Below are 72,089 nucleotides of genomic sequence, written 5' to 3' on the forward strand. Positions count from 1 at the left end.
AGATGTATGTATGTAAAGATCTACATGGTAGTGATGGGAAAATTATAACATGTCAATCAGATGAACAAAGTCTGTACTATAATGGTGGCTATCCCTATAAGAAGTTAACTACCTCAAACCTAAACATTCAACTGAGGGTAATCCTGGGGTCCGCCTTCCTTTCTAGAAATATAGAGATCAGTGAAAAACAACTTCCTAGCATCCAATTTTGAGGAAAAGTGGACTGGTATGATGCCATTATAACAACCCAAACGGACTTAGAAAAATCCCACTATCCAACTGTGGGTTTTCTGCCAAGGTCCCATCCAGAGAGGCATCCCAGAAAATTAAAAACTGCTTTTGTATCTTAAAATTTATTTTGTCAGAGGGTGATGAGGAACCTCCTCTGTTATTCTTTGGCCCTGTTGTTTAGTTTTTCTGTAATCATTTTGCTTATCCCCAAGATCCATTATTCTCTTCCAGAATAATCAGATGGGCATTTTTGGTCTTAGTTTTAATAGAGATTCAGAGATCCCTGGAGGGCAAAACATCATGCCACTGACTCTGTGGCTCTGTTCAAACTTTGGGAGAGCAGGATTACAGGTGGACCTTCTACAGGTTAGCTCTCTCCTTTCCTATTCCCCCATTACACCCTCTCTTCTTACATAAATAGATGTGTGGCTGAAGGAAAACTTGGAGTCTGGAGCGAGAGGTGCAGTTCCCCTGCCTTTATTCTGACCCTGCCAGGGACCTCCCACTTGTCAAGTGCTCTCTGCAACAGCCCAGGACACTGTTGCTCCTATCTCCATACAGGACTCAACTGTACTCTGGATGGGATGCCATCCCAGGTCTGTGTGAACTGCCCTCTGTCTTTGTGCTCTTACTACCTCATACTCTCTCACCCTGTCATCAAAGTTCAACCTAGAATTTTAAGTTGAACCAGATTTCTGTTCTCTCCCTCTCAGCCAAATGATCACATGCCACATGGAGCTCAGTGACTTGTGGGTCTATATTTTTTAAAGAGTTTTCAAATTCTCAGTAAAAATACATTATTTGAATATTGGATTTGTTATTTAAAAGAGAAGTTGGCAAGGAAATAAGAGAAGGGCAGGAATGCTTGATTCTGTAGACTCAATTGTTGAAACTTTACCTCCTACTAAGCCATTGGTAGGAGAGAGACAATAAGGGCATTTCTAAGGATTCCCTACATACATACAGGAAAGGTATATGTTGCCCAAGACAAAAGAGGGGACAGGAGAAGGTGGCATATGGGGGATAAAAGTCAAGGAAATTAACTACCAATCACTCACCTTAATTCCATGTTTGTGAACCTGAGTTTGCCTGTTTGAAAAAGAGACCATTTGGGGCACCTAGGTGGCTCAGTCAGTAAGCATCCAACTCCAGCTTGAGTCATGGTCTCATGGTTGGTGAGTTTGAGCCCTGCATCAGGCTCTATGCTGACAGCTCAGAGCCTGGAGCCTGCTTCAGATTCTGTGTCTCCTTCTCTCTCTGCCCCTCCCTTGCTTGTGCTTTGTCTCTCCTTTATCATTTTAAATAAAATGTAAAACAAAAAATTAAAAAAAAAAAAAAGAGAGATACCATTTGTTCAGCCATTTTCAGACCACCCTACATATTATACCCTCTCCTTCATGGCCAGAGACATACTTAGCACTCGTGGCAAGTGTAATAAATGACAGATTCAACACTTCAGAAAATAAGTTGGGAAAATATTCCAAAGCCATAAAAACATTCATTTCCTTCGACCCAATAATCCAACTCTAGGGAACAAAATCAAATGAAAGAAGCATTATATACAAAGATGTTTATTTTTTAATATTTGTAATAGCAAAAGAAAAGGGGGAAATAAACAATAGAAGAAACCAAAATATGTTATGGTTTATGAAATCAATAAAATCCTATATTGTTGGAAACATTCATTTGAAGACCATAACAATACAGAAAATGTTTAATGAAATCTATTAAAACAGCAAAATTGTATCCAAACTTTGATTGTAACTACTTAAGGGTCATATCTACATATTATCAGATATCATAAACGACAATAGAAAATGAAAGTGGAAAACTTTTCATGATATTTTGTTTTTATTATGTTAGAATAAAAAAAATTAGTGTTGGGAGGATATAAAATAAATGTTCATTTGTAGATCTAGTTACCTGAGAAGTACACTGAATGGGGATAACCTCTGCCTTGGTCAGTCAGTTGTACCTTCTCTGACAAAAAAAAAGGTTGGGACTATATTGGAAGTAGAAAAATGACAGACTGATCTTCCCAAAAGAAGGAAACTACTTATCCTAAATGCAGCTATATAATGAAAGACATCAAAAATGGGCCAGTGGAGAGAACTTTTCCTTGGGGGGAAAAGGGCATTATTTGGGGAAGTATGAAGTGAGGACCTTATACTTCTGAGTCTACTCTGGAGTTCCAGAGAAGATTAAATACTTTTTTTTTAATTTTTTTTTAATGTTTATTTAATCTTTGAGAGAGAGAGAGAGAGAGAGAGAGAGACAGAGCGTGAGTGGGGGAGGGGCAGAGAGAGAGGGAGACACAGAATCCAAAACAGGCTCCAGGCTCTGAGCTGTCAGCACACAGCCTGATGTGGGGCTCGAACCCACGAACCGTGAGATCATGACCTAAGCTGAAGTCAGACACTTAACCGACTGAGCCACCCAGGCACCCCTAAATACTTTTGAGAAGGGACCTGCCAGAGTGGTCCTCAGGAGGGCTGATGCTGCCTGGTTCACTGAGAGGGGAGCCCCCTCTCTCATGATTTGTTGAGTTCACCTCAATGTCAACTAAGTGTTTGAGCACCAAGAACATACCAAGCAAACAGACAAGAGCCCCCAGCTTTAAGGGATCATCCTGAGATATACTTGGTCCCAAACATGAAGAGACCTTAAAAAAGCATCTGGATCATGAGGAGATCAGAGAAGCTGTCCAATAGGGTAGGGGAAGGCATGGAAAGCCAAAAATGAATAGATGGGGGAGTTTTTCCCTCCAAAGAAAACAGTAACGAGAATCTACAATTGCAAACTTCAAAGAGCATAGAAGAGAGCCACAAGAAGTTCTGCTGTCATTGACTTTCAGTAGGGGATCAAACTGAGGAAGCACAGATCTCACGAAGGACTCCCTCCCTAATGTTGCCTGGATCTGCAATCCATGCCTGTACATATGCCACAAGAGTGACTCTTTTAACAGACACAAGAACTGTGGCTTAGTTAAGTGGCAACCAGGGGAGCAAAGATGCCTAACTAGGTATGAATCAGTATCATTTCCTTGTGTTTAAAGAAGAAGAAACTGAGGCATAGAAAAGTAAATTGCTCTATGAAAAAGGAAACCACTCTGCACAAAAGCTGACTGGCCAGGTCAGAGGAGCGTGGCCCAACAGTGGTCTGCCTCTGGCAGGGACTGAGAGCAATCTGATGGATGCCAGCAGCCATTGAGACTGCTAATCAGGTTTCCTAATTTCTTTTTTATTTTTGCTAATTTAGAAAGGAAACAGAAAACAAGTAAATGTCCTTCTCCAGAGTTCCAGATATAATGAGATCATGGAGCTCTCTCCATTCCCTTGCAAGGAAATTGCTCATTGTAGCTCCACAGTAGCAAGGAGCCTCCTAGATGCATGACGCTGGGACAAAATGGGAGAAAAGATCAGGATGCAGTGGGTTGGAGCTAAGACCAAGGTGGCAGAGGACAAAAGAGAGCTGAAGAGGGCTAGACAGTAACAATGGAGACCACATAAGCCACTGCCACCCACCCAATGACCGTGAAGTGGCGGTAAGAATCAGGCAAGATCCAAATTCTGTGTAGACTCCAATTCCAGTACAAACCTAAATCCTTCCCTCAGGGAAATGGAAAAGGTAGAGTAGGAGGAGTAGGGACCTATCCAGAGGATCTCTTGGGGTAATCAGGAGACAGCATCAGAATAGTAGGTGGCTAATGCCTCTTGTTCAGCTGTGACCCTTGATGTGTCACAGCAGAAGTAAAATCACCAGAGGTGAGATTAGCATAGGAAATTCCAATTCATAAAGCCCACTATATGAAAGCGCTCAAAAAAAAGTGTGTGTGTGTGTGTGTGTGTGCGTGTGTGTGCGTGTGTGTGTGTGTGTGTAATTCAGTTCTCAGGGGTCCTGAGTGCAAAAAAACATAAGGACCCCCCAGCCAAGATGTTCAAAGGTCACTAGAATTCAGAGTCAAGATAGAAAGGGGAATCCCTACACTTCAAAAACCTTCCTTTACTTGGGAGAAGCCTTGTGGTTCACTTCTAACCTGTCCCCCAAGAATGGGGCCTGGAAATGTGCTACATGCATCTACAAAGGAAGAAAAGGGACAATTTGAACACGTTTATAAGAAACTGTGGGATTTGCTTACAATGAAGACTATGGTAATTACCATCTGATTTCCCATTACCCACCACAGACTTTTGACCAATAATGAATACTGAAAGCTACTGAATAAGAGACAACCAGAGGAGCCCGCTTAATGACCTAATAATGTGCCAAAAGAGATCCAAGACAAGGATCTCCAACTCTAACTCCTAGTTAGAGTGGCCCTCTTAGCAGGACCTTCAGGCTTCTGTTCTCCAATCAGAAGCACAGTCCAGCCCTTCTGGAGCACATAACACAAGGTGAGACGAGGCTTAACTACGTAGGATAAAAGTTTGGGCACCATCAAGGCAAAGAGTATGGTGAAGATAAGTAGAACAGCTCCACCCAAGAGGCCAGTTCCTGGGAAAGCCTTCAGGAAATGTCACTGTGATGTGCTTGAGCCCATATAGAGCACCCTAAACAGGAAGAGTTCTGAAATGGAGAGTGGCTTTCACAGCCCAGCCACTCCAGTCCCCAGAACACCCCCACCAATATCCAACAGCCACACCAGTCATGCCAGGATTGAAATATCTCCATTCAGGCCACCCACTGTCCTCACAGAAGGTGAAAAGACCAGATCGTCCTAGAGAGAAGCAAACCCTCAATGAGGTTATTTTTTATAAGAACCATAGTCACCATCTCCATCTCCATTGCTGAAGGGCCCACCTCATTGCCTATTCTGTGGGCAAGAAACAAAAAAGCACCAGGAACAGTAAGAAACCCTCCTTAGAGGCCCACAGGCCCCAAAATGGAGCAAGCAAGGGAGGTCCATCAGCAGAAGTTTCCAGTGAGGTCCCTGCAGCGTCTGGGTCACCCACCAGCGAGAACCAGTCTAACTGCCCTAAGAGCCAGCAGATTCACATCCTGGGTCTGGAATCCTATATAAACTTATGACTTCCTTTATAATCCAAAGGGATATACACAAGTCCAAGAGGAAACGTTCCACAAATGGACTGGAACTGCCTTTGGAGATTTTGTTTCTATCTTCGTACCATGAGAAGATTGGGATGAATTTTGTAACAGAAAAGAGGTATGTACACAGGGCTATTCAGGCAAGATGCCTGCTCAGAGTCATTTTCTTCTCTTGTGCACCCTTTTGTGCCATCTCTGGTATATTTCATAGTCATTGGCATGGAGCATATTGTTGAATAAATGAAACCCACACCAAATTTAACTCTGATTTTTACATCCCTTGAAAGATCATAGAAACCAGGAAACCTAGGGAAAAGTAGGGGGTGAGAGGACACAATCTGGAGCATTTTAGAGCAGGACAGAGTATAGGCCAAAGAATAACTAAAATCTAGACATAGAGAGTGCAGGGCCTAAGCAAACCATCCAATCAATAGGAACCATGCAGCCAAAAGGCTTTGAAGACCCAAAACAAACCCCTCCAATTACTCCTCCTGTAATACCCAACTCCACATAACTGGTATACATTGAAGTTTGGTTAATATTAATTTCTCAGACAGTACCATAGGGAAGGAACCCAAAAGTTCTATGAAGATAGGTCCAAATAGAAATGTCACTTAGGTCTCAGTCTCAGGAATGACTGTGCTGCTCCTGAATCACAGGTCTGTGATAATGATCACAACATCCTTCTTTAAGTTATCCCTCTTGTAAGTGGAATAACTTAATGCATAGAGCTAAATATGTGTCTCCTCTCTATAATGAGATAGCAGTATTCACCTACTTAGTGCTATCTCTTGGTGCCAGGGTTACTATGACCTTTGTTTTCCCTTTGGCACAAGTTCTTTACCTGTTTTTAATGTCATGTATCTCATTGTATTCTAGTATCTTATCTATGTGTGACACTTTTGATCCTTTTTAGAACAAAGCAATGGCATTTTCTAAAGAAGTCCTAAAGTCCAACATGCAGTCTGAAGGCACTTGGAAAAAGGTGATGGCAATTCACCTTCTTCATTCCGGTAATGCAGGGCCCATGTGTTCACTCTGCATGAGAGCAGTGGCCTTTTCTAGCAGTGGCTGGGATAACCTGACCTGTTTTCCTTACTGGATGCATCAAAAATTTTCTGTCTTCCCAACCTTCAGCAGAAGGAACCCCAAACCAGGTTGCCCAAGAAGATGGACAGATATGTGATGGACCTAGAAGAGTTCTGAGTAGCTGAGGGACAGTGACTGCAAAAGGACACGTGGAAGTTAGCCTAGGATGGAAAAAGATAATGAGCATCCCAATGAAAGGGAACAGAAGGCACAAAAACTTGGAGACACTGTATGGTAAGTGTGAATCCAAAGTCCATGGGAAAAGCAAAGATGGGACAAGACATAAGAAGGGCTGTGCAGGAGTCACATCAGTAACATCTTTGCTAAGGAATCTGGATTCTTACCCTGTAAGCAATGGGGAGCCAGTGACAGGTTTTAGGCAGAGGAATATCTGGATCATCATTGAACTTGAGAAAAAGGACTTTAACCAGGGATTAAACATTGATATTTTGTAGTAAGGGCTGGAATCAGAGTCACCCAAGCAAGATTTAGTGAAGGCCTAAATTAAGGCAATAACATTGGGGTGCTGAGCAAACTCCAGGGATGTTTGTGATGACATAGAATTGGCAAAACTGGACAGCCACAGTGAAACAGAGAGTACCAATCTGATTTTGGGAGTAAACTCAGGTTCGTCAGACTTAAAGAACTTATCAGGTGGTGATGTCACTCATAATGGGAGGTGGAGAATGTTGAGCAGAGGATGAGTGGAGCAAGATACTGAATGCAAATAGTTAAGATGAAATGCTCAAGATGCCTTCTATGGAGAATGATAGTGGGCAGATAAACTGTTATCACATCTCTGCAAGAACAGTTATATTTATTTGCACTAAAAACCTGGAGAAATAACATTAAAAAGAGAGCACAAGGGTCTAGAAAGGTACATACAAAGATGTTAACAGTAACTGACTCCATGTCAGTATTCTTTTTGCTCATCTGCATTCTCTGGTCTTTCCAGTAATGACAGTGTTTTACTCCTATAATACAAACATGGCCTTAGATTTTAAAAATTAAAGGAAATGTCCTACCCCCATCTAAAAAAACAGACCTGTGGATGCTGAGCACAAAGCACGTAGAAGTCACCATGGTTGCACCCATGGCAGCCCAGAAAGCATATGCAGGGTGAGATAAGAGCTATGAATAGATCTCGTAGGCCCTTGGAGGGGCCAAGCAGGTATAAGGACCCAGGAGAAAATCTGGAAGAAAGCAGTGTCCTAGAAGCCAATGTTCCTGAAGATGTTATTATTGTAGCTTCTAAGTTCTTGATTGTGGGACAATTTCTTTTTCATAATTGGACTCTACCTCACTGGAACTCTCCATCTGCTAGCCAGAATCTACAGAGCAGTGGCTGAATAAATGCTTATAAATAAACGTGATCCTAATTCCCTCTTAGCCTCTCCATCCTCTGGACTCTTGTGGAATATGCTCTCTGGGACATTTTCTCTTAGAATATAATTAGAAAGGGTTTGCAGAGCCCATAAAAGGAGAAAGAAAACGCCTCACCCCTTAGGAGACTCATTCTCCCTAAGAGAGACCACTTAAAGCTTAAGTCAGATGCCATTATCACTGATTTGGTGGTCAGACATTGGAGCACTAATAGTAAGATCCAGAGACAGAGTTTAAGAGGCAGGTATCACTTCTAGTCTTATTAAAAATACCCCTCGTACAAGTGACCATAGACAGAGAAGGGCCATGTGTCTGATCATCAATATTGACAACCCCTCAGTCACCCCTGAAGTTGATCCCAGCAGCAGCAGATTATACAGGACTGTAAAAATTGTATTCAGAAAAAAAAATTGCATTCAGGGATCAGAACTACATAAATATCTCATCCACTTACGAACAAGGGAGAAAAAGAACATGAAAAAAATGAAAAAATATTCCCGGGCTTATTGGATTTATATCTTCTCACTAATAAAATATTTTTAGTATTATAATGTTGATACAATAAGATTAAAAAAAAAACATAAAAGTTGAAGGAATCATGGCAGAAAAGGGGAGTAACTGCACCCTGGGGAGTCTAAGCTGCTGGAAGGTAAGAGTGCGTGGGAAGGGCATCTGAACTGAGACACACACAGAACATGGCTCAAAGGATTAAAGGGAAGGTGGAGAGGGGAAATCAAAGTTCTTTCTTTCCTAATACCAGGAAGCTATTTATGCACACATCCACTAATGGCTCAGAACATGGAAGTGTTCTCCATGGAAGATTTCCCATTGATAAAAGGGAACTCCCCCTGCCCCAGGACATAATTTTATCCCCATGGAGACTGCTACTTTTGTGTGGTGGGTGAAAATCATCTCAGTTGGAGGTACATCATTACCAACTAATTGTCTGAAAGTCAAGAACACACCAGCTACGGAGATAAGCGGACCCTCATATGAGGAGACTTCCCGGAAGCCATTCATGTCACTGCCCACAAAGCTTCACCAAGAGGAAGAGCCTCAGAAAAATGATGCTGTGAAATGAGCTGAGCCACAAGCCAAACGGAGGTAGTCAAGACACCTTTGGGCCAGAGGGCTAGATCAAGCTTTCCAAGAAGAGTGAAATGGAGAGATCTCAGCATTCATGTTGGAATGAATGGGGCCATGTAGTGACTATTTTTGTCCCTGAGAAAGCCTCCAACCTTGCCTGAGGATTTACAGAGCTTACAAAGCCTCCAGTACCTGCTTCTTGAAGGCTTTTCCAACACTGAGCACCTCAGGGGCTTATGCCTGACCTTCACGACCAGCACAGTGCTACTGGCTGAGCAGAAACTAAGGAGCTCCTGCTGCTCCTGCTTCATTAAAGTCAGTCACTACCAGGGACCACCCAGGCAGCAAACTGGGACATAAATACTCCAAGTTCAGTCCTTAATTTTTCAAAGGATAAAATCAAGACCCATTATAGGAAGCCCTGAAGATTTAAACAAAGGAATGGAAGACCCAAATAGTGGTTTCTCTTTGACAGTGAGAACTCAGTGGGGCATTCTAGTCTGTGGTGATAGGTGCCACTGTGAATCTTGCTGGCAGGCTCTGGCAGCTCCATGTTTCCTGATCAAAACATAGATTTTTATATGGGATAATTACAGAGGACAGATGGATATGAGGCACTGGCCTTAGGAGTTCATGGCCAGTTCAATATCCTCTCGGGAGAAAGGACTTCACTGATGACTCTAGTTTGTGAGTAGATGCCTGGCAGGATCCCAGGGTAAATGTAGGTAAGTGGGGATGAACAAGAGAAGGAATGAGACTGATAGATAATGAGGAACCCAAGGACACAGGGGCAGTAGCTATAATAAATTATTAGAAGAACCAGAGTATTCCCACAGGACAGTGAAAATGTCTGAGTTATAACAAATGATCTTATAATTGATGGTTGGAGAAAGGACAGGTAGTGGGTTGTGGGGGGGAGTGATCTTGGACCAGAATGAGGAATATTGAAGGGTTCCTATTGAATTCTGCTTTATCATTGGTTGAAATTGAGCAATGGTGATACCAGGCTTGCCAAGGAGAGCACTGCAAACTCCCAGGGCAGACTACCAGTGTGGAAGGCCAAAGACAGGGAACGGAAGAGAATGTCCCATCTCCCCAACAATCTCTAAAATTCTAAGGCATGAGGGAGATGATCACAAGAAGTGAAATAACCAAACATAGTACCTAGTACATAAGAGACACTCAAAACATATGAACAGTTTATGCATGTATATAGAAATCAAAGACCTTCTATTTCCTTCCTCAGAAACTTGGAGAAAGGGAGAAGGTCCCTAGGCTATTTAGAGAGTTCAGCATATACCCAGAATCCAAATCCAGAAGAGAAGAGGAATTCATCTTTCTGAATATTATTGTCTCTCAAATTATGGTCCCTGAAAATCCTTTCTGGTTATATTCCAAGAGGAAAAGACCCAGCAATACATTACAGGTCAGTTGAGGGCAGATGATGAAAGGTGGTGTGGCCTAGATTATATCAAGTCACTTTATGAGGAGACCACCACAGATTTCCCTCCCTGAGAAGATGAAGGTTCAACCTCTAACATCCTTAAAGCCAGTGAGCCCCACAAGGAAGAGGAAGACATCGAGGTAAGAGCATCTGTGAAAACACTGCCCTGATGCTGACTTGACAGGTCTTCCTGAACGGTAACCCTCTCCTGCATGCTTAGCTGCCACTAATGGGTCTTCCATGCTGAAGGCACTTCTGGTGCCCTCTTAGTTTCTAGTCAGGTGAGGACTTTGCCTGCTCTGTAATTCACTTCATTAAGTGATAGATCAGATGGACCAGAAAGAAAGATGTATCAAGATCAAGACCTTTACCAGGAGGTCAGAGGGCCAGTGCTGTAGAATGACCACTGTGAGTGTTGGTCCTCTTTGTATGAGCCTCCCCAGGGTAGCTCATAAAGTAGAGGTGACTTTTCAACGATGGAGACATGACTTTCTAGTCTCCCACACGCTTGTCACAGAACAACAACATCCTTCATATCAAACATCCTTCAACCATACTAAGATTAAAATGCCTCCAGATCCAGTCCACAATATATCTATAATAAAAGAAGGTGAAAGTTACAGAGTTCAGATTATATGGAGAAGCACATCTTTTCTTCAAGACCACAGGTACCATCTCCACCTCAGAGTGCCAAGAAATGAGAAGGCTGCCATTGTTGAGAGCAAGAAGAGAGAATTGTAGGAACAGTGCAAAACCCTTGACATGGCCCCTGGGCCATTGGTTTCATAGGCTTTAAAAACCTAGCAGTCAGAACCTCCAGCGGAGTTTCCTTCCAAATCATGTCAGATATCAGTAGAGATGGTCTATCTACCCTAATGCCCAGCTGAGTGTCTTCCCATGTCAAGGATCCCACATACCTAGGTTTCACTTATGACTAGGCATTAGGCTGATATCATTCTAATGAAGAAACATTACAAATTGATCAGAAATGTCTCTTTCTTCAGGGACTTTTACTGTTTCTTCACTCCTATCAATGCGATAGAAATGGGATGAGGTTATCAACAGAAAGATGAGCATTGGCTAGGTGGGACAGAGCCCCCCCAGGGGTTTTGACACCATTCTTTGGTAAATTATTCTCTGACTCTTAAAAATGCTCATCAAATGTATCAAATGAAAGCATTAAGGCAACTCCTTCTCCCCTACTTACTGATACTCTCATGTTCCTAATTTGGGGGTTCCCACATTTGGAGCATATAAAATGCAATTATGACAAACCCAAAACTAGTGGAGATCACGGTGAGGAATACAGTGGTCAGATGAGTCTTATGAGCTTACTTAGGTGGAGATATTCCCCTGGTTGAAGGCCAGAGGCCAGGAAAGGAATGATAGTCTGAATGCCTCATACTCCATGAGAGGAGGCAGGCCAGTGTTCACATTTCCATGTCATAACTCTTTAACAACATGACTTGTAAACAGGAAACACTAAATTTCAGTTGCTACATTAAAAAGTTCATATTTGTCCTTCTTTTACTTAGGAACACAGAGACTAGAAGATGGTCCTAATCTTGACTCTCCAGGAATGCAGAATGTAGACAGAACTCAAGGCCAGAAGGGAAGGGGAATTTAATCTTCTGTTACTGCTTCTCAAGTTATGGCCTCTGCAAATCCTTTCTAGTTATATTCCAAGAGGAAAAGACCCAGTAATACATTACAGGTCAGTTGAGGGCAGATGATGAAAGGTGGTGTGGCCTAGATTATATCAAGTCACTTTATGAGGAGACCACCACAGATTTCCCTCCCTGAGAAGATGAAGGTTCAACCTCTAACATCCTTAAAGCCAGTGAGCCCCACAAGGAAGAGGAAGACATCGAGGTAAGAGCATCTGTGAAAACACTGCCCTGATGCTGACTTGACAGGTCTTCCTGAACGGTAACCCTCTCCTGCATGCTTAGCTGCCACTAATGGGTCTTCCATGCTGAAGGCACTTCTGGTGCCCTCTTAGTTCCTAGTCAAGTGAGGACTTTGCCTTCTCTGTAATTCATTCCATTAAGTGATAGATCAAATGGACCAGAAAGAAGGATGTATCAAGATCAAGACCTTTACCAGGAGGTCAGAGGGCCAGTGCCGTGGAATGACCACTGTGAGTATTGGTCCTCTTTGTATGAGACTCCCCAGGGTAGCTCATAAAGTAGAGGTGACTCTCTCAAAGAATGAAGACTTGACTTTCTAGTCTCTTACCCACCCCCTGCCACAAAACAATAACCTCCCCTACATCAAATAGTCAGACCAAACATACCAAAATTAAAATGATTCCATATCCAAGACACAATTATTTCTAACTCAAAAGAAATGAAAAATTTTGTGGAGTCCAGATCCTGTAGTATGCCCTCCTTTACCTAGACCATAGGCACCACCTCCATCTCCAGTGCAGAGAGAAGAGACAGCTGCTATTGTTGACAGCAAGAAGAGTAGATTCTAGTGGTAGGAAACTGTACTAGAGATGTCCCCCATGTCCTAAGCACCCAGGAATCCACTCATTGATGAGAGCTACTCATTCTGGTTCTGGTTCCAGGGGATTCTCTCCCCCAGTTCATCAATTCTGGAACACTGGAAACCCACACTTTACAATTCATATGAATATATGCATTTAAGTCTGAAAAGGAGACATTTAATAAATGGATTTGGATCATTCCTCTTGCCTCCACCAAGAGAGCAAACAGAATGTGGTTATCAACAGAAGAAGCCCTTAATTTTGGTATCTGGAGTGATGTCCTTTGGTCTCAGACATGAGGCCGCAACACAGATATAATCTGAGTTAGAATTCAGTCTCAGATACAATCTATTTTATAAAAAGAGATCAAGACTAGATCACACAGTTGGCCTCTAACAAAGAAGTAATGTACAATAAATCTGGGCACTCCCAAAAGATGACAAGAATAGGTCCTTATATCTTAGAATCAGGGCTGAAATTCTTCCAACATCTGAATTGTCAGCAGAACACATAACAGCAGTAAGGGCTCCCTCACATCTACCTGCTTCCTTTCTTGGAAGATCAATGCCAAATCTTTGTGTTGGTAAAGGTAAAGTAACTTGCTGGTAATATTAAAGCCAACCTTAAAAGGGGGGAAATTTAAAAACAACAGCTCAAGGAGCTCTAAGAATTGCTGAACAACTTCTCTATATACTTTCCTTGGAGGGTTGCTAAGGCTGTCTTTACAGGCTGTCTTTGTGTAATTTCAGTACTTTATCATTAATACCAGCTAGAGAAAACTAGTTCCTTCTCCCCAGTTGTCTACCTCCTTGAACTTCCACCTAGTGATTAGTGACTTTTTTAATTTTTTTTTTTTTTTTTTGAGAGAGAGAGTATGTGAGCGGGGAAAGAGGAGAGAGAGGGAGACACAGAATCTGAAGCAGGCTCCAGGCTCTGAGCTGTCAGCACAGTGCCCGACGCGGGGCTCAAACTAATGAACTGCAAGATCATGACCTGAGCTGAAGTCAGATGCCCAACTGACTGAGCTACCCAGGCACCCCTGATTGGTGACTTTCAATTGCAAAAGAATCTAGGATTAGAGACCTGGAACAGTGGTTCAACTGACAGAAGGGAAGGAAGGAAGGAAGGAAGGAAGGAAGGAAGGAAGGAAGGAAGGAAGGAAGGAAGGAAGGAAGGAGGGAAAAGAAAGCAAGAAAGCAAGAAAGAATGAATGAATGAATGAATTTGGTCAGTTTGCCTCAAGAGAGTGACTGCAGAATGAGTCATAAGGTACAATGAAGATATGTCCCTCATCCAAGTTCTAAGGGATTCCTACTAAGTCTATTAGTAGCACAAGAAAACAGAAGAGAAGATATTCATTCCCAACCACTGAGAATAGAGGATATTAGTGCATTAAGAACAGCAGAAAGAAAAGGAACTAAGCAAAGGAAGTAAGGGGAGAGAAGCAGAAACACAAGGATTATATCAAGGGGAAGGAAAGAGAGGAGCAATCAAAAGGGCAACTTCAGAATTTCTAGGGAGAAGTCTAAGCTGGACTGTGACAGCCTCCAAGGAGAAATGTTGAAGGTCACAGGGGCTATGGAGAGAAGGACAGAAAATGAACATTTACACAGCATTATATGGTTCATTGCCTGGGATAGACACAGTCTCCTGAGAGGAAGATACCAGAGGTACCCATCCTGTGCTCAGACTTCCTGCTCCCTGATGGGGCTGCAGTCCAACCAGAGTTAAGGCCTAGCCAAATATCTCTATGGAGTACTTTTCAAAGGGCAGATTCTAGAACCATGAGTATTCAACATGACTTTGGTGATATTCTGTGGAAGTGCACATTGTGGTAAATGTATTGCAGACAGCTTGCTGAAATAATATCCCCAGATTTTTCCAAATCACAGGCTTGCATCTGGATTGAGAGAAGAGAGGAGCAATGAAGAGAAGGCACAAAACAGAAGAGGAAAGCAAATTCTCCAGCAGTTGCAAGGGCTCTTCACAGGAGGAAGACATGCCAGCCCAGCTCAGGCTAGATTGGAACCTTCTGACCTCTCCAAGGTCACATGACAGAACCCTCAGTTAATGCTCCCAAGTGAGCATGGAAAGAGAGGATCAAAGGACCTCTTTAGGATGAAGTCAGATTCTAGGCTTCTCTTTACATTATGGGGAATTTCCTCTGAGATAGGAAACCAAATGGTAGTGAATGAATGAATGACAATGCTTTTTCCCCAAACTCAAGAGCTGGTGTGACTGAAGACAGGGAAGTAGACTTCCACACAAGAGTTAAACAGAATGGAGGGGAGACAGCATCATTCCCAGAGAAGTCACTCACGGAAGATCCCTTCTCAGCTAGCTCTCAGGATAAGGTTATCCTAGGAGGCTCATGTTAGATCAAACCAAGTCCTCCCAACAATAAGGAGTACCTGGGGAAAGGGATAATCATGATTCAGCCCTGGGTGTGTGATCTCAAAAAACCCAACTATTTAATGGATACCACTATTTTTCTGTGGATACTTGTCAGGATGTGGACTTGAAATCAACACTGGAGACTAGTTTCCCAGAAGTGCCAACTATGTTAGGAGTGAGAAGGACCATCAGTGGGGACCTTTCACTCAGCAGGGTTGGTCTAGGAAACATGCAAATTTCTCAAAACCCTTTTGTCCCCTTGGCATCAAAAGAGGTATCAAAACTAGGAGTACCAATTGCATCACCTAGAAGAGGGGAAACTGGAAAGCATTGTCTAACTTTGACACACATGAGACTTTGCCCTGTGTTGACAAATAAGATAATTAAAGAGGGAAGAATTAAGAGCTAGTCCCTTGGCATGGGCATCAACCTAGGACACAAATCCAGCTCTCAAAGATGACACCTGACTTGGACTAGTTGTTCACGTGTAATAATAACCTTTGGTATTTGAGAGGTCAAAAGCCTGGGGGTATGGTCAAAAAGAATTAATATCATCCTTCTTTTATCAAACCCCATCTCTTCTAAATATCTATGACCTGACACAAAGAGCAGAGGAGGTCCAGAGATTCAATGTTGAATACAAGGTCAGAATTAAGGTCCTGATGTATGCCCAGAATTGGCCTATTAGATTGAGCCCTCAAGCACTTGAGACATTTTTTTTTCCATTCTTGGCCATCAAGACTTACTATAAAGTGTCATCTTCCTGAGGAGTTGCTGCATCTCCCCAACCAACCCTGGCCAGTTTACAATCATCACTAAGAAATACCAGAAATACCAGAGAAATTCTACTCCTCTCTTCTTAGGTGACCCTCTCCTTCTAAGAACCCTGAGTTACACTGCAACTGGGACAGGTGCAGAGGAACCAACTGATACATGGGATTCCTGCAGCACCTGTCCTGGAATCCTGCCCAGCCCTAACCCAGAGATCCTGTGATTGCAGATCTTTTGGGAGCCAGTAATGAGACCTCCAGATTCTCCTTTGGCTCTGAGAAACTCAAATGGTGGAACAGGATTTATTTCCAACATGGGAGGAAGTTATAAGGAATCAGCTTTTAGCTCAGTATCTCAGACGGGTATTTGTCAGGGCTGGAGCTGTTCTACAAAAGACTGAACAGCCAAAGAGAGGGTTGTGGGAAGGGACTCAAGCAAAATCAGTAACCGGCATCAGGGATGCCAAGAGAGGATTTCTGCATTAAGCTGTTGGTTTCTGTGTCTAAGATCTGCATTACTAAACACTTAGGGCATGAACCATGTCTTATTCATCAGCTGCTAGTGTAGTTCCTTAAGTGTTTTCATTAATCTGTTCACGATTGTGTGTCCAGTGGACAGGTCATTGAAAGTTGCTCATCACAGGCCTCTTGTACCTAAAAGGGCCCAACTATCTCATGTCTGGGCCTGGTCTGTGAACAGAAACAGTTTCCAGTGAAAGAGCCCCAAAGAAGTTTCTGATTCTTATAGCCTTGGTAGGAAATATATTCCACCTACAAATCTAAAGTCTCAGCCTTGGAAGAAAAAAACAAAGGAGGACAAATTCATTTATAATAGCACACTGACACTGGCATGAGTAAAAGTAGGGAGTACAGATGGGAAGGCCACACACTTGGGATGATTCCTAGTTTCTGGAAAAGGGCCCTGACCCACTTACATCTCTAGCTCCCCACATTCCCAGTGAGTGACATTCCTTGACATGTAACAAGGCTTGTTATTCTTCCATGAGAGATCAAGCTTCTGGGATAAGAGGTCCTTGGTTAAACACATTCATGTTTCTTTTTTTTTTTTTTCAATATATGAAATTTATTGTCAAATTTGTTTCCATACAACACCCAGTGCTCATCCCAAAAGGTGCCCTCTTCAATACCCATCACCCACCCTCCTCTCCCTCCCACCCCCCATCAACCCTCAGTTTGTTCTCAGTTTTTAAGAGTCTCTTATGGTTTGGCTCTCTCCCACTCTAACCTCTTTTTTTCTTCCTTCCCCTTCCCCATGGGTTTCTGTTAAGTTTCTCAGGATCCACATAAGAGTGAAAACATATGGGATCTGTCTTTCTCTGTATGGCTTATTTCACTTAGCATCACACTTTCCAGGTCCATCCACGTTGCTACAAAGGGCCATATTTCGTTCTTTCTCATTGCCATGTAGTACTCCATTGTGTATATAAACCACAATTTCTTTATCCATTCATCAGTTGATGGACATTTAGGCTCTTTCCATAATTTGGCTATTGTTGAGAGTGCTGCTATAAACATTGGGGTACAAGTGACCCTATGCATCAGTACTCCTGTATTCCTTGGGTAAATTCCTAGCAGTGCTACTGCTGGGTCATAGGGTAGGTCTATTTTTAATTTTCTGAGGAACCTCCACACTGTTTTCCAGAGTGGCTGCACCAATTTGCATTCCCACCAACAGTGCAAGAGGGTTCCCGTTTCTCCACATCCTCTCCAGCATCTATAGCCTCCTGATTTGTTCATTTTGGCCACTCTGACTGGCGTGAGGTGATATCTGAGTGTGGTTTTGATTTGTATTTCCCTGATGAGGAGCGACGTTGAGCATCTTTTCATGTGCCTGTTGACCATCCGGATGTCTTCTTTAGAGAAGTGTCTATTCATGTTTTCTGCCCATTTCTTCACTGGGTTATTTGTTTTTCGGGTGTGGAGTTTGGTGAGCTCTTTATAGATTTTAGATACTAGCCCTTTGTCCAATATATCATTTGCAAATATCTTTTCCCATTCCATTGGTTGTCTTTTAGTTTTGTTGGTTGTTTCCTTTGCTGTGCAGAAGCTTTTTATCTTCATAAGGTCCCAGTAATTCATTTTTGCTTTTAATTCCCTTGCCTTTGGGGATGTGTCGAGTAAGAGATTGCTACGGCCAAGGTCAGAGAGGTCTTTTCCTGCTTTCTCCTCTAGGGTTTTGGTGGTTTCCTGTCTCACATTCAGGTCCTTTATCCATTTTGAGTTTATTTTTGTGAATGGTGTCAGAAAGTGGTCTAGTTTCAACCTTCTGCATGTTGCTGTCCAGTTCTCCCAGCACCATTTGTTAAAGAGGCTGTCTTTTTTCCATTGGATGTTCTTTCCTGCTTTGTCAAAGATGAGTTGGCCATACGTTTGTGGGTCTAGTTCTGGGGTTTCTATTCTATTCCATTGGTCTATGTGTCTGTTTTTGTGCCAATACCATGCTGTCTTGATGATTACAGCTTTGTAGTAGAGGCTAAAGTCTGTGATGCCTCCTGCTTTGGTCTTCTTCTTCAAAATTACTTTGGCTATTCGGGGCCTTTCGTGGTTCCATATGAATTTTAGAATTGCTTGTTCTAGTTTCAAGAAGAATGCTGGTGCAATTTTGATTGGGATTGCATCGAATAACACATTCATGTTTCTGTGACAGATGTTGCATCCCTTTCCAAGGAGAAGGATGTTACAGGAAAGGGAACAGTGAGGGATTAAGAAGGTGACCTGGCTACAAAGGAAGAGAGTATAGATAAGAGACACTGAGGAAAAGGAAATCTTGGGACTTAGGAAACATTTTCTCCTCGATTTTACTTGGACAACAATCAAAATGTCACACATTAAGTTTTCTTCTTATGTTTTTAACATGTATATTGAAACAAAAACCACCATATAGCAGAAATAATTACCCTGATGAAGATCTATCTAATCAAAGTATCTTTGCAGTAAGTTAGTATTTTATTTATGAAATGTCATGTGCAGCACACAAGGATCCTGTTTAGACACCTGCAGGGGGACCCAATACCCAAGACATTAGATCTAACCTCCTTTGACTTTGATCCTATTTCCTCCCAGCGCTCCCCGCCCTCCTTGGACCTCCTGATCTCTTTATTTGAACATCTTTATCTTGTTGCTGAAGCAAAATAAATTTTCTCCCTTCCTTTTCCTTGACATTTACTGCATTAAGTCCAATTGGGACCTTTTCCTCTCCCAGACCGATTTGATCTATCCCAAGTCCATATTCAATTTTCCCTCCTCTGACTTCCCCCAAGCACTTCATTGATACCACCAAATTCAGCACTCCATTTGAGGAGCCTGACTCCTGCCCTTTCCTCTGTTCAGGGAGGTCCACCCACAGCAAAGACCTGGCCTTAAGATGAGAATGGATGTGTTCTGTCTTTACTCATCCCGCGTTAAGTTGTGCTCTGCTCTGGCAGATAGTGAACTCACTGTTAACACTTCAGTATGTGATACGGAAAAGAAAATCCTCCCCTGGAAGCATTGAGACAATGTGGTATCCATGGTCTCACTCATCCTTAACAGAAATGCCAAATATTTGCAGTGGCATATTCTATTTTAAATATGGCTAAATCACAGTGGCTCCCCCAGGGGAACATCACCTCAAAATGGGCATGTGAAACCCAAGCTAGTGAATAAAGTCACTGAGAATATTCCATCTGGTCATGGAAATAAGCACACTCAAAACAAAATGTGACTTTGGGTACCACACATTCTTAGGAACTGCTCTTCCTTAACACAAGCTTATGCCTATTAATTTTTTTTATTTAGTAAGTTATTCAGTGAGTGCTGGAGGTGGGAAGAGTTTGGGACATGCTTTATCACCCAGCATCCATTTCTTAGACCACTGGTTTCCAAAACTGTGCTGGGAAGACCTAAAACAAGTTAGTCTTCATTTAACTGTATTGTATTATTGGTCTCCTGCCAACAACCACAATAAAACCACTCCAATCTCATTCACAGAGAAAAAAGTCTCTTAAAGTTTCTAACCCAGAATGTCAACCAAAGGACGTTGCTGTCTGGCCTTCTGTAAGGTTATTTCTAACAGTGAAAGACTTCAAAAACAAAGCCTCTATGCCTCTATCCAACCTTTAAGCCCATACCCAAACAGATCCACACTCTACCTTTGCTATATTGCCAACTACTTTCCCACGATATCGCTATTTGTTCTATATACCATAGGGCAAAAGTCTGTCTCAGACCCCACAACTGTGGAGTTAGTTCTAAGCTTGGTAATTTTTGTGCCTCCCACCCACTTCCATCGGCTATGCTTAAAATGCAGAAAAGGGCAGGAAACCCCAAAGCAGGATTTTTAATATAGCAAAAGACAGCTAAAGAGGAGGAGAGACACATTCATACCAACCCTCCCAGGTGGACGCATTGATCCTTCCTACAGGCATATTCACACAAAGGTGTATATGCTACAATTGTATTTCATCAATATCAGCAGTAGTTATAAATTACTTCCTAGAGTTATTCAAAATACACCCCTTTGCCCTAGCTATGAAAGTGAATGGATAAAATACAAATAGAACAATTAAATTCCATCCCTTCTGCAACCCAGTGTAAAATGCACATAAAGAAAATTAGAAAAAATATTCACTAGGGAAAAGCAATCCCAAAAGGTCAGCTGCAACAGAATATTCATACAGCTATTATTTAACACAAATTTAAGGTTAGGAAGAGCATCCAAATGTTGTACTGAACTAAATCAACTCCTTTCTCTCTACCTGGAAACGAAGTAAAGCAAAACAGGAAAATGTTTCTTCCTAATACAGGATAGCTAGTTTTTTAAATCCTGTGCCATTTTGGGGAACCTGGGTGGCTCAGTCAGTTAGGGATCCGACTTCAGCTCAGGTCATGATCTCAGTGGGTTCCAGCCCCACGTCAGGCTCTGTGCTGACAGCTTGGAGCCTGGAGCCTGCTTCAGATTCCGTGTCTCCCTCTCTCTCTGCCCCTCCCCCACCCATGCTCTGTGTGTCTCTCTCTCAAAAATTAAAATTAAACATTAAAGAAAAATTAAAACCTTGTGCCATTTTTTGTAGACACACAGCATGTAATACACAAATGGAATCACTCTTTAAGCTCTTTTCATCAGACACGACACTACATTATCTTTTTAAATTCCTGTTTCTCTACTGCTATGAAGTTTTATACAGTCATGATGGTCATTTTTATTCTGACCTTGAGTTCACTAGGAGGCCAAGAATAAAGGCCAGAAAAATATCACATGGGAAAGGTGGACCATCTAAACAACATGATATATGATGTTTCTTCACATAACTGGAGGATGTAAATAAAGGCTAATCTTCTTCCTATCCATTCTTGTTCTTCTTGTTCTGTTTAGAGAAATGCTTTTCAGAAAACACTACAAAAGGAGTGTCTCTCTCTCTCTTTCTCTCTCTCTCTCTCTCTCTCACACACACACACACACACACACACACACACACACACAAAGTTCACACAATTTAAGTCCATATCCAAAGACATGTGACCTCCACAAAAAGATACACAGCCCCATATACAATGTTAAACTTCTTCCAAAACCTGGAATTTCTGCCCAAGGTTAGGGTCAGTCTTTGAGAAAACAGTATTTCTTAGTGATCCAGAACCATGTGTAAAATTAAGTTGAAAAAGGGGACAAAGCAGTTTCTGAATCAGAATATGGCAGAAATACTAAAAGGGGTACATCAGGACACAGGTAATATGCTCTTTCTCAGGAATAAGACTCAGTCAGCAGCAGGGTGGACCTGATAAGGGAAGCCAGAATATGGGAGCCAGACCAGCTGTGGGAAGAAAACACAATATAAGAATTTCCCAGCTATATGCAGTACTCAGAGACATAATCATAAGACAGGCCCAGTGTCCAGCCACAGGTGAATGAGCCAGCATGAGGGCGGAGCATTGCACCATGGGAGACTGGCAGCCTGGGCAGCAAGGGGAGCACACTCAGCTACGGCATCTGAGGCCCAGGGTCAAGACTCCCACACATACACCAAGGATGTAAGAAGATCCTGGCAGATCATATGGTGATGGGGAACATTAAGGGTACACAAAGATAAGGAAACAAATCAGTAACCTGTTATTGCAATGTGGACACAAGGATAAGTAATGAGAGGAACACAATGAGTCATCTACTATGAGCAGTAGCTGACTTGGGGCTCGGCTATTAACTGTGAACTCCAAAAAACTAAGTAGTTCCAGGCTTAACCCCCATGGCTGAAGGGCAATGAAGAGGGTACTAAAATAATGACTGCATAATTAATAGTATTGTCCACTGAAAATGCCCAGATCATAAGAGTCACTAGGAGGGTCCCCCATATGCACATTTTTAATGTTTATATGCAATAAATATTCCTTGAAAGCCTTCTCTGTATCAGATGCTATGCTGGTGCTGTATATTCAATCCTGAACATGACACAAGCCCTACTTTGAGAGTCTAATGACAGAGGGTGCTGGGACTCTTTCATTCCTGTTGTATCTCTATTGTGACCTTCATAACACCAGCTCCCATTACTGTCTTAAGAGGTAGGACTTTTTAGACCTGATTGTCCTTTAGGAAGGAGGGAAGGAATCTCTAAACCAAACCCTAATCTCAGCTCCTTCTCTTGAGTAAGAGCTCTGATGGAGGGTAAGTGAGCGGCAACTAACCCCAAAGTGAAGGCAGCCATTACCTAATCTCAGTCATCACCGTTTGGGGCAGCCTGAAGCCCTGTCAGGATGAGGAATGTCCTAACAGGTCTCCCAGATGGAAAGCAGCACAGGCTGTCAAGGGCCAGTTAGTTATAAACTGGTTACCACATCAAGACAGAGTAAGCACACAAGACTGACCAGGACTGGGTCAAGAACACTGAGTAAGTCATGTGCTCATCATCCTGGGAAAGATGGCTTCACGGAGGATGGCTGAGAAGGAAGAAGAGCTCAGAAAGATCTGCTTCTTCAGAAAGGCAAAAAGCCATGTGGATTGTTCAAGTGAGGTCTTGACAGTTGGGCCTTTCTCCCTCTGTGGAACCTCTTTAGGCCTAAAGATTCTAAACCAACTGCAGTGAGGCCCCTTAAGAAGGAGCCCTTCTCAGCAAAGACCTGCCTCCACTGTTGATATCAGAGTTGGGAAACTATGATCTCTGGGCATACTAGTCACTTGTGTGATGTGGCAGCTAATCAGCTGGTCCTCCTTCAGGAGGAGACTGAGGGTTAGGGCTGAGATACATACTTCCCATATATTCTGCTCTCACTTTGGCTGTTGAAAATTTGGAGGACAGAGCTAAACACCTGAAATAAATTGTATAGCAGGAATCCCAGAGGAGGAGACATTTGGGGCCAGGATGGGGATGGGAAGAAACATATAACATCCTCCCTGACCCCTTCAGATGTTCACAGAAGCAGAAGTTCAAAATACTCTCTTAATCCACTGTGCACACATTCATGTAGTGTAACTTAAAAGCTAATAGATTTGCTTTCCTTGGTTCCTTATTCTAAGTTTGGAAAAGCAAATATCAAAAATGAGATTTCTAATGATTTTTTTTACTAAAATGTAATTTTATCTTCTTGTCAGCTTTTTTTTTTTTTACTTGACTACTACTTTTGAAATAATCCGGACATTGATTTACATTTGATCATCATCTCCAGTTTTAAGTTTCCCTCATGTTACTGTTTGCCATCAGCCAGGTCCCTTTCAACAACATACTTGTAGTCACAGAGGAGTTTATTGGCCAGTAAAAAAATACTCTTCGAAAGTACATTCAAACCACCTCCAATCCATATTATGTTTCAGATTTCCTAAACTTGGGGGTGAAATTTTTTCTGAAGGTCAAAAGTTATCATAAAAACTGAAGCCATGTTAAGATTACAAAGCTGGTTGGTTCCTGTGCTCTAGGACTTGCCAGAGAGATTCATGATCCGATCCAGTTTGAAATCTGAAGTGAAGGAATGCCACACCCAAATGAGCTTTCTTCTCTCTGTTGTCCCCATACAGAAAGAGGTCAATTTCTCTGCAATTCTTAGCACTTCAATCTATGAAATCATGGGGTTTATTTCCAGGGTACTAATAAAACCAGTACTTTAAGGGAAGGCTGTTTCCAACAAGACTATATGAAAACTTTCTACAAATAGGCCAATGTCTTCATTGTTCAGAGCACTACTGATTCATTTCTGTCTCAGGGCCTTTGCTGTCTATTCCCATGATATGGGATGCCTCTGCCCTGGTCTCCTGCTGAGACCAAACTCTATTTCAACCTTCAAGGCCTAGCTTAAGATGCACCTTCTCCCAAAAAAATTCTCTTGGTCTTTATCAACCTGCCCTCCCCCTCGTCTCCACCCCTAACCTGCTCAAATATATTTCTTGTGGCAGGTGATATCCCATGACATAGCATTCAGTACAGAAAAGGGCTAGAAGTACAGTAAGACAGCTTGACTGAGGAGGTCTCAGACTCCTGACAATGGAAGTATGGCCAGGTGCAGCTTAGTTCATGTAGTTTGGGGAAAAACAGACCTGCCCAGGACTGAATCCTCACTCTGACACTTACTAGCTATGTAGCCTCAGGCAGATTACTTTCCTTCCCTGGGCTGCAGTGTCCCTTTCAAAAATGCTATGGGGTTGCTTCCAGGCTAAAACTGGTTTAGGTGACGACCAATTTCCTAAACATTGGAGCTACAAAGATGAGTAAGGTAAAGCCCTGATCTTGAAAAAGAGCTCAGAGTCTACAGACAAGCTATTTGCAATAGTTTCAGGCTCTTTGAGGGAAACAGTTAAGAGGTGTCATGGGAATAGTAAACTGAAAGCAGCAGGGAGTAGGGGAGAAACTGTGGAGTCTGAAGTGATACCAGAATTGCAGATCTGTGCTGAAAGCTGGAAAAGAGTGACAGTAGTAGGAATGGAAGTGGAAGGAAGGAATGGAGGAAAGGAAGATGAGAGACATTCCAAGTAGAGCAAAATTACAGGCCTTGGCGCATTTCAGACTTAAGAGGATAGAGGAGATTGGTGACGAATCTTGACCAAATTTCTAGCTAAGGAGACAGACACAGGCACCAATAGAAATGGAGTTAACTGGTTTGGGTAGTGGAAGAGATCAACCTCTGCAGACAACAGATATGTCTCACAAACAACTGATGCCAATCTTGAAGTCCAACAGCTTCTTTTTTCACAAGCCTACTGAGTCCTCTTCCTCACCCCACCTCCATCCCACTTGATTTTACTGAGAAAGTTCACTGGTACGTTGAACAACTAGCTTTGCGAGACCTAGGCAAACAGCATGAACAACTAATAAGAAGTACACTCCCCATGCATCTTTTTTATTGGCTCTACTTGACTTTTAAAGTTAAAATGACATTAGCCTAGGATAGCCCAGGTGTCTCTTGACCATTCCTCCAATATTACAAATATCCAACTATCCTCTGAAGCTGCCCGTGTAGAGCAAGGCAGTCTGGTCCGTTACAATTGGAGGATGGTACTTCCACATTCTGAACCAGTAACTGTCACCCAGGACCAGCCAGAACCTGCTTTCTGTGGAACCCCCAACCTCCTCCTTTCCACCTCAGACACTGAGCATGCTCACTGCAGATTAAGAAGGTGATTCCTCATATAGTCCCTAGTTTATAGAGATCAAAAACAAAAATGTAATGCATGCCTTTCCTTTGATCCAACAATTATAGAAATGTATACTAAGGAAATAATCAGAAGTGCACATAAATAAATGGCTGCAAAGATATCTTTTGAGGTATCCCTTTGGATTGGGGGGGGGACAGAAAATGCAGGGACATTCTGAATGCAAAACAATAAGGGAGTATTTCAATAAGTTGCCACATATCCACAGAAGGGAATATTATACAGAATTTAAAATATTATAAAGACATTTTAATGGCATGGGAAAATATTTAAAATACATTTTAATTAGCAAAAAGAGAACTACATATAACTCTGTTCTCAATTTTGTAACATACCCCGCCACACACACACATGCCTTATATACATAAACACAAACACATACATACACACACATAGCCAAAGAAAAATAACCTGGGAGGTTATTACTATTATCTCTAAGTGGAGATGACTAAATAATTTTAAATGATTTTTATTTTCTTCTTTGTACTTTTCTGTATTTTCCAATTATCTTTGAAATCTTTTGTAATCAAGAAAAAAAATTCTCAAAATAAAGGGAAATGGGCCATGAAATAGGCCATGACTTGAAGGGAAGAAACCTGTAGAGATGATATGTAAGTCATGGAGCATTTATTCCTTCCATACCTCAGGGGATATTTTTTTCTTTCCTGAACACTGAGATGGCCAGTCTTTCCATCTCTTACCATAAAATGCCTGACAGCTTAGATTTCAAAGCTTTTCTTTAAAGCTCAGAGCTTCTCTCAATAAGACCTATATTCCTCCATGCCTAGGCAATAAATGGCCACAAGAATCTACTAGGTATTTGGAAACAATCATTTCTCTTTTCTTTATATTGACTGGATTAACTTTTGCCAAGAGACAAATGATCTGCCTGGATCACTCAGTTCCTTATTCTTTGATTTAATTAGGGATTAGATGGTAATAGACTGGAAATAAATTCTCTTTTCATTGACCTAAATTAACTTGGCTTTTGAAATATGGCATAGGCTCAACAATTATCTCAAAGGAAAAAATACATATATAATAACCCATTACATGCAGGAAACTGTACCAATCCAACCACTTAAACATGTCTCATTAACACCATCTGTAATAAATACTCCCAACTCTTTGAGTAATGGAAGCCATTTCTGTCCATAAGTTATAGGAATAAGGAAAGGTGGTGGGAAGGAATTCCCTTCCCAACAAGTATTTTTGGGTAGGAATCTATTTTTGTAGCAAGATCATTTGTTGGCCAAGTCTTGTTTCTTGTTTGACAGACCTACTTCCCACCATGTGCCTCTGTCCTCTACAGTATAGCTTCCACACAGTGATGGGATTTCTCTCCCTAAAACCCTCCATTTAGTATATTCATCTCTCCTCACAACTTACATTTTTATAGAAAATTGTGGTTTGCAAAGGCTTTCACACAAAAGATGTTATGTGATCTTTACAAAAACTCTAGAAGACAAGAATTTTACAGATGAAGAAACTAAGTTCAGAGAGATTGTTACTTGTCCAGATACTCCTGCTAGTAAGAAGTGGTTATCAGATGAAAACTTCCATTTTCTAACATGTGATTGACTGAGTGTTTCATCTGTCAATAATCCTGATAATGCCAAGTTGTCTTGATGTTGAGTTTTAAGACATTTTTCTCATCCATATGCATTTAACCACTTCCACACTGCCTCTCGATAATGATTAGTGTGTATGCTGTGTACCCTAATCTCAAATTCATTTTAATGAAAATCATTCTTGGAGGATGGCACAAAGGACATTACCTAGAACAAGCCAGCGTGTAGACATTCAACCCATTAAAGCCGTCTGGGTAAGATGTACTTCATTCGCCAGAACTGTTGGATAACCTAGGGAGCTTAAGGTACCTGATCTTGTCTCCAGACATAGCCTTTGCTCTCCCAGGCCTTTTTTCTTTTCTGAGTTCTGACTCTGGTATGGCCCTTACTGACATAGTTGGTATGATCTCCTGCAGCAGGTAACTTGCTATCCTGTAACATGCTATTTTTAGATTTGTAATAATCTCCCCACACCCCACTCACTTACTCCATGTTTTGCCCACATCCTACTACATGCACACATACACACAAAGACATGCCCTAGACTATATAGTTGCCCTGAGAGGAGATACAGGTCTTACTCTTCTTACTGTATCTTCCTATTGCCAATAGATGCCTAAAATTTTTTGCTATGTTAAATTGATCACTATATTTTTAAATTAGAGTGTCTACTAGAAAGTACAGCTATGCAATTATAATTGTGTATTTTATGACCCACTCTTTCCCTACCTGCCTCTATTTCCTTTTTCTTACACCACAAATCCTTTCATTTATTTTAATACCTTTCAGCAAATAACTTTATATTTTATTTCATGGCATGGTGATCATAAGGCCTCTAACTTATTTCAGCCTAAGACTCTAACATTTGAATTAGCCTGGGAAAAGTTTGGGAAATCACTATTTATTCTATGCTTCTCATTCAATTTCTCTAGGCAAAATATCCTCTACTCTTTAAAAAGTGTATTCACTTCTAAATGAGGATACAGATTTCATTTTTCGAGGTCAAACTAGCCCAATTCAATATTCTTTGTTGTTGTGCTCAATTATAAAATGGAAAGATTGGAAGAAAATACAATTTTATTATATAACATAATAACACGAGCTAGGCTAAAAATATTGTTTACCATGTCCTGATCATGTTTTCAAGATTTTTTTTAAACAGCTTGACAATATTTAATTTTGTTAGTAGAACGCGTGGTCTGGATTATTTCTTTTTTGAAATATGGATGGATCTGGTAACTAAGGCATCTTAGAAGGTGAGTATTACATTTAAAGTCATGTTGTAGGACTAGGGAAACAATCTCTTTGACATAGGACCCCATATTTTAGATACCACCATACAGGGTTGGTTGGGGACAACTTCAAGAGGGATGCTAGCATGTGTGTTCCCCCCTAATACACACTCACTCACTATCTCTAGGTAGAATGAGATTCTTTAACAAAACATGGATAAAGCACTTAATGCAAACTGTAAAATGTTTAGCCTATAATTTTCATTAATTACTGCCTCCAATACAGAGTGCTGCTGGGAAATTAAAACGTAAAAGCAATGCTTTTTTTTCCTTGTATTTATTGAGCAAGGAAAAGAAATGGAACAATAAGAGATACACTAAGGAAAAGTTAGTTCCCTGTTCGTAATATATTAAAGGCAGTATTTTAAGCATGCTTCCTCATTCCTTGTGGGCCAGTCCTTTCCCTGAACACAGAATAAGCACAGCCCGCACTTCCATAAATATTCTCTAGCTTTCACCAATAGCCCCCACATATCTCGGCCTATTCTGCCACAGCCTTTCTTTTAAAATAGCTAAATTCATTAGGGATTTTGGGAGGAAGTCATGTCACATTGAGACAAGTGAGTTTATGGTTTCCAAAAATAAAACAAAGTATGGACGAATGTGTTGGCAATGGAGAAAGGGTTATCTGCGGTACGAGATTTCCAAGGTCTGAGCCTGAAAACTATGAACTCTAAGTATACTCTGATTGCCACCCAGGAAAATCCATCTTTTCCCCTGTGTTTCACTGATACTCTAAAATTGAAGTATTGTATAGACAAAAAAATACTGAGTTCTATGAAGTAAAGGGATTATATAATTAACAGTGCTTGAGAAATTATTATTACATTCTACCCCTCCCCCAAATCACGGATCCCAGGCATTTCTATGCCCAGTTCCCCTTAGTAACTTTACCACTTGCTGTTCACATCTTCTAAACTCTCTGCCTAGTTTTACTCCTGGCCATGACTGATGTTATTTCTTTGTCCTGGAGGCAAAGAGCCATGTTACATATTCCTTTAAACTTCTACACCATTTTGGGGCCCTGCAATTTTTTTTTTATAAGAATCTCCCAAGTTTCTTCATTTTTTGCCTCATTGTGACCTCTTCTTGGATTCATGATCTTTTCCAACCCTACAGAGGGAGCTGCCTCCTTCCTTAGCATCCATGTGTCAGTTTTGGTTTTTGTTTGTTGGTAATACTACCTTTTGCTCAATGTTCCTTGACGTCTCCTTGTGAAGAGAATACACAGAGCCCAGACAAGCTTCTACTGCTGTACAAATGGTTTCAAAATCTGAAAGATCTGGATTCAAATTATGGTTCTAAAACTGTAAGCAACCTGAATAGGCTTTCTGAACTCCACTGTCCTCATCTTTGGAATGGGAATCCCAGTATGTACTTCACAGTACTGATGTGAGGGTTCAATGAGATTGCACCTGTAAAAATATCAATATACTTCTTGGCATCTCCTGAGTGCCTTCCACAACACTTCTTCTGCCCTCACAAGTTTTTAATTAAATATTATATCTGACCACACATTTCAGGAGTTAAGTCACTCATGCTTCCTATAACTCTTTGGAAATTGCTCAGAACGTACTATTGGTCTCCTCTAACTTCATCTCATTTATACATTTCATGCAGATTGTAAATCTATTCTAACTGTTGGTTAAGACTCAAGATGTTGCTTACCACAGCAAAGAAAATCATTTCTGGGTTTTAAATACTCTCTTCTTTTTTCTTCTTTTCCTAAAGTTCGGTTAAGTGCAAACATTTCAAACTTGAATTCAGCACTTTTCCCAAGTAAGGCAATCAGGATATACCAATACCAATTTGGCATACCCATACACAATGTGATATTCAATATAAAAAGTGGGTTATAAGAAGCAAAGAATCAGAAATTGTAATAAAGTAGAGGAGGGGGAAAAATTCTAATGGCATTCAGGACCAAAATTGAGCTGTCCGAATCTATTGTTTATATGTGGGCTTAATTTCACCAGAACTGCTTGCTCAGCTTAACATAAATCCAGGAGGAAAAAATCCACTTTCACATGAAGAAATATGAACTGGAATTCATAGATACAGCAAGAAAAAAAGTTCAGCTCTCATCCGTCTACATGAGCAAAATTATTTCACTAATGCTCCTTCTGATTCATGGTTTCTACTTTGTGACAGTTTTAGATGGAGACCACATAAACTAAAAGGTCTCTTTTGTACCAGAAGAGAACAAGCAGTGTGCTCTTCAGATTAGGCTGAAGGATGATGCCTGAGTCACCAGTGTATCCAAAGATGGGATGCTACAAGTTTTGCAAGTCTGCCCCTGAACACCAGCCCTCCCTGGGTGGGGCAGAACCAATATATTTAGAGATCTCTGCAAAGAAAGCAGGGAGTGTGCAAATTCTTTCTGATAGGTGCTGTGTATCACTCTAGATCTTTTGAGTTGTCAATTCAGGAAATACAAATATGCTTCAGTGAGGCAAGGCATTCAAAAGGGATGCTGGACATCATCCTCCCCACATCCTGCCTTTCACTTTTCCACCCACCTTCTCTGAAAGTTCAAACTATTCAAAAAATTAATACACTTCTAATGCTACAGTAATCTTCAGTGAGCTGGAATACATGTTCTTAGACTGAGAAAGGCTGCCTCAGACCGGGAACAAATTTTCCCAAATGTCAACACCCAATAGAATTCCCAGGAGAAAATATGGGGAGATTATTTCCTCCCAGAGCAGCTATTTCCTTAGAATGTCCTATTGAAATGTTCTTTGTGGGGCGCCTGGGTGGCTCAGTCAATTGAGCATTCAACTTCAGCTCAGATCATGATCTCGCAGTTTGTAAGTTCGAGTCCCACGTCAGGCTCTGTGCTGACAGCTCGGAACCTGGAGCTTGCTTCGGATTCTATGTCTCCCTCTCTCTCTGCCCCTCCCCTGCTCACATTCTGTCTCCCTCTCTCTCTCTCTCTCAAAAATAAATAAAGATTTAAAAATTTAAAAGGGGCGCCTGGGTGGCTCAGTTGGTTAAGCGTCCGACTTCAGCTCAGGTCACGATCTCACGGTCCGTGAGTTCGAGCCCCGTTGTCGGGCTCTGGGCTGATGATGGCCCAGAGCCTGGAGCCTGCTTCCGATTCTGTGTCTCCCTCTCTCTCTGACCCTCCCCCGTTCATGCTCTGTCTCTCTCTGTCTCAAAAATAAATAAACGTTAAAAAAAAATTAAAAAATAATAATAATAATAAAAATAAAAAAATAAAAATTAAAAAAAAAAAAGAAATGTTCTTTGTTACTGTGAGCCATAGCCTGCTAATGATCTGGGCTAGCACTATGGGTTTTGCCCTATTGAGCTGTAGAAAAGAAGTTTCTTTGTTCCCTATCACAACTCTTGAAAGTCTTGAAGTCTCCTCTTAGATTTTTGTGTTCTTTATTAAACAAGACATCTTCATTCTTTACACCAAATCTGTTCAAAAAACATCACAGTTCTGCCATGACTACCAAAAGATAGTAATGATATCTTAAGTAGCACCAAGGAAATCTATCTGTAGGGAACAGACAGACCTAATCCCTTCTTCTTTGTAAATAGCGGTTTCCAGTGCACCTGAAATGTAGACTCATTTGTGGATGTCCAACAAGAACACAAATACTAGAAATACTCTCCAAAAGAATCAACTTTCATGGAGTTAAGCTTTATCCCCATTGGCAGATATCCAAAAAGGAAACTTGATGTTCTTACTTGATAGCCACACCTTCAGAATATAAAGCTGTTCTTCGGGTCAGATAAGTCAGTTGGATTTTTAAGTGGGGTCTACAAAGGAATTCAGCACAGTGAAAGACCTAGATCTATCAAGGGTGAACTTAAAGCACAGAGCTATACATTAATGCAACTGTTGTAAACTAATGGTTTCCCATAAAGCGTGATAAATTGTAGAGTGGCATCATAGATTCTGCAGCCAGATGTGCTATGTATTCATGTGATAATGGAAGATGAATGTTTGCTGCATATATCATCCTGAATTTGGTTCTTTGTGAACAATTTTTCCCTTTGTTTTTGAATTTATCAAAGCCAAAGTACCTAATCCATTCTTCAAGTGAAGAAACAGAGTTGGAATTATTATTGACTGATTTTGTTTTTTTACAAATGGTTAGGCTTTTCTTTTTGTATTCGATAAGTCAAGATAGACTGCAGTGTTACCTAAACCAAAAAGAGATAAAATGGAGATTTCAGATACTGACATGTAGCTACTAAAAAAGCAAAGAGAGGGCTTGCTTCTTGAAAACAAGTTGGTGCATTAATTTTCCACAAAGTTCCCATCAGATGTCATCAAATTCAACGCACTGTGCAGATGGGAAAGACTGACTATTGAAACAATTAACTATTGTGAGTCATTTCCTCAATCTGCTTTTGTTTTAGCCAATATGTCAAGTGGTGACAGACACTGTTAAATTTCACAAGCTCTACTGTCTTCTTGGAAACGGCATAATACAATTGACATAGCTCAGCTTGATAAATCTGCCAAACTAATGGTGGGGCCTCTTTCCTTCTACTTTTCAATGCCAAAATCTAAAGATATTATGTAGAACCTATTCTACATGAAGAACACAAAGTCCATTTTATCCTCTCTGAATACTCCCATTTAATCACCTGCTGGCTCTTAGTTTCCCAATCCTTTTGAATTGGCACTAAAATGAATATGATAAAAATTTTATATATTCAGTCTCCACTATCTCAGAAAAATGCTGTCATGGATGCTGAATTTTCCTGAAGTTTGCCACTTGCTTCAGCTTGGTCTGAAAGTCTATTACTTTAGATGACCTAATTCACCACTTAACACTTCAGGTGACTTTTAGACAATCAAAAGCTATTTGTCCTAATCTAACTAAAACATTTTCTAATCTTAGAGGTATGACTTTACTATTTGTATGCACCATGTCACTTGCAGGTCTAAGGAAAGTAGGGGGAAACCGTTGTGTTGTCCCATGATGGTCTTGCTCCAATCAGGAAAAAGATCTCTAGGCATCTCTTGCACAAGATTCAAATTCACTAACCATTCCTTTATAACTCCTTCATTCGTATGGCACAGTAGCTCACCACCTTCTAGAAGGCAGCTCTGACTGTCTGTCTCTAGGGGAAAGTACAGTGAGTCCTCAGAAACTCAGGTAAGCCAGAAGCCAGGCCATACCTCACTCCCTAACACTAGGGAGATTGCAACTAGCTGCAGTGGCCAGTGGTTAAGGCATTATTTAACAGGAATGACCAGTCAACTAATATCTGACAAAGGAGTCAAGAATACACAATGGAGAAAGGATAGTCTTTTCAATAAATGCTGTTAGGAAAATTGGATGATCACATGCAGAAAAATGAAATTGGATCCCTACCTTACACCATTCACAAAAATTAAGTAGAAATGAAATGAACACTGAAACATAGACCTGAAACAGCAAGACTCCTAGAAGAAAACATAAGGAAGAACCTCTTTGACATCGGTCTTGGCAATGATTTTTTGGATATGACACCAAAAGCACAAGGAACAAAAGCAAAAATCAATAAATGGCAGTACACCAAATTAAAAACCTTCTGCACAGCAAAGGAAACAATCAACAAAATGAAAAGGCAGCCTATGGGGGCGCCTGGGTGGCTCAGTCAGTTAAGCGGCCGACTTCGGATCAGGTCACTATCTCACCATCTGTGAGTTCGAGCCCCGAGTCAGGCTCTGTGCTGACAGCTCAGAGCCTGAAGCCTGTTTCAGATTCTGTGTCTCCCTCTCTCTCTGTCCCTCCCCTGTTCGTGCTCTGTCTCTCTCTGTCTCAAAAATAAATAAATGTTAAAAAAAATTTTTTTTTTAAAAAGGCAGCCTATAGAATGGGAGAAAATGCTTGCAAACCACATATCTGATACTTAATATACAAAATATATAAATCATACAATAGCAAAAAAAAACAAACAAACAATCCAATTTAAAAATAAACAAGGAGGGGCGCCTGGGTGGCGCAGTCGGTTAAGCGTCCAACTTCAGCCAGGTCACGATCTCGCGGTCCGTGAGTTCGAGCCCCGCGTCAGGCTCTGGGCTGATGGCTCAGAGCCTGGAGCCTGTTTCCGATTCTGTGTCTCCCTCTCTCTCTGCCCCTCCCCCGTTCATGCTCTGTCTCTCTCTGTCCCAAAAATAAACAAATGTTGAAAAATAAATAAATAAAAATAAACAAGGAACCGAATAGATACTGGTCCAAAGAAGACATCCAAGTGGCCAACAGATAACATGAAAAAATACTCAACATCACTCATCATCAGGGAAATGCAAACCAAAACCACAATGAGATATCCTTCACATCTATTAGAAAGGCTGTCATAAAAAAAAAAAAAAAAAAAAACACAAATAACAAGTGTTGGCAAGGATGTGGAGAAAAGGGAAGTCCTGTGCACTGTTGGTGGGAATGTAAATTGGTAGAGCCACTACAGAAAATGGTAAGGAGGTTTCCCCCAAAATTAAAAATACAACTATGATATGATCCATCAATTCCTGTTTGGGATATATATCCAAAGAAAATAAAAACAGGACATTGAAAAGATGTCTGAACTCCCATGTTTACAGCAGCACTATTCACAAAGCCAAGGAAGAGAAACGATCTAAATTATTGTCAATAGATGAATGCATAAAGAAGATGTCACACACACACACACACACACACACACACACACACACACACATAAATTATGTGATGTGACAGAGGGGTGATCATATTGTAATACATAAGTGTATCAAATCAACACATTGTACACCTTAAACTTACACAATGCTATAGATCAATTATATCTCAATAAAGTTGGATAAAATAAGCAAAATGGGTGGCCATTCCAGATAGTTCAAAGGCAACAACTGACCCAGGATTAGACGAACACAGAAGCTAGTATGCAAGCAGAAACCACTAGTTGGGATTATGGCCGTCGTCAGAAAGACTGTCCAAACTCGACAGGACCCCCATCAGCAAAATGCACACAATCACTGACCAACCTCAAATACACTCTCACTATCCCTGGCAGTCCTACCGCATTTCTCTAGTGCATGTACTCTCCATTCTTATAGATGACTTTCACACCTTCCCTCTCTTAAAACCTCTCCCAACACCTTCTTTCCCATCCCTTCTGATGACCTTTCTTCTTCATGTTAAAGAAAAATTGGAGCAACCAGAAAGACAACCTCTGTAGGTTTCTACCGCTGCATCCACCTACCTACCAACTTCTGCACCCATACAGTGTGGTTCCACACCTGGGAACATACTCTCCATGCTCTTACGTAAAGCCAACCCTTCCATCATAGCACTCGGTCTTTTGCCTCCTCGAAGATGGAGAGGTGTCTCCACTCACCCTCTTCTGTATCGCCAAACTTCCCTCTCTACTGTCTCTTCCCTTTTTGTACAAATGTGATCTTAATTCTCCCATCTTTTTTTTTAATGTTTATTTATTTGAGAGACAGAGAGAGAGACAGAGTATGAGAGGGGGAGGGACAGAGAGAGAGGCAGACCCAGAATCTGAAGCAGGCTCCAGGCTCTGAGCTGTCAGCACAGAGCCCGACGTGGGCTCAAACCCACCAACTGCGAGATCATGACCAGGGTCAAAGTCAGCGCTCAACCGATTAAGCCACCCAGGCACCCCTTAATTCTCCCATCTTAAGAAAAAGATGTCTCTTTAGAGACTAAAGAATCCTTATACCAAGGCTAGTGGTTCTCAAACCTAAGTCAATGTAACAGTCTCCTGGGGAGCCTGAATAAGAATATCAGTGCCAGGGGGTCCTGCTCTTCCAGAGATTGAGGTCGTCGGTCTGGATTATGACCTGGGCATTAGAGTTTTGTGCATTTGATGTGACTCTAATGTGCATCCAAGGTAGAGAAGCACTGATCTAATCTAGATTCATCATTAAATGAGGTACCAAAAGTCGAGAGAGGTGCGCAGCAGCTCACCCAAGCCCAGACAAATCATTCGTGGTAAAGCCAAGACAAAAATCCAGCAAAGCTAATTCCCAGTCCAGTGCTCTTTTGACAACATCAGGCAAAATGTCATATACAAAAATGTAATCTCTGGCAAAGAACCATGAATGCCACCATAAGTAATGAACTTGCTAATTGTTCATCTCCACAGAGAATACTGGCCTTTCCGTCTTTGGTCACAAAAGGAGAGCTTAAACAGAGATGCTGAAAAGGCAAGTATAGCAGAGAATGTGAAGAAATCCCCGCCATGGTACCCACAGCAGATGTTTTCGAAGTTTGGGGATGGTGAAGGACCCAGGGGACGGTGCCAAGGAGCAGCACGAGGTGCCGTGTGATAAATGGAGCTCTCTTTCCCATTACAGGAACATAGCAAGTTTCAAGAGCAAATCAGAAACCTAGAATGATTAATTGTGTAGTCTACAACGAGTCCTGTTGTGTTTGTCTATGAATCCCTTTGCTCTGAAGATCAGACACACCAGGTGCAGAGAAACACCTGGCTATGATGAACCCTGTGAGTTTCTTAGTAACCCACTCCAAAAAAAAGGGGAACAGTGGTTTTGTTTACAGGTGAACAGTAGGAAGGGGATCAAAGCTGGTGAGAAAACTGAAATGGTGGAGTAAGAACAAAAGCATCCCTTTAACATCAAGCCAAGCACTGTCATATCTCTGGCTTAGCTTCCTCTTTCTCTATACCTGCTTGGGCATCAATGAGGAACAAAGTATTTTAAGGAAGTCATAACTTCGTTCTTACTTATTCCCACCCACCGATTCCGCGGTCACCTCGCAGTCACCTTTGCATGTGACCTAAGGCAGTTTCAGCTAAGCGTTAGCAGTGAAGAGCATAGCCATTGAGCACACCGGTTTCTGGGCCCAAACCCCACATTTTACTACCCATGTGACACGGCACAAATTATCGAAAGTCTCTGTGCTTCACCATCTGCCCAAATATGATATAACGTTAATAATACCCACCTAGGAATTCTTATCTAAGTAAAGTACACATGAATGTAAGATGCCTGAAACAATCAGTAAATAGTAGCTATTGTTGTTAAACAAGATGGCCAGGGAGATTACTGTTATTTTTCTTTAAAGTGTAACCAGCACGTTAACAATACTGTTTGCATACTAAATGAGTGTGTCAATTACACATAGTTATTGACCCTTCCTTAAAGCTGATGAGGTACACTAATATTTAGTTAGCTAATTTGGTTGAACTGTAGAGGCAGCATGGCTTGGTGGAAAGATCTAGATTCAAATGCCAGCTCTATTGTTCACTAATTGGAAGCCTTAAAAAAAAAAAGAAAGGTGTTTCATCTCTCGATGCCTCATCTGTTCTTTAAAAAGTGAGAAGAAAAATACTTCATTTTCAGGGTGGTAGTAAGAACTAAATGAGAGAATGCAAATGCCTAGTGCATAATAGGTGTCTGTAATAAAGGATCGTTGACAAGACAGCACACATTTACCTTACAGCAATAAAAGTGCTCTCCATTTTTAATACCCTTTAATTGTTTTCATGAATTCATAGCAGCATTCCTCCAAATTAGTCTGAATTTGTTATGTTTTGTCATGTGGTTTAATTCCAAGTACAGCTAAATGACAAGTGACCACGTCAGAATGGTGCTGGGGGAGGGTATCATCTAAAACAGATTAATGTGGATGCAGCTCTTTTAAAAATATCTAGGGGGGAAAACTCTAAAATGTCTCTTGAACACACCTCAAGCTGTTAGAGAGAGGAAGCTTTTACGTTTATCTTTTCTAAGGGTAAACAATTGGGTTTAGATTAATTGAAAACAAGGAGGGGAAAAAAATGCACAGATCTATGTAAAACAGAGAGTGTCTATGACAAGTGTTTCCAAATACGTGGTTTCCAAATATGTAATTGGTACATTACATATCTCTGGCTTCTCTGATTTCTAAAAAGCCATGAAAGTTAAATTAGGTTGATTTATTTCCGAAAGTGGTCATTTGGATTATGTACCAATAATGGGACATCAGTATCCCTGAAAGCAAAAGATTTAAAATACATAAAGATATTTTTATGGCCCGCCGTGCCTATTTCTAAAATACTCTAAATGTGATACTGCCTTAGGCTGGCTTCCTTGGAAGGAGACACTGGGACAACAATTCATGTGCACGTGTGTGTTCCTAAGGAAGGGCTCCCCGTGGGCACCTATTGGGATGAGCTCTGGGTGTTGTATGGAAACCAATTTGACAATAAATTTCACATTAAAAAAAAAGGAAGGGCTCCCCAAAAAAGAACTGGTAAGGAAGAGGGGAAAGCAGGACAGAGAAGGGAAAGAAAGCAAGCAAGGCTTTTTCCATGGAGGACGGCTTTGGACCTGGTTCTGCAGGAGAACTCCGGAGGATTCGTTATGCTTAGAGTGGTCCCAGCTGGAAAAAAGCTGGAGCCTTTCTACAGCTGTGCCTGCTGGTCACTGAGCAGGGTCACTGGGAGATGAGACATGCTTTCCCAGACACTTCCTGCCCTCTGGAGCAACTGCCCAGGGAGAGTCACAGGTGCTGGCCCTTGGAGGTAAAAGCACAAGGACACTGGGGAAAGGCACATCGCAACAGGAAAAAGTAACTTTTCATGGAGCAGGGAGAGGATGAAAAAAATAAAGTCACAGCTTTCCTTTCAATTATTCCAAAGCAATTTTTTTCTTTCATTATACCCCAGTTTTTCTCTTATGAGTGTTATAAATATGAAACATAGCAACAGTTGAGAAATACATGATCTCCTATAAATGGTATTGCATCAATCCAACCTAGATTAGATAAATTAAGCAAGAAGCAAGCTAATGTGTTCACGTAAAAACATTTTATACTGGGGCACCTGCATGGCTCAGTCAGTTAAGCATCCGACCCTTGATTTCGAATCAGGTCATGATCTCATGTTTCATGGGATCCAGCCCCGTGTCCAGTGGCACTGTTAGCACAGAGCCTGATTGAGATTCTCTCTCCCTCCCTCTCTCTCTGTCCCTCCCCCACTCACTGGTGCTCACTCACGCTCTGTCTCAAAATAAATACACATAAAAAAAAGTTTTAGGGGCACCTGGGTGGCTCTGTCGGTTAAATGTCTGACTTCAGCCCAGGTCATGATCTCACAGTTTGTGGGTTTGAGCCCTGCATTGGGCTCAATGCTGACAGCTCAGAGCCTGGAGCCTGCATCAGATTCTGTTTCTCATTCTCTCTCTGCCCCTCCCCTGCTCACGCTCTGTCTCTCAAAAATAAATAAACATTAAAAAATTTTTAAAATACAATTAAAAAAACATTTTATAACAGGGTTAATTCAAAGCATGCATACAAGTAGCTTCATACAAGGGAATTGCTATTAGTTATGATTGTAGGGCAACAAAACTTCACAAGTATAACAGTTACTCCTTATATTAACCTCCTATACATGCACTTTTAAGAACAATCATGTGGTTCTAGTAAACCTTTTTTCCAATGTTATTTTGTTTTGATTACATGTATTAAAATGTAATGTTATACCTGTTGTAACTACAAGTAATAACATCAGGCTTGTATTTTGTATCTTTTTAATTTAATTTTTCTAGTTACTCATTTTTGTTTCATTTGATGATAATGTCAGCCCACAACATTGGAAATTTTAATGAACTTGGTCTGGCACCACAAGCTAGTTTGAGAATCACTGCTCTCCCCCCAGGCTGCCTCCCTGATGCCTGGGAGAGTGAGTGGGGCCTCAGAGGCAGAAGCAGGGCCTAGGAGGAAGGGGGGGGGGGGGGGGGGGGGAGGCACATCTACATTAATAATAATGATACCACAATAAAAACAGCTCTGTCTGAAACACACTAACACATGATTTGAGATAGCATATGAAGTCAACTTCATAAATTATGAATCCTAAGTCAAGATTGCATTTGTTCCATGATGATTTGAACAAGTTTTTCCTCAAGACTGGAACTAAAAGCAAAGACTAAGAAGTAGGGGCGCCATCTTGTGGAGAGATCAACCAACACAGGTCCAGCTATGCCCTCATTCTCCCCACCCCCAACAGCAAGACTTTGCCCTCTCCCCCCTGGCCCCCCACTTTCCCCCACCACCCCTCAGCGCCCCAGCATATTTTTTGGAACTCCAATACTCTTTTCTTTCAAAACCAAGACTCAAGAATAAGAAAAACTTCCCTGCCTGCTCCATTTCCCTTCCCAGCAGGGCTGCATGTGGTAAGATAGGCTTTAAGTCGGCCTCTTTAATCATGGGACATAAAGATTCCACCTGCTCATGGCTGGAGGGAGCCCCTCTGTGGAGTAAAACCCCTTTGTCCCCCCACACACACAGCTGTTTTTCTCCATCTTTTACCTGTCACAGAAAGCTGATGAAGCAGGCAGAAACCTGGGGGCTAGCCCAGGATTAGCTTCACTGTGTGCAACAAATAGATGGTGTATGGGGAGGGCTTTTAAGTCAAGTGCTGCCACAAACAGTACTATTTTGAGGAAATGATGGTTGTAAGGGATTTAGGAAGTCATCTGTCATTTGTTTTCAAGCAACACCGCACAAAGCAGGCTGGACATAAGAATGGCAATCCCATTTTCAATGCCTTTTTTCCAACCATTCCTGGAAACTTAATGTATAAAAATCATTCATATCTAGAAATACATTTTTATATCAAACACATATATCTCAACTTCTGCTTTCGGTACTCAGGGGACATGAAGAGAAAAATTCATAAACACAATCTCCTTTTCAGACTTGAATGATCACTTCATTTACTTTTTCCTAGATTTCTAATTTTTCTAAATTTTTAGTCATAATTTCCAGAGTACCCTTATTAGACTTTGGGTTGTAAATGATAGAAATACAACTCCTATACCCCAAGAATAGAGAAAAGGAAATATGTTGACTCATATAACTTGAATTCTAGGAGGTTTCAGGTACAGCTGGATCCAGGGGCTTAAACAATGCCATTGAGTGTCTTTCTCTCTGCCTCTCAGCTATACTTCCTTTTATATGTGGCTTTATTCTGAAGATAGGCTATCTCCACATGGGAGGGGTAATGACAATCAGCAGGGTAATATTCACATCTCCACCCCTAGCACCTTGACCTCAAAAAGCACAAACTAGTCTTCTATGGTCACTCAAGCAGAGCAGTCTCAGAGAAAACTACTCTGGCCCCATTTGTGTTATATGTCAGTTCCCAGAACCACAAAAGATTGTCACAACAGAACCACACAGGGTGGAGGAGAGGTGGTTCCAAATGGAAAGACCTATAATTTGGGGTAAGACACCGAACACACTCTACTATGTGCCTGGATTGATCTAAGTGTAAGAATCATCCCATGTCCCTGCATTCTTGGCCCCAATTTCTACATTCAGGGACCAGGTTTGGCTTTTGACAGTCATGTTAGTGCAAGGTCATATTGGCATCCACTAGGACCCTTGGATCTCCAATCTGAGCAACAACATGGTAAACATAAATTAAGAAGGGCTCGGGGATGGGGCTCCTGGGTAGCTCAGATGGTTAAGCATCCGACTTCGGCTCAGGTCATTATCTTGTGGTTCGTGAGTTCAAGTCCCACGTCAGGCTCTGTACTGACAGCTCGGAGCCTGGAGCCTGCTTCAGATTCTGTGTCTGCCTCTCTCTCTGCCCTTCCCCTGCTCACACTCTGTCTCTCTCTCTCTCAGAAATAAACATGAAGAAGAAGGAGAAGGAGAAGGCAGCCTTGTATGAATTCTCTAGGAAAAAGCAGGGATTCAAGAAGCCAAAATATCACAATCTGACACCTCTTGGAGCTGGTAGCACAGGCTATAATCCAAAGGAAAGCAGAGTGTCTGACTGTTTTTATCACACACTTCATGATTTACCTCATATATAGTGGAGGTGAAAAATAGGAAGTTTTCACATTTTATGGGGAAAAAATTGAGTAATACAGTAACAATGATAAAAAGATCCCAGAATAGATTTTCTTCTAGCTCTAGATCTGTTCTCATCTTACTGAATGCCTTTAAGCAAATAATTTAGACTTTCTGGTTAAAAAAAAAAAAAAGATAAGAGAAAGAAAAAGGAAATAAAAAACATATGTGGGCAAAATTCTTTGCCAGGATGTCAAAGGGGAGGGCTTTTTTCTGTTGTCCTTATAAATAAGGCCCAAAGCTGACGACCTAAAAAAGCAAGCACTTCACATTCTCAAGAAGATATTCAGCTCGGGATCACCTGCCCCTCCAGGGCTCCCTGTGAGGCAGGGAGACAGACAGGTCAACCACCACCCACACCACCACCCCATCCTTACAGGGCTGAAAGGAAAGGCAAATAAATCTCACGGGTAGTCCAGGCTTTGTGGGGAGCTGTTACTCCCTCCCGGAAGTCACATGAGGGAAACACCAAGAAACGTTTGCAAAGATGGCCCCATCCCACCCCCATTCCCTGTTCCCTTGGAGGGTACAGATGAGCAGTTTCCTTGTTTCTACATGAAGGAGCCCAGGGGCTGGGGGAGGGGTGTGGCAGGAGCCTTAGGTCTGCCCTGACTGGCACTGGGCCAAGTGTTTACAGATGATTAACATAAAAAGTTGCTACTAAACTCACAGTTGTTTATTGTTTGCAATGATAACTAGGAAAATTATGAGTGAAATCATGATGTCCCATGTTAAGCTGCCCACATGTACACTTGTATACATGCACTTGTCTAGATCAGTAAAAAGTCTGAGAAGGGGGTATGGTGAGTGCATCTCAAAAAGGACACTGAGTGCCCTCCAGAGGGCTGTCAGAGTCCAGGGTGACAGCAGAGTCCAGGGTGATGCTGAAAACCTCCTTAAGGAAACCCTTAAAAGCCCAAAGATCATGGTGACAGCAGAGGCCACCGGCATTCGATGGAACTTGATGAAACCACCTGAACCAGGGTCCCACAAAGCCGGATCCCTTCCACTGGTCTCTTGGCAGTCACAAGAAGGGATTTCTACCTCCTTGTCCCTCTTTCCTGTCCCCAGGAGCAGGAGGAAACCAGCTTGACACTGAGATCCGCCAATAGACCTAGAAGCTGTGGCTCCAGGGCCGGAAGTCAGGGTGACAGCAACAGGTGTGGTGCCCTCAGCAGTTTCTATTCAGTCTCTTAGAGCAGCAGGGCTGAACTAAAGAAAGCCCAGTTGAAGGAGCCAGGCTTTGACTTGAGCCTGGGCATGGCAAAGAAATTTCTGAAGCAATCCTGCAGTTTGGCATCTTTTTTGGCCAGAGGCACCCCTCCACATGTACAGGGATCAGTATAGAAGATGGCTCCTGGGCCTATGGCTAGCTGTGTGTTCTTGCGCAAGTTGCCTGAGCTCTCTGAGCCTCAAGTTCCTCGTCATATGATGAAGACCATATTAGTACCCAACTCAGAAGATTGTTCTGAGAATTAAGTAAGTCAAAATGCTCAGAACCATGCCTGGCACACGGGAACTCAGTAGTACCAACTACTTAGTATCACCTGTTCCCCAGAGTGGTTACTCTCATAACTAAAAGAATATGATGGTTTCTGGGATAGATTTAGTTAATGACCACCAAGGACTGAACTATCATTTTGCTATTCTAACTCTATTAAATACTACATATAGGGGCGCCTGGGTGGCGCAGTCGGTTAAGCATCTGACTTCAGCCAGGTCACGATCTCGCGGTCTGTGAGTTCGAGCCCCGCATCGGGCTCTGGGCTGATGGCTCAGAGCCTGGAGCCTGTTTCCAATTCTGTGTCTCCCTCTCTCTCTGCCCCTCCCCCGTTCATGCTCTGTCTCTCTCCCAAAAATAAATAAACGTTGAAAAAAAAATTAAAAAAAAAATACTACATATACTAAATATCTAACTATATTAAATACACAGTTTGGTCTAACCTATTACCAGCTAAATTAGTAAAACTTTAGTTCAGGTTAGAAAGGGTTTTTGAAAGGTTTAAAGATTCTATGGGACAGAAAATAATGCAGTACCTGTACTATCTAGTGTCTTATCAGAAAAAAAGGAATATCTATTCCTTTAGCATTTCCAAAAATGAACAGAACTGAATCCAAAGGACCACTTTGCCCTACTCCACCATTCTCCATACAGCAGCCAAAACAGTCTTCTAAAACAGAAATTAGATTTTATCACCTCCCTGCTTGTAAGCTCTCAAAGGGCTTCTTCCCATCACAGAGTAAAATCCCAACTCCTTCCTATGACTTGCAAGGCCTTAGCACATCTTGCCCCAGACTCCTGTCCAGACTACCTCTGCCCCTGCCCCCTCCCAACCATGCTGACCTTATTTCTCAAACCCTGTCAAGTTCTTTCCCTCCTCAGTTACACCTGCCATTCCCTGTGCCTGAACACTTTTCTCTGCAGCCTTACTCCCACACTGCATTTGGGACACTACTCAAAGGCCACCTCCTTAGAGAGACCTCCAGGATCTTTCTTTTCAAAAGAGCTCCCCTATTTCCTCCTCACTGCACCCCCTTAGCTGACTTTATATTTATAGCACTTATCAAGAATTCCATCTGTTTCATTTTTACCCCAATGGAGCATAAACTCTCGCTAGAATAGAACTTGGTATATCTTATCCACTGCTAAATGTCCAGTGCCCAGAAAAATCTCTGGCACAAAGAAGGGAATACAGCAATCTTTATTGAATGAAGAAAGAAGAAAAGATGAGGAATTCACTCTCTCCTGAGGCAGCCTGTTCATTCCATCCCTCAACCAAAACGTGTCTGCCTCGTTTTTCATGCATTGGATCCTAGTGTTCCTAGTTTTGCGGTAAAAGAGAACACCTATACACCCTCATTTGACATGATAAATATTTGTTGAATAAATGCATGGATCAATTCATGGATGGATGGATGGATGGATGGATGGATGGATTTTGGTCTAAAACTATGATATATCAGAGTCCATATACACTGTTCAGCCATTTTTTTAAGTAAATTAGTACTCAGAAACAACTACATTTCCTTTCATCCTTCTATTCTTCATCTGTCATCTCCTTGTGACACTTTTTTTAATAAAAAGACATACTTTAGGTGATCAATGAATGGCTAGAGGTCTCCCATGAATATTAGACCTTAGGAAAACATGTCTGAGTATTCTCTATGTTACCAGGATGCTTTGCCCCGCCCCACACCTATAATATATTTTACTTGCATCAAATGAGCTTTCTAATTTCATCTCCCAAGGAGTAGAGTCACGTAGAATTGCCCACCTTCTCCACAGTATGCAGTCACTGCCCTTACCACTTCCAGCAAGTGGTCCTGACTTCAACCCCTTTGTTCTCATCAGATGTGACCTTCTACCCTCCCTCTCACTGGTGCCCTCCTGCACCCTCTGTATAGCCCCCAGCCTGGGCCCTTTATCTGCCCAAGCTGTCATTTTTTGACACAGCACAGCAGAAGTGACAAGTCCTCATCTCCTCGCCCAGGTCCCACCCACTTCAGAGGCTGCATCAGCAACATTGCAAGTGACCAGAGTCCCATGGCTCAGTACCATCCACCAACAGCCCATCCATATGCCCCTGCTCTGCAGCATGATTTACGGTCATTTTGCTTTTACAAGAAAACTAACCACATAGGGTATCTGAGGGAAGATGAAAGAAGAAAAAAGAATGGTTTCAGATTCAGTCCCAAAGTCTAATCAGGGAAGGTAAGGAACTCCTGCCCAAGAAAATTTGACACTGTCCAGTGACTTTCTTGATGGAAGACACTGCTCAAGGGTGACACTTGAGATAGTCAATAGTGGCTCAGTCAGGGCTGTCCTTGAACTGTAGTTCCTGCACTGTTGTCTCAGCACGTCCCAAACATATCCCTGATATATACACCCCCACAGGTATACACACACACACACACACACACACACACACACACACACAGGTACACAGACACAGACACACAGGTACACACATGCACACACACACACACACACACAGATACACACACACATACCCACATACACACACACACCCATAGGTACACACACGTACACACATATGCACCCACACATACACACACACTCATAGGGACACACACACACACACACACACAGGTACACATGCACACACAAGTACACACACATGCTCCCAAGGGTACACACAAACACACACACACACAGGTATACACACACACACACACACACACACAGTTAACATACACTTATATCTTGCTCCCTTCCTAGCCCTCTAATTCTTAGCCCATCTGGCCCCTCATCATAACAATCGACATTTATCATCTATCAGACCCTGTACTGATAAACATTTTACAAAAAGGATCTCATTTAACCCTTCCAACCACATTATGAGTAGAACTATTATTATCTCCAGAAGAGGACGCTTCCACAAGTGTCTCTCTTATTTATTTCTCTTATTTACCTAGCAAACTGCACAAAGAAGCTGTTATTGACCACATTTTTTGGACAAGGAAACTAAGGAGCAGAGAAATTGAATAATTGAATAATTAAGTCCACCCATCTGGTAAGAGTTGGGTGATGGATCCAAAGCCAGGACTCTAACTCTGCCACCCATGCTGTCTCTTCTTAAGCTGCCTGCTTCCCAGAAGTAGCCTGCCCTACAATACGCAAAACCATGCAGTGCAATGACCAAAAATATGTTTTAATGAACAAACAAGTAGATGTACACAGACAGCTGGGATGAGTTAGTTGCCAGAACTGAGTATTAATCGAACTCTGACCTTCTGCAAGCCACTTAGAGCAAAAATCATCAAATCTGGCCTGGTCCCATGGGTGAGCGAGCTTACAATGACCACTGTGGAGCCAACTTCCAACTGGCAGATTCCATCTTTAGCCACTTAAGAATAAATGTGCAATGCCCTATCCTGATATATTAGGAAGGATGTATGTATTTGAAGCCCATGTATCTGTGTAAAGCTGCCAAAACCAATATGTAGAATATAGGGGTGATTTACAAAAACTGGCCCTCATGGCAGGATGCCTCCCTCCTCACAGCATGCCAAGCATGCAACAGTGGAGTCAGAAAGGGGTCACAACGGAAGGAAGCTTAGGGAAAAGAACCAGTGATGGCTAACTCTACCATCTCATCCCACCCACTCAGCAGCTCTGTGAAACAGGCACTAACACTCACCATTCCACATTGGACAATGCCAAAGACCAAGTGATAAGCGGCGGGTACAACTGAAGCCCAGTTCTGTCACCCCCACTTGTTACGACTGAAAAGACAGCCGAACATCTCATCCCAGTTCCACCCCCTTCTAGTTTGTGACCCGGGGCAAGTCACAAAAGCTCTCTCAACACCTGAGTCACCCATCATCTGTCATCTGGCAAAAGGGCTCACTGGGTTGGGGGGAGAGTAAAAATGACATAATGGGTAGAAAACATCTTTGAGAAAGGACAGATCATCTCATAAATGTTTAGACTCGCTATTCCTTACTCATCTTCCACAGCTTAGCTCAAAGTCTTTACATTAGGGACACCCTCCCCGCAAGGAGGACAAGACTGTATTCCCAGAGCACACCTACTCCTTTGTACGCCTTAGCAAGTCAGTTTCGCATTTGTGCACTTGTTAGATGGTCTGCCTGCCCCTCCAGTCTGTAGCTCCATGAAGGTAAAAGCCACCTGGTTTTGCTCAACATTATCAGAATTCCAGTGCTTAGCACCACGTCCAACACTTGGTAGGCCTGAAATAAATACTCGCAGAATAAATGCATCAATATATTACCATTAAAGTAAAAGTATACATTTATATAATCACAAAGCATACAATTATAATTTTTAAAACTTAGTTAAAAAAAAGAATAATTAGCACCCTATTTATTACCTAGAATCCGCACTCGTAGTCACTCGCCATCTAGAACTTAAAAGTAAAAAAAAAAAAAAAAAAAAAAAAAAAACATGCTTACCGTGTGGAAAATGACTGTCATAAAGTGCACACATTTAACTCCTGAGAAGAGGTGGATCCATCCTCGAGCCATCATTCTGACAATTGGGTGTAAAATAAGGCAGGGGGTGAGAGCAGCTCGGACCCCTGACAGCTGGTGAGGTGACAGTCAATAGCGTCAGGAGGAGGCAAAGTGTAAAAGTGCAGGCTGGCTCTCCAGCACAGCAGTCTGAGGTAGTTACTGTGAAGGCCATCGGCCCCCACAGCCCCAGCATCCCCCGGAGGCACCCCATCACCACAGAGTGTGATGGCTGACGTTCAGGAAAGGGCACTGCGTCTTCAATAAAGGGAAATAGTGTCTGAGAAACTCAGTAGATAAACAAAGGGACATGGTCAGAGATCCCAGCAAGATCTCCATCTGCTAGGGTGAAAATGAAGACTGTTTCAGCTGTAAGTAAACTTCCCTAAAATGGAAAATGTCTACGTCATCCCATGACCGCTTTGCATACCTGAGGTGTCGTTGAGTACATGCTTTTCACCAGGCACACAGGTTGGGACCAGTTATTTGTGTGGTACACCTCCTCTCTCAAAAGTCTTCTCACCTCCTACTAAGATCTTATAAGTGATTCTCCAAAACACGCCTCAGAGCATCACAGTATTTTCTTAGATGAATGACCCTAAGATATAATTCCGTCCCCATCCCTCCTTACCAGTTGGGGAAACCTAATGCCAACTGAAAAGGCAACAAGGGAGTGGGGGGGAAGACAAAGACAGAAGACAGAGGAGAGGGGTAAAGTGATAAAGATGAAACTATGATCATTTGCAGATTTAATGGAATGACGGTCTGAAGCTAAAGACCCAATCCCAATACTGACACACCCCAATTGAGTCACAGGCTCCTAGGAGCCTAACTTAGAGGATGCACGGGGCTCCTTCCCAACCTCCCCGCCGCCCCCCGCTTTCCCCCTCTCTTCATTTAACATATCTGTGAATGTGCCAGCAGTATCCATAATACAGGACCACACCTAGGGGTAATTATTATACTATTAACCTTCTATCTAAATGTCTTAAATAAATAATATGCTCCTAAAGGGCAACAGATATTTGTGACCATTTTGTGAATATCTTATTTAATTCTAATGAGAATGGGTTAGGGAAAAGAAGGGTATTTATCCAGCCCCTTCTGTGCATCAAGCACTGTTAATAGATATGTTAAATCATCTCATCTCACAGCAACTATAAGAGGAAACTATGTGCATCTTGCAGGAAAAGATACTGAGCTTGACACCAGAGATGTTAAGTAATGTGCTCAAGATGGCCCAGCAAATGGCAGAACTTGGATTTGAACCTAGACCTCTCTGGCTCCATTCATTCCAGCAGCAGCTATTCATTCACTATTAAGCACTTCTCAGGACAGATGTCATTTACTCAGTTCATATCCATTTCCCTTTGACATTTGACATTTTACCTTTCTTGTGACCAGGAGCATTGCAGCTGAGAGCTAAGACACTAGAAGGCCCAGCTGGCAAAGGCTGATGCGAAGTTCATCTGTTGTCAATAATAAAAGATGCCACGGAGAAGATCCATAGGAGCTGTTCCACTTGGGACTTCTTTAAATATAAGCATTTTACTATGAAAAGAGAAGTTCAGAGCTCTTGAACACCTTGCAAATAGAAAACTAATTTGCCTTATCAATTTTGTCCACTGAGCTTGATCCCTGGGATAATTTGTGAGCCACTATATCAGCCTCACTTATATTGTAGTCTTTTATCATATGGATGCAAGATATATTTCTTGCTGTCAAAACTAATCAAAGCATCTAAAGAAACCAAAGCAACCTTATTTACTTCCTCAGAGATCAGAGCAAATGCCTTCCTGTTTTATATATATATATATACATATAAAATATATATATATATTTTTAATTTTGGCTGCACATCAAAGCACTTAAATTAAGAACAATATATCTTCATTTCAAATGTTGGTTGCTGCCCCTTAAATGTTTGCTTAAAAAAAAATGAATTCAAGTCTAAAGCTGGCAAAAGTAGGCACTGTATTATTAACAATTTAAATCAAAGTTTAATGCTTTTGTCATCACAAAGATACGGATGCCACATTACAATAACCTTTGGCAAATGAATAGTAAACTAAATGTAGGCTTCTGAGACAGCTAATCCTAAAAGGTATGTTACAGATGAGAGTAGTTAAATGTAGCGATTATTGATATATGCTCTCATTCCAATATAGGGGAGGGATCGAGGTTGTTTAATTTTAATGTCCCCAGAGGTTGACTTTGCTCGTAACATTTATAAAATATTGAAAGACAAGAAATGGTACAGATGTGAATTCAGCAGTTGGGTTTTTTTTTTTTTTTTTTTTTCGGTTGCCCTTGAAAGCAGCTGCCATAAATCTTAGATGAAGCCAAATAAGGCTGATGATTTTGATCTTCAATTCATTCTTTTCTATCCTTCAAAAGGTAAATGATCCTGATGGAATTAGAGCTAAGCAGAATGGCTTTCTTCTGTGATGTGCATAGCCAATGATGCGCTCTGCCATCATTAGCAAAGTGGAGCCAGTTCCCTGGTGTGGATGTGTATGTGCACTCGAGCTTGAACGGCGTGTTGAGTGAAAAAGACACTTAAACATTGAGCTCAGAAACCTTCCATTTCCCTTCCCCTCCACGCACCCCCCCTCCTTCCTTTTACTTCTCCCTTCTGTGTCGGCTCAGCAGAAAGCCAGTGTGAAATAAACGTGTGAGAATCAAACACAAAGCTCTGCCACCAATTCCTGGGTTGGTATTTGAAAAAAAGTCTCAGCAAAAGATTTTTTTTTCCAGTCCGACTCTGAAAAGAGTGCTACAGAAAAAAGTTGCAGGAGAAGCGGGATTTCAAACAGTCGGAGGGCTCCCTGACAGAAGATACTGAGGCTTTCCGCTAAAACGTGGAAATCGCAAGAGTCCTCCTCCACCCCTATGGTAAAACGCGATGTCATTTTCATAAGTCCTACTCAGTCACACAGAAGACATTGTATCCTGTCATTAGGGAGGGCAATAAATGTATTCGTGTGGGTTTGCTACTCTGCTTCAGACCGCAAGGCAAACCCAGTTAAAACAACCACAGAGAGAATCATCTATCTTCATAAATTCAGTTGCAAAGAGAAATTCATCATGTTTACTGTCTTTAAGAAAGGAGCGAGTCTCGTAATAAAATGTTCTTTGGTCCAGATTCCGTGTATTTATAGGCTTCTTTCCTTCCTGCTTTTCAGAGAGCACGGCACATTCTAAACCACGGCTGTACCTTCATTAACATAACATAATAAGTAAGTTATGTGTCTTGAAATGAAGAACGTGCTTGGAGAGGGTGAGGAAGGGGTGTCCCTCCCGTGGTAAGTGACATCCTCAAAAAGCCTCATGTGCAAGAAACTGCAGAGCTGAGCATTTTGAACCAAAATGCAAAAAAGACAAAGGGCCTTTGTGAAGATGTACCCCACCCTTTCCTCCTTCCCCACTCCAAAATACATAGGATTGTAGGGGGAATTTTTTCATTCACCCAGCAAACATTTATTGAACACTACTACATGCCAACCATTGCAAAAATAAGAATACAAAAATAATGAAATGACTCAGGAACCATTTTTTGTTTGTTTTGCTTTGAAATGTAGTGCTATAGCAGACATGCACACTCATACAGTCTTACGCTCTGAAACTGATCACTTTTCTAGGAGAAGTGACCCAGAAGGGTCATTTTAGGCCCATTGTGGTCTTTTTCTCCTTCCTTTCCTGGGCCACAGAAAAGTAATAGCAAATGTTGTAGCTACTCTCAGAGCCAGCGAAGTTCAAGGGCCGGAAGGATGTGTCTGAGCTGCAGTGGTCTTTGAGCACTTTTACAGCCCATTTGTCAGAAGCGTTGAGAGGTGTCCCTTAGCTCTGTCCTTTAAATTGTGTAATTCCATCAATTCCTGCTAGCACCCTAGAAAATTTATATTACCTTTACTTTATGGCCTAACTTTAAATGATCTTCCAGGAGGAGGAGGAGTACTTTTGAACTCGACTTCTTGCAGGTCTATTTTTTTGGTGTTACAGGTTTCAAATGGGGATAAAACTAAATTCTGAATGTCAGTGGGACAGGGTAAGGACTCTGGAGTCCAACTGCCTGGGTCTGAATTCTATCTCTATCTTTTATTAGCTCTGAAGCTTTGGGAAAGTTACATAACCCATGATAGCTCACTTACTTTACCTATAAATAGCAGAACCAATCCCTACCTCACAAAGTTACACTGAGGATCAAACAAGATAAAACTTGCAAAACACTTGCATTAATACCCAGACATATAGTAAGTACACAAGAAGCCAAAACTATCATCACAGACTCGTAAATTTAAATTTAGTTCCTGATAAGAAAAGGAAAAATACTTGGATTATTTGAAAATATTTAGAAAAATGCATGAATACTAGGGACAATGGGAAGATTAAGAACAAATGCAGCAAACAACTCTCATTTCATTGTATGACAGAGCTAGTAAACTGGAGGGTCCAGAGAGCCCAGTGAATATCACGTTTCTAGAGTTCCTCAAGTGGTTTAGTGTGATCCCAGACAATTAGGGTAACCATACTTTTCACCCAAAGCAGAATACTTTGAGTGGGAAAGGAGGGACTCCTCAATTAGGGGTAAACAGCAGGTATAAACCAGAACATAACCAGGTAAACTAGGATAGTCCTGCACAAACCAGTCCAGATGGTCAGCCTGTCTATAATGAGGCCATGAGCTTGGGTGGCTAAGTTGACTTGTGTCTAGTTAAACACTCATACCCCAAAGGAGACGATTTGTACAATCCCCTAAGGCTCTGTCCTCCTACCTATCTCTTTAGCATTTTTATCAATGACCTGGGTAAAGATATAGACAGCATATTAATCAAGTTTACAGATAGCACAGACTGGGACAGAATAGCTAATATGAGAGATGTCAGAATGCAGGTTTAAAATGAGCTTTAAACTGGAACATAAAAGCAAACCAAATCAATAGAATTTTAAAGGAATAAATGCAAAGTCCGACTTTTAGATTCAAAATAATCAATTGCACAAACGGGATGCAGAAAAGGCTTGCAGCCTTTGGTATGAATAATATTTTTTAAATGCCTAGAGGTTGAAGGTGACCACAAGCTTAATGGGAACATTTAAAAGGCTGCTGAGTTAGAGAGTACATATACCCTGTTTTGTACCAGACAGCTGTAATAGAACCAGCAGACTAAAAAATAAAAATAAGCAATGCAAATCAAGATCCTGTGACGGTGGCTATTCAGGAGATTCTTGCACTGAGGAGACTCGACCTGACAATCCCCAGGTAGTCTTCCAATAGTAAGTTCTTAGTAATTTCTATATCTTGTCTCACACTACATCTCTCCTGCCAGGCATGCAAACATGCAGATCTATTACCATTGGCTACATTTTAGGACCTCACAAAGACCAGCTCTAGCATCTTTCCTTCCCACTTTAAGGATGTATCCTCCTTCTGAGTGGATCATCACCCCTTCCTCTTTGTTCCCAAAGCACTTTGTACTTGCCTACATCTCTTAGCCCCTTACCACCCAGAATGGTAAACATTTATTCCCATTCCGCCTTCTACCATCACACTGGGAGCTCCCCGAAAGGCAGAGCCTGGCTTTTGTGGGTACTTATGTGTTTGAAGAATAAATGGTTGGATAAAGGAACAAATAAATGAATGGATGAACATAAATCTATACTCTCCTGTCTTTCCTAGACGATATTTCTACCATCAGAGTTAGAGAAAGCCTATTTCAGAAAAAGAAAAATGTACAGTGGACTTAGGCAGGCTTCTGCTTAAAATGTCCCCCTGAACCTGGTATAATTCAATCTAAGTGTTCTCTTCTACGGAATCAAAAGTTCAATTCTCTCACAAATTACAAACTAATGCAACTATTTCCCCTCTATATTGGATCTCTTTTACCAAGTGAAACAAACGCATGATGAGAGGAAAGCTAATGTTTCTGTTGTATGGCTTTTTGGAATTTAAAGCAATGATGACCAAACACACACTTCCCTTAGAATATCGGGAAAGGGTCATACATACACTTCCCCAGTGAGTTAGTTATTGTAGTTGTAAAAACCAAACCCTCTGCAACCTACAGTAACACTGATTTAAGGCCCAGTTCTCTGAGCACACAATATAAATCCTTCCAGCCAAATGTCCACTGATCTGGAACTAGAATCCACAAGACAATCATCTTCAAAGAATCTTATAGTGCAACTAATGTAATGTAATAAATTTAAAAGACCAGCTTGCTTTTTCCTTCTTCTGCCACAGTGGAAAAGAACAACTGCAAAATGGCGTGAACCAAGAATATTGCAAAATGGTGCTCAATCAGTAATATACGTTATTTTTCAAATTCCACTAATTTGGATATCTGAATTTTATTTTTTTTCTTCTCCAGCTGTTTTTCAGGAGAGTTAGAAAATTACACAAGTTTGCTAAGACCCCCTATATCCAGGGTCCTATAATATACACAACAATATTGATATCTGATCATATCAACTATCTGTCAAGCACAATTTCTTGGGTTTGGTTACCATCAAGCATCTGTTAAATTTTTCACATGCCTCACTGACAAATGAATGATTTGATCCCAGTTGCTTAATTTTAACTGATCATCAGTGCCATCCTTTTTTCTACCTAATCTATCTTTCTTTCTTCTTTTCTTTCTTCCTCCCTGCCTCCCTCCCTTCTGTCTTCCTTCCTTCCTTCCACCCACTTCCTTCTTTCTTTCTTTCTTTTTTCTTTTTCTTTCTTTCTTTCTTTCTTTTAAAAATTCTAGCCAAGAAGAAAAGGGCTTTAATCCTCCACTTAATCTTTAAATAAAATGTTCAGTGATCTCAGGCAAACAATAAGTCATAAAGTAGACACAGTGATTCAGGCAGTAATCTATGGGCACATAGATCATCCTGCAATGGTACATTAATCATTACACTTAAAGACAGGGCAAAAGGGATGACGTTTTTTCAATTGTGTCTGTTGCAATGCAGCGACATTCAAGTATTTTTAATCTGGGCCATTTCTGGAAACAGAAACAACTGTTAATCTAGAAACATTTTCAAACCACGCCTTGTACAAGAGAAAGGCCGTACCAGAAAAGTAGAACTCTTCCTGCATTTAAAAAAGGTTTAAAAAAAAAATAGTTAAGAAAATGATAAGAATCATGTCCCTTCCCCAAAAGATTCAATCCTAAAAATAAAAACATTCTATGACAAAACTCAAGGTCAGCCATCGGCAAACAATGTGATCTTTACCAAGTTACTTAATTTCTCTAGCCCTCGATCTACCTATCTGATAAAAGTAAATAACTGAGTCAATCCCATAGTATGCTAGTAAGAGTTACTAGTTATGTGTGCAAAGTCCCTAGTAATGTTCATGGCACATGTTAGGGACTCAAAATATAGTCCCAATTATTGTTGTTTCAGAAGTTTTTATCTTAGACATGTCTTGTGCTTTTGATATGCTTAGAAAGGTTGATACAACAATGGACAGCATACACGAGGACAGCAGAACACTGGATGCTCCTTTCTATCTGGAAGGTTGACTAGGTAACAGCCCCAACACCCTTCACTAAAGCACCCTGGTCTTTTCACAACAGAATCTAAGACTGCATGCCAGCACCTGCATACCTGCCCCAATCTGATAATTGCAAGTCTTGTAGTAAACAAAAAGTGACTCCTCCCCACAGAAAGTTCAGGAACAGCTAACCCACTCTATGCCAAACAGGTTCTTTGTTCCAAACACCAAGATGTCGTGACTCATGTAGCTCCACCATATCAATAAATAACCAATCTCTTTGCATTATGTGGAGAGATCCTATAATTATGTAAATACACCCCATTATAAGCATTCTATCAAAGATAATGAGATTTCTTTAAATGGTTCTTTTTATGCTGCAAAATACTTGGTCATTGCTTCTAATGTCACCTTAAGATTATAAGGTTATATATATATATTTTTTTTTTAAATATGAAATTTATTGTCAAATTGGTTTCCAATCAACACCCAGTGCTCATCCCAACAGGTGCCCTCCTCAATACCCATCACCCACTTTCCCCTCCCTCCCACCCCCCATTAACCCTCAGTTTGTTCTCAGTTTTTAGGAGTCTCTTATGTTTTGGCTCCCTCCCTCTCTAACCTTTTTTTTTCTTCCCCTCCCCCATGGTTTTCTGTTCAGTTTCTCAGGATCCACATAAGAGTGAATAACCCAGAAAACCACCAGAAGACTAGTATAAGGTGATATTTTTTAAAGTTAGTGAATTCATAAACTACAGGGTTTCACCACCATTTGGACTAGAATCCCAGGTTCTGGAACAATCTCCAACTTTTTGGTAAAATAAGAAGACTTCTGTGGCTCCTAATTATATGGGATCATATTGTATCTCCTAGGTCTGACTTAAAATAAGTGTAAGTCATCCAAGACTGACAACTGGCCAGTCATTGACCTATTGAAGCACAAACCATACCATTTTTAAGTTTCAAGCATAGAAGGGATGGGAAACACAGCCATATCCAGGCCTTGGAGGGCGACAAGCATTTAGTGGTTGACCAAGAGAAGGCTTTGCAGATACTGAAAATAGTTACCATAGAGAGATGTGAGAATTGCTGGATAGGGCTAAAGAAAGCAAATAAAATCTTGTGGTATTGGGATAAAAGTATGGGTGACTCTAGAAAGAGGATCCTACAGTGAAGTGAAATGAAGTGAAATAATGTATGCAACATGGTTAGCACATGCTTGACTCAGGGTAGGTACTCATATACAACAGTGATGATGGTGGTGGTGGTGGTAATTCTATGCCTAACAGACTATAAGGTTCCAAGGACTTCCAAATATAAAGACTATATTTTACATATTTCTGTGCTCCTTGTGTCTAGCTCAGTGGCTGGACGATAAAAGATGCTTATCTGTTGAGCTGAACTGAATAGGACTAAACAGAGAATTGTCACTGACAAGGAATTAAGAAAAGGGAAAGGCCAGAAAAGGAAAAATCAAAGAGCTCAGGTTAAAATCAAGGTGTGTGAAAAGAGAATGGAAGAGGCAAATATCAGGCCCCTGTTGAGGAATGTTCTAGATAAACACTGCCCACCAGGTAACTAACTAAGCATCGCTTCGAGTTCCACAGTCCAGTCACCTCAAAACATGACATAAAGCATTGTTGAAAAGTGGGGGAGTGGGAGACACCTGGGTGGCTCAGTCAGTTGAGTGTCAGACTTCAGACTTGGGCTCAGGTCATGATTTCACAGTTCATGAGTTGAGCCCCACTTCAGGCTCTCTGCTGTCCGTGCAAAGCCCACTTCAGATACTCTGTCCCCCTCTCTCTCTCTCTCTGCCTCTCCCCTGTTCATTCTCTCTATCTCTCTCTTCAAAAATAAAAATAAACATTTTTTAAAAATGCATCTTTGTTTTCAAAGTGTGAAACTAAATGTCCTCAAACAGGATAAGTCTTAGTAACCAAATAGAAGCTTAAAAGTTGGGGGCTCAGGGCAGGGGCTGGGCATTCAGGAGTATTCAAGGGTCAGTTTCCCCGAAGACAGCAATGATAACTGACAAGCAAGGGAAGAAAGGATGCCTTGCCTTAATTGGTACTGAAAAACACTCCCTATCATGAACAACAATGCCAATCACTAATATTTTTTAGGGAAGGTTGTGTCCCAAGCCTTAGGCGTATCTCAGCAACCCAATAAGGTAGATGTTGTTACCCTCTTTTAAATGAGGAAATCCAAGCTTACACTGGCTAAATAGCCTCTCACACAGCTAGGAAGTGTAAGAGTCATGTTTAGTCTCCAGTCTCCCTAATCCGAGACCAAACCTTAGGCATTACCATAAAGCAGCAATCTGTTATTATTCTGCCACAAAATGAACCCACAGATCCTAATACATACTTTAATTCCTCCACTGTTTAATAGGCACTGCATTTGACCACAGGTTTTGGATCTGGGACCACGTACTCCAGAAAACAATTGCTTTAGAGTGTCTGTGAATTCCCTAAAATCAGAAGTATAATGGCGTGAGTGTATTGGTACGTACATTTTCTGGGGAGAAGGTTATTTATGACAGCAATTTTTTTAGAGAACTGCTGTTAATATATTTGTGTATTTCTTTTTTAATTTTTTTAATCCAAGTATAATTAACATGCAGTGCTATATTAGTCTCAGATGTACAATATAGTGATTCAACATTTCTATATGTTACTCAGTGCTTATCAAGACAAGTGTACTCTGAATCTCCTTTATCTATACCATCCATCCTCCTCACTCCATTCCACTCTGGCAACCACCAGTTTGTTCTCTGTATTTAAGAGTCTGGTTTTTTATTTGCCTCTGTTTTGTTTTGTTTTTCCCTTTGTTCACTCATTTGCTTCGTTTCTTGAATTCCACACGAGTGAAATCATATGCTGACAGCAATTCTTAATGGGGCTTGGGGCCCAAAACACACTAAGAACCACTGCAACAGACCATTCATTCAAGAACAAAGGAGGCTTATTCCAGATCATTCTGTTAAGATAATGCCTCTCTGGAAATAATTAAGGTTAAATAAACACTTAGTAGGTACAGTTGATGGGTCTGAATAAATTTAAAATCTATTACCACTGTCTTTATAGCCCTGAATTAAAAGTACAGGTGAGGATGAGAAAGGGGAAGAAGGGGAAAAAAAAAAAAAAGATTAAAAAATTGTTTTTTTCCAAGAAGAAGAGGTGCTATTCAAGAAACCACCTTTGTTAGCTCTTCTTAAATTATTGTGAATATTCCAAGGAAGAGAAGACAACAGTTCCTTCCACTTGTTCCGTTCCACGCCCAGGTCCATTTATGCTACAAACAGTTGAAACCAGGCAAAGATAAAGACCAGGAACCCTGGTGCTGCACCAATAGCTTGAATCCCATCTCTCAGCACAGAGCCAGAGAGGGCACAGCTCACAGTAGCTGGGAGACAGCGTTGCAGACCCATCACAGACTTGCACAGGGTTTCTACGGATGCTGGTTGTGAGCAAGGGAGGGCTGTGGCCAGGGAGGGCAACAATCCTTCTCAACACCTGCTCTCTCCTCCAGGGGACTCAACCACCCAGGTGTCCTACCCACTCTCCCCAAAGGTGACCAGAAATAGGTAATTGGAGACATTTTCCCCTCCTGGACTTTTGTCATTGAGATGTAATACTTTCCACATCTTTCTTGCTGATGCTTTTCAACTTTCAATCCCTTTGGTGTAAAGGGTTTCTACATATATACACACACAGATGTGCACACTAGCATTCACACACAAAGACACACATGCTCACACATGTACACACTCAAGGCACAAGTGGACACTATATGTCTAGGGAGGATGTTCTTCTGTGGTTTAATCTGCTTGTTCAACTTCCAATGGTACCCTGTGTCTCACTTGCTTTAACACATTTACCTCTATAGAAAAATTATTTTCCAGGGACGCCTGGGTGGCGCAGTCGGTTAAGCGTCCGACTTCAGCCAGGTCACGATCTCGCGGTCCGTGAGTTCAAGCCCCGCGTCAGGCTCTGGGCTGATGGCTCAGAGCCTGGAGCCTGTTTCCGATTCTGTGTCTCCCTCTCTCTCTGCCCCTCCCCTGTTCATGCTCTGTCTCTCTCTGTCCCAAAAATAAATAAACGTTGAAAAAAAATTTGAAAAAAAAAGAAAAATTATTTTCCAGCTTTATCTGGAGGCTTGTAGTCAGCTGTGCCTTTTTTTTTTTTTTTTTCAAGAAAAAAAAAAAGATTAGGCATAAGCATTTTAGTTCTTCTTTTATTCAGGATCAAGAGATTTTTTTTCTTCCATTGAAAAAATAAGATAAAGTGGTTTGGCCTTTCCAATCTCATACCAACCCTGAGGTCCTGAGTTCAACCTTTCTCCAAAAAGAAAAATGTCAAGGCTGAAATGCACCCAATTTCACCTAATTTTCTGTGCTTCACTCTTCAAGAAGATGGATTGAGATGGCTCACCTCACAAAATGGGCACAACTTACTTGAGAAAATAAGAAATGTAAGACTATAGTTTAAGTAAGAGCACCATTCTGACGCAGGTTTTAGGTGCTCTGTGCAATTCTCATTTTATAGCTTACCAGGGCCGATTGTATAATTAGACAGAGCACTCTTTCTATTGGCAAGACCCATTGATCCTTAAGTGTACATTTTCTGGCATCCAATAAACTAGGACGATGAGCGAGCAGTGTTTTCTGCTCCCGGAACAGTGAAGGGCTAATTAGTTGCATTTGCAGATTAATGACTTTCAACTAGAAAGGGCGAATGCAAAGGGATAAGCCACAACCACAGTGACAGAATGCAAATAAAAGTATTTATAAGGGCAGGAGGAAGGGTGGGGGCCAGGAAGGGCCATCGATTGCTTTTACCCTCTGCACCGTGACACATTCCAATGAGGGAGGGCATTCCGCCAGCCCAACAGCCTTCCCCAAAGCTAAGGCATAAACAGAATCTGTTGATAGATACAAGCAAGGCTGAGAGGAGAGACTGAGAAAGAAATTCTCTGCAGAAAGAGCAACAGGGATCAAGAAAGCTCTCCCTCTTCTCGCCCCAGCCAGCCTTTGCCTTCTCTTTGTCAGAGCAGCCTTCAATTTCAGCTCGCTCTCCTTCTGCCCTGTCTCTCACCCGCATCTATATAAAGGTTGACTTGATAGCTTGCTAGGAAACTTCCCAGCAAGTATACAAAATAACACGTTTAAGCTCTGTTTACTCTCATTTCCTAAAATAACATTACACTTTGGAGTTTGTTTGTCTCATTATTTTTAATCCCATCTCCCACATGAGTACAAAGGTACTATCTTATTCCTTTGACTTATTAGGTTAGTCAAAACAAAGATCTTCCCTCCACTCATAAAATAAAAGGGGAGTGTGGGTGGGAGTTGCAGCAGATATAGATCACTTGTTCCCAGACTTTCAGATGTCACTGACTAAAAATATTTTTCATAAAATTGGAGACATGATGCAGGATTTGAAAATTTTTATAGCCCCAGTAAGTAGTTCACTGAAACAAACATTTATTTACTATGATCATCATTGCACAAAAGAAAGGGTGCTTTAAAACCACAAATAAGGAAAGATAATCTCAGGAAATAAGACAGACCTTGGTTTTAAATGCATTTAGCTTGATTTAAAAAAAAAAAAATACAACCACTCATTATAGTTTTCATTTTTCCATCCAGTGCCAGGACAAGCTTTCTTTTCTTTTTTTTTTTTTTTTTTTTTTTTTTAATTTTTTTTTTCAACGTTTATTTATTTTTGGGACAGAGAGAGACACAGCATGAACGGGGGAGGGGCAGAGAGAGAGGGAGACACAGAATCGGAAACAGGCTCCAGGCTCTGAGCCATCAGCCCAGAGCCCGACGCGGGGCTCGAATTCACGGACCCCGAGATCGTGACCTGGCTGAAGTCAGACGCTTAACCGACTGCGCCACCCAGGCGCCCCCAGGACAAGCTTTCTGACCAGAGTGTAGAGCCCACTGTTGTTGAACCCTAGTTAAATGAGGATCCTCAGGACACTGGTCTGGGAATGTAAATGCCATTCCTTTGAGCCAGTCTTTCCTCATTCAGACTCCATCTCCAGCCAAGTTTATATCCCTCTTACAAGTTCTCATTGCAGACTGAACTCTTCAAACATGTGTACCTATCATAAGTGTCATAAAAATACTTTTTTGTTTGTTGTCTCTTCCCCTCTTCCCCTCTGCAAGATCCATCATAATGCTTACCCATAAGAGGCACAAAGTAGACTTTTTAAAAACTAGATGAATTAAAAATTTCATTCTACTTTCTACTCTAACATTTATCAGTCAGATGACCTCTGGCAAATCATTTAATCAAGCCATTTCTTGCTTGAAAATCGAATCAGATTTTCATGGCAAAGAGCTATGTTAACTACATGAGTCTATGAGCTACAATTCACCAAAAGGAACAATGAATGAGTAAGAGACTTTGCTTTCTTCAAGTTATATCTTTCCACCTAAATGCTTCTGCTCATTGCCCTTTGCATAAGTCTTGTCAGTTAAATTTCCCCCTCCAATTAAAATATAACACCAGAGTAGACCTACCTCAAATTTCTAGAAGAGAGTAAAAAGAACACAAGGCTAATCACAATGAGACGTCACAAGTCAGAATGGCTAGTATCAAAAAGACAAGAGTGGGTGAGGATGTGGAGGAAAAGGAACCATCACGACTGTTGGTGGGAATGTAAATTGGTGCAGCTACTAGGAAAAAAGTATGAAAGTTCCTCAAAAAATCAAAATTAGAAATGCTGTATGATCCAGTAATTCCATTTCTCAGTATTTATCCCTCAAAAATAAAGACTCTAGGGGCGCCTGGGTGGCGCAGTCGGTTAAGCGTCCGACTTCAGCCAGGTCACGATCTCGCGGTCTGTGAGTTCGAGCCCCGCGTCGGGCTCTGGGCTGATGGCTCGGAGCCTGGAGCCTGTTTCCGATTCTGTGTCTCCCTCTCTCTCTGCACCTCCCCCATTCATGCTCTGTCTCTCTCTGTCCCAAAAATAAATAAACGTTGAAAAAAAAAATTAAAAAAAAAAATAAATAGGGGCGCCTGGGTGGCGCAGTCGGTTAAGCGTCCGACTTCAGCCAGGTCACGATCTCGCGGTCCGTGAGTTCGAGCCCCGCGTCGGGCTCTGGGCTGATGGCTCGGAGCCTGGAGCCTGTTTCCGATTCTGTGTCTCCCTCTCTCTCTGCACCTCCCCCATTCATGCTCTGTCTCTCTCTGTCCCAAAAATAAATAAACGTTGAAAAAAAAAATTAAAAAAAAAAATAAATAGGGGCGCCTGGGTGGCGCAGTCGGTTAAGCGTCCGACTTCAGCCAGGTCACGATCTCTCGGTCCGTGAGTTCGAGCCCCGCGTCGGGCTCTGGGCTGATGGCTCGGAGCCTGGAGCCTGTTTCCGATTCTGTGTCTCCCTCTCTCTCTGCACCTCCCCCATTCATGCTCTGTCTCTCTCTGTCCCAAAAATAAATAAACGTTGAAAAAAAAAAAAAAAATTAAAAAAAAAAAAATAAAATAAAAATAAATAAATAAATAAAGACTCTAATTTGAAAATATATATGTGCTCCTATGTTTATTACAGCATTATTTATAATAGCCAAGGTATGGAAGCAACCTAAATGTCTATCCATAGATGAATGGAAAAGATATATATATATAGACATATATAGATATCTATCTATCTATCTATCTATAGATATAGATAGATAGATAGAGATGCCAGGGAATATTAATTTGCCATAAAAAAGAATGAAACATTGCCATTTGCAATAACATGGATGAACCTAGAGGTAAAATAAGTGAAATAAGTCAGACAAAGACAAAAACGATTTCAATTATGCATGGAGTCTAAAAAACAAACAAGCAAACAAAAAAGAAACAGAAATAGACTAATAAATGCAGAGGACAAAATGGTAGCTGCTGGGGTGAGAGTGGTTAGGCAAAAAAGGTAAAGGGTTTTAAGAGGTACAAGCTTCCAGTTATAAATAAGTCATGGGGATGAAAAATACAGCGTAGGGAATACAATCAATAATATTGTGATAAATTTATGCAGTCACAGATGGTAAGTACATTTATCATTTTGTAATGTATATAATTGTTGAATCACCATGTTGAACACCTGAAACTAACATGTCAACTTTGCTTCAATTTCTTTAAAAAACTCACAACACTGGATATAAGACAACCTGGTTTCCAATTCCTCCTCTTCCACCAAATAGCCATTGACTCTCTTTGGTTCTCAGTTTCCTGACCGATAAAATGGAAGACATAGATCAGCCCTAAAACTCCAGTCCATAGGAATGGTTTTAATAGGATGATTATATAGGAAGTAAGTACCAGTCAGCAAAACTTTACTCCTTGCCATTTAATAAACATTCCTGATCATTTGCAATTTGTTAGACACTTCTACATAATGTAACTCACGTTAAATGCTTCTAAACAAGATCATTTAGCTCTAGGAAATTTTATTAAAAGAGAATATTATCTCATTCTTCAAACTACATTTGACTGTCTTTCTGGTATGGATATCTTGAGTCATCTATCAAATCACTTTGCTTTGTTTTGTAACATTTCTTCCAACATTGGTATTCTTTACAAAGACTTTTATATTTCCAAACTGATACTATACATGAGAAGAGAAAGTTGACATTCTTCAAAATCATTTCAACCAATTACACCAGATCAGTTAAATTGGCAAGGAAGACTTCATTTAAAACTATTGCAATAAGATAAAGAGATTGAACTCAAGACTTCTGAAAGGGTGGGATGATTTTTGAAGCTGGGGTGACTTAATGGAAAAGTGCTGGAGGTCTTTAGTTTGATCAATTGATTAGGCCACCTGTGTTTGCTAATTGTTGATTATCATAATTTTAGGTTTCTACCTTCCCAGTGATACGGGGGGGGGGGGGGGGGGGGGGGAGGATAGGGGCTCTATCTTTCTTGATGATTACATCTCAAAGGGATGGCTCCCAGGTCCTTGAGTAGACAATCCTGCGTTGTAAGAGACTGAGATATCAAAAGGACAAAGAATTTACACCTGCAACTTTTCTAAAGTAAATGCGCTTAAAAAAAGGAAGCGGGAGGGGGGGGGGGAGTCAGGGAGCTATAAACAGGAAGAAACTTATCTAAATTTTAGTCAGGCTGAGGGGAATGAATGTTAAGCCTGTCTTTGTCAGCATTCTCAGTGCTAGATAAGATACTTTGTAAGACAGACGTGGTCCACTGCCTTCATGAAGTTTAAAGTCTTTGGGGGGAGTTCTCCTTTTGTATCACTCAAAAACTATTCATTTTAGAGATCTGAGCGTCTGCCCTTCCATACAGAGAAGTAAACTACATGATCCATTCTGCGTGGTCCATATCCTGAAAGTGTCTGGTAAGCCAAATGGCTCACTGCTGTAGTTGGCCAATGGTCTACCTCTGGGTCATTCATCTCTCTGGAAATGTGGTCTTTTTTCATGATTGTTTCAAATCGACAGAATTTGATGTTAAGGCTGGAGACAGGATCTCAGGCTTGGGTTTAACCAAATGTTTAATCAAAATGGTATTTTCTTTTCTTTTCTTCCCCAAATATAAGTATAAACCTTGTAACTGTTTTCCAGCGATATATCCTAACTTCAGGGTTTTCTCTCCATTCTACTCCAATCCCTTAGCACCTATTACTAATCTTCATCCTTGTGAAATGTTTGCCCATCAATATTCCATCAAGTTTATGAGTAACATACTGTTTTAAGTGTCACCTTCCTGTGGTGCTTTTATTTCTGTCACTTGCAAATCCAGTTCTCCCTGGTCTCAGACTTCTCTGAGTCCCCATCCCTTAGCAAAGCAGTCTCCCTGCACTTTACATGCCCCCATCTCCCTTTCATTACATTTAATCACATGGTAAATTTAAAAGATGAGTTCAGATAAAGAAGGCTCGTTAACTTTAATGGGTCACTTTTTATATTTGGGTGAAAGGCCTTAAACCCTTGTAAATTAGGCTGGGATTTATAAACCATGACAAACGTGATGACAAATACTGATTTCCTAGTAAATTCCTTCCACACACTATATCGCCATGCATGATGAATTGGTAGTGCTTCTTTCTGTTATTATTTACACAAATGACTTTGGCATTGTCTTGAAACGTGGACAATATACTTAAATTCATGACAGATCTCACAGATTAGGGTAGGGCCATATATTTCCCTTATTTGACTTCCGCTAAAAAAAAAAAAAAGAAAGAAAGAAAGAGAAAAAAAGAAAAGAAAAATTTGACTCTACTGCCTATGTGCATGCATGCACAGAGAATTAACAACATACTTTAGACCCTGTTAAAAAAAAAATAGAAGCAGACCAATTTGAGAGAGATTCAGAGTTTCCCACATAATTGCTCAAATTACTGAGACTGTGTGGTTCTATTTCACAAATTATACCTCTGTGGTAAGATTCCTCTTCAAGAAAACTATAGAGATCAATCAGCTCCAGCCATAACACCCTTAATCCCGCTGTTAGACTTTTATAATTTTCTGCCACCAGTGAGTTATTGCTTGACAAGTGTTTAAATAGTATACATTGTGAAGTTTAAGTAAAGAAATTATTTACACAGGAATATAAAAAAGTATATTACCAATTATATAGTTCCCTGAACACTTAATCATGCAGCCAAGTGGAAAACCCTTCAGGAAATCTGTCCTCTACCATTTCACCGTAATAAAGGGCGCCTCAAGAAATACTCATTTAATCTCTACAGCCGCATTTCAAGCACCAAATCTCACTTTGCGGTGCACTCTGCCACTTCTTGTCATCCAAACAAAATGCAGGTAAATGATGGAGAAGCTGAGCTTATACCCTTAAATATTTACCGGCCAGTCTACTCTTGGTAATACATGCTGTAGTGTTAGACTCAATTTCATCCTCGAGTGGCTGGCAGACAATTTGGACAGGCTTACTGAGAAGTGGAGGATCTTAACTTGCTCTGCCTTTGAGGAGAAACCATTCCCTTATCTTAAGTGAATTAGTTGAAGAACTTTCCCTGCGAGTCCAGTGTATCAACAAATCAGTCAGGCCTGCTGCGCTGACGGCTCACTTAACCCCACTCTGTTAGCTAATGGGAGAAAAGCCGGGCGAGGCTGCCCCTGTGGAGTGAGGGTCCCCTCCGTCCCACCAGCCTCTGACAGATGCGGAAACCCTGTCCCATGGCTTTCACTCATTTCCCAAAGAGAAGATGGCGCAATATGCTGGACCGCAAACCAACTTGATGAAGGGGTCATTTCCTTTCACAACAGGGGTCTGCGACTGTCCTTCAAACAGAACCATTTCCAAGGTCAGCTGGGTCAGAGGCAGAGGGCTCTGACCGCAGATGGTGGTGGAAGCTTCCCCCACCCCATCTGGGCCAGTTGTCTAGGTTTTTATTAAAAGTTAGAAGGAGTTTGAAAGTCCCTTTGAAGTATTATTCTCATTCTCAGAGTGGAATAAATCTATTTACACTGACATGAAAAGAGATTGAAAATATAAAATTAACTAAAAAGAAAATCCCATTTATATTTTTCAACTGTGTGTGTTATGTACATATATATGTGCATGTGTATATTTATATGTACATGTGAGTGTGCGTGTGTTTGTCTATACAAAGAAAAACTCTGGATGGACCTAGTGTCAACTGTTACTCGTGGTTGCCTTGAGGAATGGGATTCAGGGAATAAAAAAGAGAAAACCAGGAATTTTGCTATGAATTTTTACATGACTAGAATTTTTACAATAAATCTATATTGCCATTATCATTTATAAGTGTTATTAAGAAGTGATGCCGGCTCAGCAAGTTAAGCATCCGACTTCAGCTCAGGTCATGATCTCATGGTTCATGAGTTCGACCCCCACCTTGGACTCTGTGCTGACAGCTTAGAGCCTGGAGCTTGCTTCGAATTCTGTGCCTCCCTTTCTCTCTGCTCCTCCCCCACTCATGCTCTGTCTCTCTCTCTCCTTCAAAAATAAATGAAAACATTTTTTAAAAAAGTGAGGCTCCTGTTTATTCAATTTGTGCTCACGCTGGTTCACTTAGGCACTAGGGTTCAATTGTAGGCTGTATACAGGAAAGGGAGAGCCTGACCTCCTTCCCTGCTTAAAGACGGCAGATAATCTACTGGAGTAGCTGCAGAACAGACTGTAGACATTAACAGGAGCCTCCACATGGGATGTTTGAGATCTCATTCTGAATCCGCCCCTGAATGTTCTCATAGCATTACAAACTCAGCTCTGCACGCTTTATGGCTAATAAATTAAATGCATTTAGAGCTTGATCTTATCCCTCTCTTTTCAAAGCCTCTTTCCTCAAATACAATCTACGCTTTACCTGGTATTAGCCTATTTGTAGCTCTGTGAAAGTATTTAAACAGTGTTTTGTTGGGGGGCAAGGGTGTTTAAAGGTATTTATGGATAAGAAAAGCAGATTAAATACCCCAGTCCCAATTCTGCTTCCAGCCTATAACCCCTCTAGACATCAGAAAGGCCTGCCCATTGTTTTTTCTGAGAGCAAAGAAACACCCATCATTCTATAATTACTCTCTTGCGCAGATTGGCACAATGTCAGAGCTAACACAACAGAGTACATAAAAGACCAGGTTATAACATCTCTGCTGCTGTAAATTGAAATAATAAACTTTGGCAAACACGGAGGACAGCAAATTCAATTTGACAGTCCTCTCAAAGCAGGCTCAGAACAACAGAGGGAAGCTGACTAAATAGGATTAGGATCTATTTTATTAAATTATTACATCATTGGATGAGGCAACGTCTAACGTGATTTCCCCCAAATCATTAATTTGGCTTTCACAAAATAATGGTAAAAATCAAATTATCATTATGTTCTACGTTCAAAATCACTGATTTTCAAGCTGGAAGGGAGTTTTCTAACTTTCTTTAGCTTCAAGAACTCCTTGTTTGAAAAAACATTTGGGTAAAAGTTCACTGTGTACGGGTGCCTGGGTGGCTCAGTCAGTTAAGCATCGACTTCAGCTCAGGTCATGATCTCACAGCTCATGAGTTCAAGCACGGAGATGGGCTCTGTGCTGACAGCTCAGAGCCTGGAGCTGCTTCAGATGCTGTGTCTCTCTCTCTCTGCCCCTTCCTCCCCCTCTCAAAAATAAACATTTTTTTAATTAAAAAAAAAAAAGTCCACTATTTAAAACAGATAAATGGGAGCTTGCTGTCTTAGACAAGAGAGGGACGGCTGTGTGGCTGTGCCCACTGGTGCTTCTTCCACAGATTCGTACCTTTTCAGCTTCTCTGGAGGGGCCTTTGCGAAATCTCTACATCTTCACTATGGAGCATCATTTGGAAAATGACTGATCTAGGCCATCACCTTCATTTAAAAGATGCACATGTTAACTCCTAAGATTTCTAGATAAAGATAAAGTTAGGGAAGGGGGAAGAAAGAGAAACCACATTCAGACAAAGATACCTATTGGGACAATCAATAGTAAATTCATCTTTTAAAGGCACTAACTGATAATAGTTAACTTTTATTGACCATTTGTTACACGCCAGAATAGTGTTGAGTGCTTTATGGGCAAGTATTAACACATTTGATTTTTATAAAACTCCCTTGAGGCACATGCTATGATTATCACCATGAAACAGAGGAACAAGTTTATGCTCAGAAAAGTCACATGACCAACCTAAGTTCCCACAGCTAAGAAATGGCAGAGATGACTCAAACTCAAGCAACCTGGCTTGAGTCCTACCTTTGTGCTCCTAACTGTCGTCCACCCCCCTTGCCTTTTTTTTTTTTTTTTTTTTTTTTTTTTTTTGCCCCATTGCTTTACTGATAAAATGGTAGAAAGGCAGCATTTCATTGGTTTTACCACACTCTGTGGCCATAACTGTAAACATCTAGGAAGTAACATCCGACTCAATATGTATGTAGAGACTGTCAAAGCCACAGTCCCTATTCTAATCAACCCAGCCAACAAATAGACAACTTCTGTTAAAAATAAGCTCCTCAACTTTAAGAGACAAAACAGATGAATATAAGGGAAGGGAAAATAATATAAAAAATAATATAAAAAAATAATATAAAAACAGGGAGGGGGACAAAACAGAAAAGACTCATAAATATGGAGAACAAACTGAGGGTTACTGGAGGGGTGTGGGGGGGGGGATGGGCTAAATGGGTAAGGGGCACTAAGGAATCAACTCCTGAAATCATTGTTGCACTATATGCTAATTTGGATGTAAATTTAAAAAAATTAAAAATTAAATTAAAAAAAAAGAGTTCAGTTAGAGAAATATATCAGATATATATGTGAATAGTTGGCATAGTTTATGTTCTGTTAACCTTGTTTATTTTTACAGCATGTTGGTTTTATTGTTGTCTTAATATTTACGTTGTATCTATTTTTGGTCACTTCAAAAACAAAGCTTATGTTGTAAATAAATAAATAAATAAATAAGCAAGCAAGCAAGCAAGCTCCTCAAGGGGCACCGGAGTGGCTCAGTCAGTTAAGCAACCAACTTCATCTCAAGTCATGATCTTCACGGTCCATGAGTTTGAGCCCCACGTCAGTCTCTGTGCTGTCAGCTCAGAGCCTGGTACCTGCTTCAGATTCTGTGTCCCACTCTCTCTGCTCCTCCCCTGTTCACACTCTGTCTCTCTCTGATCTCTCAAAAATAAATGAACATTAAAAAAAATTTAAAAAAGGGGCGCCTGGGTGGCGCAGTCGGTTAAGCGTCCGACTTCAGCCAGGTCACGATCTCGCGGTCCGTGAGTTCGAGCCCCGCGTCGGGCTCTGGGCTGATGGCTCAGAGCCTGGAGCCTGTTTCCGATTCTGTGTCTCCCTCTCTCTCTGCCCCTCCCCCGTTCATGCTCTGTCTCTCTCTGTTCCAAAAATAAATAAACGTTGAAAAAAAAAAATTTAAAAAAAAAAAAAAATTTAAAAAGAATAAACTCCTCAAATCCAAATATATGCCCAAATGAGACAGGATTTCAGATACTATGAAAGACAAGACTAAAAGCCAAAACGGGCTTGGCAACCAGGATATATACCTTTTAAAAGCAGGAAGAAAAGAAACAGGCCAGATCAAGTTGAGGTATTTGGGGACAAAACTACACATGGTTAAGTATAAGATGAAAAGAAACAACCAAGGACCAAGCCACAAATAATCCTGGCAGGAGTCAGAGTAGACAAATTGAGTGAGTCAGCAGTGAAGTCCATCATCTGGAAAGAAAGGAAAATGATCATGGAATGGCCTGGGAGGAGTGTGAGTGGCTTGCAAGGACTCCAAAGCAAGCCTTCCAGGGAATGTCCCAGTCATCAACTTACACCTTAAATGTTTTCTGTGTTCCGTACCAGCACTGCCACTGTTTAAAAAATTGAGAGAAATTACATAAAGGCCAAAAAGACACAGCAAAGTAGACAAGAAAGAAAAGTCCTTTGGAGGAAGATTAAAAAATGTAGCATTATTTAACCCACATGAGATAATACTAAGGAGAAAATAAAAAGGGGTGGGGAGAGATCTCAAATGGACAAATACCCTTTCAAGAGAACACTGACCCCATGTTCTCCATTACACAAAATAATTCATTCCCTGGTTCACTGGACATTTATCAAGCACCTCCTATGTTCTGGGACATGAATGTGGAAAGCACGTCTAATTTGTGCACTGAAAGGAATTTGTAGGCTAGTGGAGAGTTAGACATGCAAATAAATAATTGGCATTTTAGTGTGATAGCTATAATCATAGACGCAGGGTCCAGGAGGGAGTAGGAAAAATGGTGGTTTGTGTAGAGGAACAGAGAAAGGGGGCAAATGACCGGAGTCTTGAAGGAAGATGAAGGGATTTTTCAGAAATTCAAGTAGAGGAAGAACATTCCAGGCAGAGGGAATAGTATGTGCAAAAAGAGGAAACCCTGGAGCATATTCAGGGACCTGCAATTACTATACCAAAACAGTAGAAAGTGATATCAGAGAAGAAAAGCAGGAGATAAGCCAGAGACAGGCTGGGGACAGATAATGGACACGATTTCATGTCAGCTAATAAATTGGGTTTATAACCAGCTTGTTACAGTGTCTTATTACAAAATCAAAATACCTCCATATCAGTTGGAATGACCCCCCTAGTTGCCATCCTCTACTCCAAACATACTGTCCCTATGCTAGGACTTTTAGACCTCCTCATAACCCAGCAATTAAAGAGTAATGCCTGGAACTGGGATCCCCCACTCCCCTTTCCACTTCTACACTTGGGAGTGTTTTGGTGTCATGTCATTGTTTAAAATGTCCAATATCACCCCACTAACATTTTGGGACTTTTTTCCATAGGTGAAGGGGAGCCATTGAAGACTTTCAAGCACAAATATCACATTACCAGAATAATATCATTTTTAAAAAAGATCCTTCATAGTCAAAGTAATC

The 72,089-nt window shown here is 41.1% G+C and overlaps 1 long non-coding RNA gene across 3 annotated transcripts; it reads left to right on the forward strand.

Moving 5' to 3' along the window:
- The first annotated feature begins 20,909 nt into the window (after positions 1-20,909).
- LOC123593038 lies at positions 20,910-39,013 on the forward strand. 3 transcript variants are annotated; one of them, XR_006710071.1, is made up of 2 exons: positions 20,910-25,529; positions 36,526-39,013. It is a non-coding gene; the product is annotated as an uncharacterized LOC123593038 (long non-coding RNA). The 3 variants fall into 3 exon arrangements; XR_006710073.1 differs by lacking the exon at positions 20,910-25,529 and adding an exon at positions 25,536-28,392; XR_006710072.1 differs by lacking the exon at positions 20,910-25,529 and adding an exon at positions 28,403-29,737.
- The last annotated feature ends 33,076 nt before the right edge of the window (positions 39,014-72,089 follow it).

The sequence above is a fragment of the Leopardus geoffroyi genome, chromosome D4 (genome assembly GCF_018350155.1).
Source record: "Leopardus geoffroyi isolate Oge1 chromosome D4, O.geoffroyi_Oge1_pat1.0, whole genome shotgun sequence".
Taxonomy (NCBI): domain Eukaryota; kingdom Metazoa; phylum Chordata; class Mammalia; order Carnivora; family Felidae; genus Leopardus; species Leopardus geoffroyi.